At 42.7% G+C, this 66,778-nt stretch overlaps 3 protein-coding genes across 5 annotated transcripts; 1 reads left to right on the top strand and 2 right to left on the bottom strand.

Moving 5' to 3' along the window:
* The first annotated feature begins 32,186 nt into the window (after positions 1–32,186).
* On the top strand, positions 32,187–41,388 carry TMEM14A (transmembrane protein 14A). Of its 2 annotated transcripts, none has more exons than XM_050340729.1 (5): positions 32,187–32,349; positions 33,526–33,611; positions 35,284–35,385; positions 39,718–39,805; positions 40,794–41,388. In XM_050340729.1, the coding sequence occupies exons 2-5, from the start codon at positions 33,536–33,538 to the stop codon at positions 40,831–40,833; spliced, it is 306 nt and encodes a 101-aa protein (XP_050196686.1). In that variant the 5' UTR covers positions 32,187–32,349; positions 33,526–33,535; the 3' UTR covers positions 40,834–41,388. The 2 variants fall into 2 exon arrangements, with proteins under 2 accessions (XP_050196686.1, XP_050196687.1); XM_050340730.1 differs by lacking the exon at positions 32,187–32,349 and adding an exon at positions 33,133–33,259.
* A 2,122-nt stretch (positions 41,389–43,510) lies between these two features.
* LOC126653206 (glutathione S-transferase) lies at positions 43,511–53,282 on the bottom strand. Its single transcript, XM_050340726.1, has 7 exons — positions 53,196–53,282; positions 50,590–50,696; positions 49,109–49,160; positions 48,743–48,875; positions 47,500–47,641; positions 44,585–44,716; positions 43,511–43,841 (listed from the first exon to the last, which is right to left on the bottom strand). Exons 2-7 carry the CDS (start codon positions 50,674–50,676, stop codon positions 43,719–43,721), a joined length of 669 nt encoding a protein of 222 aa, XP_050196683.1. The 5' UTR covers positions 50,677–50,696; positions 53,196–53,282; the 3' UTR covers positions 43,511–43,718.
* Positions 53,283–55,500: 2,218 nt separating this feature from the next.
* On the bottom strand, positions 55,501–66,325 carry LOC126653207 (glutathione S-transferase-like). Of its 2 annotated transcripts, none has more exons than XM_050340728.1 (7): positions 66,224–66,325; positions 62,549–62,661; positions 62,058–62,109; positions 57,414–57,546; positions 56,434–56,575; positions 56,212–56,343; positions 55,501–55,892 (listed from the first exon to the last, which is right to left on the bottom strand). In XM_050340728.1, the coding sequence occupies exons 2-7, from the start codon at positions 62,633–62,635 to the stop codon at positions 55,773–55,775; spliced, it is 666 nt and encodes a 221-aa protein (XP_050196685.1). In that variant the 5' UTR covers positions 62,636–62,661; positions 66,224–66,325; the 3' UTR covers positions 55,501–55,772. The 2 variants fall into 2 exon arrangements, with proteins under 2 accessions (XP_050196685.1, XP_050196684.1); XM_050340727.1 differs by lacking the exon at positions 66,224–66,325 and adding an exon at positions 63,723–63,833.
* Between the last annotated feature and the right edge of the window lie 453 nt (positions 66,326–66,778).

Below are 66,778 nucleotides of genomic sequence, written 5' to 3'. Positions count from 1 at the left end.
TAGAAAGAGTTGGTTTGACATCAAGGTGCTTTAATCAATTCGTGTTGATCGGAAAGGATTGCATTAGTGTGGTCACATACTGACAAGTGTTGAAAAGACTTTTAAAAAACACACACTGTTTTTACAGCCAGGGAAGTTAAATTAAAATACAGAAATACTTTGTAGAACCATGCACCTGTAGCTAGGACTCATTTGTAGTCATAGGTGAATAACCTGATTCACACGGCTGTTTAAAGACAGAGAAATGGAAGTTGCTGGAGAAATGGTGTTTTTATTGTCCAGAAAAGGAAAGGTATTTCAAAGAGCTGACAAATAATTTTGCATAGCCCTTAGTAGTCCTGTTGGCACAGGATATGGTATTGTTTTCTAAGTTTAAACAGTAATAAGAGATTGTGCGTACATATCCTGATATGTCATTTGTATTCCTGACAAAACCACAAGAGATTCAAGAAGTCAAAATACTTAGAACACGTCCTCTTTTGCACTGCAGGATTGGAAATGCCAAGTGGCTGCTGTCACTAGCTCATCCTGTGCATCCCTTTGGAATGCCGGTTGCTGTTTTGCAGCCGGTTTAAAACTAGCAGTTATTCTAGACAGCACAACATGTATGAAAGCAAAGGTGTGAACAGGGGCATGTACCATCACTGAGGATGCTGGCCACAGTGATAAAGCCTAGGTGGCCTATCAACCAACCCTGCAAAAGCCGGGAAAAGGAACTCAAGGCAAACCAGGGAGCTGCAGTCACAATGAGCCCACAAAGTGCCAGTTTGAAGAGGGACTCTCAGCGCCAGTGGTGGGCACTGGCAGCGCCACAGGGTTTACACCATGTGCGTGGCAGAGGCGGCATCTCCAGGGGCCACACCATGCTCAGCTGAAGTAAATGGGGACTTCATATTCCTTTTTTATTAGCAGGACAAATTTGAAGCTTTAAAAGAAAAACCCTCTCCAAATTATATGACATTCTGGAAAGGAAGGAGTGCTCCTGAACCCTTGAAGTTTGGAGTAACTTTAGTATCAAATGATGCCACAGAATAACTGGGTAAGGGTCTGCCATGATGCAGGTTCTCATCCCTCCCCTCTTCCTCAGCTCAGGCCAAATCCTTCCACACACATGGAGGTGAAGTTTTGCATCCCTTATTCCTTTGATGCCTGACCTAAACTAAGAGTTTACAGAAGAATTTAGGACTTGCAGCTGCTGTAGAAGACAACAGGAACATATAAAGAACATACACACACCACTATACAGCAGTCTCCTGGTACAACAAATGTTGGACTCAATAATTAGAAAATACTTCCAGGCTGTGGTTTTCTGTTTGTAAGATGGTGGCAGTTCTGTTCCTTGCATTTTAGGGGTGTTCAACAAATACTTTATTTTGTGACGTTTTGGTGCTTTTTTAATAACGTTCACCATGACAGTGTCAGAAGGAAACGTGTGATTCTGTCTTCATAGGCAGGTTTATTTAACATAGAGTCAGTAACATATAGGAAGGCCTTCTGAGTGAGCTCAAGTGTTCTTAAGTGAGCTCAGAATAATGTGCAAAGAGAGGTTAAAATTAGTTCCTTCACATCCGTTCCCCACGTGCCACTTCCCAGTTGCCTCCATTCTTTGCTGTGCTTCAGTCCCCTCATCCTTTGATTCCCACCCCAGTCTTTACACACTTTGGGTCCCCCAGCTCTCTACCAGGGCTCGTTTTGTCTGTTCCAAGTCTACTTTTCCAAGTTATCTCCTCCTCTTGCACGTCTCACCTCCTCTGAATGTGGTCATTTCATGCAGCCTGGAAACAAACGGTTTGAAAAAACAACTAAAAATCCATACTTTGGAGTATCTGGATTTAGAGTTGCTGTGGCCTGGTGCAAGTTCTAGGGAAGTCCCACTCCAGGCCCTGGAGCATATCCCGTGCTCATGAACTCACCAGAGAACGAAGCCTGCAATCTCTAGCTGGCTTCTGACGAGCACATGTGAACTGCAGCTGGCTTGGTTTTCATCCAAAGCCCTATGAATTGGCCAAATTTTCACAGAGACTAGGAAAAGCCCATTTCAGCAGTAAGGTTACTGCTTTGTCCAGTTCCAAGTCCCTCTTCCAAAAAAAAAAAAAAAAAAAGCAAACCACAGCTTTTCAAAGATTGCTGGAGTATTGGGAGGGGGATGTGGGCTTTTGCTTGTCTTGAACCTGGACATGATTACATTAAGGAAAAAAGGTGCTCTCAGACACATGAACTGTTTTGGCTGAAAACTTTAAAGAAAACCCAGCCTGCAACACATACCTGGAAAGCAAAGCCTTGGCTTTTTGCTAATTGGGCAATTAGTTTTTTGCTAACAAGTTTTTTGCTAATTGGGCAAAGGTAAAATATAATAAAAGTAAATATATGTAAATGATAAATAAACCCAGTATTGAGACGGCAAGATGCATTGGGTAGTCCAAAAACTTAGGCTGCACTACCAGCTATGTATGTAGCTTGCATCTTTCCTTCCCTCAGCCTTGAACTCTGAGAAAATTTAGAGTCAAGCATCAATGTGGGATTGGTTGTGGTTTGGCTAAGTCTTTGTTTTTAACTGGGTGATTCAGTGAATCTATTTCATGGCTGCACATATCTCAGATTTGCTTTCTGTGTAATGAAGTTTGGCTACTTGAGCCAGACCCAGTAATATGCCAAGACAGCCTGGCTATACAAATGAGGTTACAAAGGTTTAACTGAACCGAAGGGCTAAAGCAGAGAGTAGCTAAGTCATGTATAGAATATCTTAAGTGTTTTGTTTCCTCATGTAAGCAAATACTGTGTTTTGTTCACTCATTATCCGTTTCTAACAGCAGCTCCTCAGTATCATCCAGCACCAATGTCTCTAAAGTGCTCAGAATCAGTCCTGCCACTCAGGTGAGGTCAGTGTTGCTATAACCAAACTGGCTGGCTGATATTACTAATTTCTGCCTTGAAGAATTTTGACAGTTTGATTAAAAAATGCATTAGAAAAGAAACATGAGACTTGATGCTGCAGGAAAGAATGCAGGCTTTAATTGAAAAGAGAAGTGATTCTTTTAATGAAGCAGACACAACACCACACAGTTCCTCAGTCATACAGTATGCCAGTGCTGTGTGTTAGCAACAGCCACGTAGCTTGCATGTTCTGGTTCATTTTTTTCAGGTTTCAGCATCCCCTGTAGCCTCTCAGACAAGCTGGCCTGCCAGGGCAGCTGAAGTTTGCATCTTCCTGCTGTGCAAGTTGGTTGTGAGAGGCAGGGCTGTAAGACCCCAGCGCTCTGCCAAGCCTCATGTCCTTCTCTGTTCTGGATCCAAGAGTTCCTCGCACACCACCTGCCACCTAAGTGACTCTGTTGAGTTTGCACAGGAGCAGAGCCAAGGAGCAGCTTCCCACAAACAGCAGAGATCTCGGTCAGAAGACAACTATGAGCTGAGAGGTTTGCCTGGTGTTGGTTAAGATCTAATTTGTTCACAACAGCAGCAACTCAGTCAGCATCTTGGATTAAACCCCAGAATTTGGGCCCATCTGACACATGTGGTGTGCATGCTGTCTTACAGGTTGCCTGACACAAGCCTCCCCTTGCTCATATCCACTCCCAAGGCACTTGGCTACTGCAGTCCTCTGTATCAGTGGGGCTCCCTCCTTTTTGTACTTTGCCTTTGGGTAATCTCTGATGTCATTGAGCAGACTGCAGTGATGAACACTGGGGCACCAGCTACTCTTCCCTGTGCAAATGAACTCACCTGTCCTCTCAGCAAGCCACAGTCACCAGCAGGTGACAGCCTGTCCCTGCAAGCTCAGCCTCCTTTGGAGGCAGGATCCTAGGGCTGGATGTCCCATCTGATCCTACTCCCCATCCCCAGGACCCCTGCAGTGATATGGGTTATCTGATTTTTTTGAAAACATTTCATACCAAATTCTTACCTGGGAGAAGCTCTTACATTGAACTACGTTGAAGAATAGGAGGAGATATTACAGTTTATAAGCAGGGGGTCAGAGCTGTACGGGGTAATTACGATTCAGCAGCAAGCACATGTTGGTGCCAAGCACACTCCAGGACTGTGGCAGTGCATCCCCTGGAATCTGCCCTGGCACTCTGGCCAGCACATGCCTGGCATGCCCACAGCAAGCACACCAGCATACAGAGGAATGAATGTGTTTTGGGTGTAAGAATGGTAGCTTTTCCTTTCCATTAGCGAATGTTTTTCCACATTGAACTGCAAGTACAGAAGGAACATAGTGGTTTTCATTGCAGTGAAAAAGTCAATCCCAGATCTCTCTGTGTGATTTATAATGAAGCTTCAAAGCTGAGCTGTCCTGCTTGCAGGGCTTTTGTAACGCGGTGGCTGCCCTGAGGTAGCCAATGCATATTAAGAAGGCACTTATTGTAGGACAGATGTTCCCTAAGGAGTCCTGCGCCAGAGCACTGGGCAGACCGCGCTGTGCGACGGGCTCTCTCTGCCTGCCCTTTGCAGATGATCCTGCTTTGCCCAAACAAGTCCCGTGTGCAGCCGCTGGTGAGAGCTGCCATCTCCTCTGCGCGGCATGAGACAGTGTGTGTGGGAAACACGGCTGGAAGGGGCCTCTGGAGCGAGCCCCTGGCTCTCGCCTCAGGGAGAGCGGCAGCACTGGGAACTGGGGTCAATAGGGAGAACGAGTCCGAAGACCCAGGGCAGGGATTGTAACATCAAAAGGCAAAGAAGGATGGAAGGGAGACAATTAAATGAAAACAGCGCCCTGCAGGCATTTTTGTGGGTGCCCGCATGGATGGGGTACGGCTTGGGATACGTCTGGCTCGGGGAAGGAAGGGCAGCGGGCGCTCTCAGGCAGCTCCAGCCCAGCGCTTTGCATCTACCACCATCTCGTGGAGAATCAGCAGATCTCAGCGCCAGGCTGTTCCCATCGACAGGAAGGGAAAGGGGCAGAGTGCTGATCCTCGCGTTCAGTGCTGCCCCTTTCAACCCCGGCGCAAAGGAGATGCCGGGAACTCACTGAACGGGATTGACTAAGAGTAAGGGAAAGCACCAGCAGGTTAAATTCCCGGAGATCACATGTGATCACATGTGCAATACGTGCCTTCCAAAGAGCCCTCGGCCCTGCTGCAAGAGGACATGATGCTTCTCCTCCAACACAAGCATAAATGTTCTATATTTGCAGGCAGGAAAAAAACATCCTGCCTGCTCCCTTTCACCGTGGATGGTCAAATACATGAAACCAACTACAGTAGCAGGACAGATTCTCAGTGAAAGGCATTATGGAAATCAGCTTAGAAAACTGAATTTCATAGGAGGGCAGAGAAGGAAGAGGGCTGCCAAAACGATGGGGAAGATTTATGATTTCCTACTGAAAATATGTGGTTTTGAGCTTTGGTTAAGCTGCTTTTAGAAACCAGTGACACAGTAAAAAGCCTTAATGCACCATGTTTTATGTAGGAAACTCACTTAATGCACCATGGACTAATTTCTACATTTCAGATTCTCCCCAACCTGATAATGAATCAGAAGAGGCCTTGGGGGGGGTGTAATGTGGGGGTTAACAAGCTACAGTCTGAGCCAGATGGAAGGGAGCTGAGGACAAAGATAATGCAAATTCAGTGATGCTTACTGTGTCCTCGTGGAGCCCCTGGTGGTCTAGTGGTAAAGGCGCGGCGCTGTCACCGCCGAGACCCGGGTTCGATTCCCAGTCAGGGCCACTCCCGGGCAGGTGGAGCTTGTTAGCCCTTAAAGGCAACCCACCTACGTCCTAAGGACCTCGCTGCCACCGTCCAAGCTCGCTTGGCCCCGGCAGATGAACCTTAGGATTAAAGGGTGGGCTCAGTTCCGCGCACACTGTGTCTCACCTAAAAAATCCAATGCGCAGGCTGGAAGGTGGAAAGACCTTCCCTGGATCTTCGCTCGCGAAGACTGGCCATTATCATTATATTACTGTGTCCTCAGAAAACAAAGTAAGTGTCCAAACAAATGCTGATTGTTTCACATGTGGTTTACCCTATAGAGCCTAGTCAGCTGGGCTTCAGATTCAGTGTATTGAGTAACCTGTGGCCTACAGAAATAGACTACTTTTTTCTCCCCTCTGTCTCCTACTTTGCTGCAAAACCAGGGAGACGAAGAGACATCCCTGTAGTTGATTTCCATATCCTCCAGAAAAAAAACAAAGGCTCTCCTCATATTTTTTGAGGAATCCCTAGTGTGGACTGTTTTAAGCCTGTGGATCCTGTGCCAAGCCCTCTGCATTCCTTTGCTCAGTTCTTGGCTGTCCCAGCTAGAAAATCTGTGGGTGGTGATCAGGAGGTCCCTAAGCTCTAGCTGCACAGACAAAGCATTTGGCATCACACTGTCTCAGATATCTTGAGACATCCACAATATATGCACCTACAGCTGACCTGAATTCCCTTACTGGGGAGAGAGGAGCCCAGACCCTTTTACTTCTCTATAATGTCACTTGAGAAATAAATGCATGTCCAGTGTTTCCTTCTTCTGGACAATTTTAGGCATTGATTCCAGGATGAGATGAAACACAGCCTAGCCCCGATTAGTTATATTGACTGTATGTCTGCAGGCTGCAAGGAGAGCCCAGCCTGAGCAGCTCAGGCACAGATGTCCATGCTGGAGGTTGACTCCACTAAACCGGGTGGATGCTGGACCTGTCCCTCTCCCTCCGCTGGGGCACTGGAGATGTGTCAGCACCTGCAGCCCAGGTGGAAGGGCTGCAGGCAGTGTAGCCACCCCTGAGCAGAGGGGTCATCTCCTGCCATCCTCTGCCCCTCGCCTGGGACAGAGAGGTTGACATGGGGGTGCCACCTTCCCAGGGGTTGTTAAAAACTGAGCTGCCAGAACACCTGCAATGAGTGTGTGGTTTGGCTTCTGTATTTTGACATACTCTCACAGGGTGTCCCACTCTCTTCACTTTTGGGGATAGGCCTGGGGAGAGATATGCCCTCTTGTCAGGTCTGCTTTCTCTGTCTCTTTGGTTTTTTTGATGTCCAGCTCTTATGGAGCTTCTCGTGTTGTCCTGTGGAGACCAACAGAACCTGAGTTATATTTAGCAATGTTGCCATACAACAGATCAGTCTTGTTAGGCAATGTTGGATGTACTGCATCTACTGAACTATATGGCTAAATGCCATACTCTGATCCACAAATTTCTGTTGCTCAACAAAACAGGAAGCACAGAACATGCAATTATGTGCCTACTTTTAGAAGAAAAAAAATCTAAACCATGGTTACATATATTTCTATCTTATTTCAGAAACTTCTAAAATGCATTTCAGGGCAGTCAGCGTTGTACTTAGAGGATGACCAAGAAACAACCTCCAAAGGTTAGCACTGTTATTCATACTGAGAGCTCAGCACAGTGAGGTGGCTTGGGCTGCAGATCCTGCACAGGGTTCAGCTGTGGCATGTCATTCCCCTTGGGTTCAGAGTAAATTGATCCTATTATGTTTTCAACAAAGTTGCATTAAAGTCACTGGACTGTTACAAGTTTTATTTCTCCTCTCAGGCAAAAACACTTGCTCTGTGGTGTTAATACTGTCTAAGTGTTCCTGTTGTCTAACTCTTCATGCAGAGCAATGCATGACGAAAGCAGGGTTGTATATTATATTATATTTTATTATAATAGTGTTTCTCAAACAGCTATAATAAAATGCCTGCAGCGGGGCCAGAATGTCCAAGGTACCCTGGTGTGCATTCAACAGCATATCATACAGAGCTGTGCGTGTTCCTGCCTGGGCAGCCCACAGTCAAAGAGAATCAAAGAGCAGAAAATGGAGGAACTGGTCCGGTCTCACATGAGAGGACAGGGCTCTGCAGGAGACTCAGATTTATTTGTAGGCCTCCTTGGGGCCTGTCTTCTTGATGAACTGTGGAGGGACAGACAAACAAGAACCACTTCTGTAGAAACAGGCCATCACTGTAGCTTCTGTCCTTGCTAATATACACACTTTAACTTACAATTTCCCTCACCTCCACACTGTTCCCCTTATTGTCAGGATAAACCTCAGGCTTTTACTGCTCACAGAGAACATAACTCACACTGACCACAGCTCAGTTTATATTTAGTCATTATTAAACCGGGGGAAGCAAACAGAAGACACTATTGGCTCTGAGAAGCTCTCTGCTCTGTAGGCAGTCAGATGAGATGACCTTGAGAGCTCCTCCATTGCTGGTTGCTGCAGTAATCACTGCTGCTGAGAAAATGAGCCTGAACAGGATGAATTCAGCACACACTTGTATTTCATTTTTCTGTTGTTTTTTTGTTTTCTTTTGGAAAAGTTTCTCACATTCTCAGCTTTCAACTTTGTTTCTCTTTTGTTCAGTTGTCCTAAAGGTTTCTATCCTGCCTGCTTCATGCTGTCTTCCCTCTTTTTTTTCACTTCCTTGTGGTTTCTAGAAAACTACTCTCTTAACCAGACACAGTTTTTCTCTTTGTGTGCTGTTTTATTGTATACTTGCTACTTCTGTTACTTTATCTTGGCCCTTCCCTTTGTCTTTTACCTCTCTTCACTTTGAGGTACTATTTCCCCCATCAATTTTGCCTTGTGCTTTTTGTATCCTGGATTACATGCTGTTACTTGGACTGGATCTTTATTTTTGCATGTAAACCCCATTGCATTTCTTTAATCTTCTCTATTACAACCTCACCATCACTTATGCTACATTGATTTCATTGATTTCAGGGGTACTGGAAAGAATAAGAGGATAATACAATTTGGAAGAGATCAGGAGCCAGATAGTACAAAGCGGTAAAATGAGGAAGAGAAAGCTTAAGTTGCTGTGTTGCAAAGGGAAAACTCTGCCTGGTGTCTGGATCTGCTAGACCCAGGAGCAGACCTGCTGGCATGTGCAATGTGCAGGCTGGGCAGGCCAAAAACTCGAGCTTTCCAGAGCCACGGAAAGGCAGGGTCAGGTCCAACACATGACTTCCCAGAATTCATATGGAAGAGCAATGTATTTGTCCACTAGACACAAGTCCCACATTAGAAATGAATTTTGGCCTACACATGTGTGGGAAAACACACATTATACAACTACATTTGATCGCCTTTTTTCCCCATGTCAATGACACAGAGCTCTTCTTTTTCCTACTATATCTGTCTCTGGGCTATGAAACACAAAGTACATCTCTCCCTTTGTCCAAAGAATCTGTGGATACAATTTGCTAAAGACAGAGAAGTACAGGGATTAGGGAGATTATTTCTATTCATCCAAACAGTGTTCTCAGCCCAGTCCCTGGCGTGAGGCAGTCATAAACTCAGCAGCACCTTACATAGCCATCGTTGATGCCTTGGCTTGCACTTGGGTCAGCAGAACAGCAGGTTAATTGCCAGACTGTGTGAGAGAAAATGAAAGAGCAAAATTAAAGGATCAGATCTAATAGCAATGAGTGCCTGAGCCAAGCTGTCAGTTATTTCCATCACCTTCCTGATGACTGAGCTCTCGGGGCTGGCAATGCTGCCAGCAGTGTGACTGCAAGTAGGGTGAGGTTTCTGTGGCAAACAGCAGTTTTTAAGTACACATCCATAAAAGGTTGCATAGTCCAGTCTAATATAGTCCCAATGTTTTAATATCTCAAACATGCTCATCCTATATAATTCCCATTAGATATGTTCAAAACTCCTTACATCATTCTGAGCCCCTTCAATGTCCCCAAGACATCACCATAAGAATATCCTTCACTGTTGCTGCAGAGTAAGGCTCTTCTTTTTTGGCCCCAGTCAAAGAACAATTTTCAAGTGTTCTAATGCTCTCTCTAACACAGTGATTGAAAAATCAAAATAAAACCAGAAGGAAAAGAACAACACAAACTGGTAGGCAGGCCCTGTAAATGGTAACAGCCTGAGGTGGTCCAGCCCAGCCCAATGGATGCTGGCCACGCCATGGGTCTCCATCAGCTTCTGATCCCCACAAATGCAGAGCACAGCCCACCTGTCACCAGTGGTGACAGGAACCAGCAGTGATCACACTCTGTATTTCACATCGCTGCTAACACAATCAGAATGGCTGTCAACACTGAAATTGCTATAAAGCTGAAAAGTGGATAAAGTGGATAAAGCTGAGGAAGTGGATACATTGTAGAAGTATATTAAATCATGTCTTTTTTAATTGTATGGTATTACAAATTTCTCAAAACAACTGCACTAAAAGTTATCTTGACAATATTCCCAGTAAAAATGCAGTAATTTTATCTATTTTACCTAGAGTATGATATAATGTGGATATGAATATACCATCCCTTAAGTAGAATTGCCAGCTCTTTTACTAAAATAAATTGCTCCTTTGCACTTTACAATGGATATATTTTTCTTATCAGGCATGTTCAAGGGTTAATTTTCCTAATGAACACAGACAGCAGTATGTCTCTCCCATGCTGCCCTGCAAATGCAGTATTGACTCATATTTTGCTGCCTAAAGCTGTCAGAATTGCATGTGCTGGCCGAACTGGAATTTTGCTTCCAGCTTTTCACCTGTCCTCATGCATGCTCCCACCATTTCCCATCTTTCCATCAGTTTACACTATTTCTCCTGCTGCCCAGGCACAAGATGGTTGCTGGGGGCTGTCCTTGGCCAAGTGCATCAGGGAAAGTTATATTTTTTCCTGTCTGCCTTTTCTCAAAGGAAAAATAGACAAAGGCCTGCAGAGAGGCTTCATTTAGGTACCAAAGGTACTCAAGTGGTTAAAAAACAGGTTTGGCTATCAGTGATGCAGTTCAAACTCTACCTCTATGGCTCTCAACAGGGTAGTTAAGTTTCTTAACTCCTCTTGCCTCTCTCACAACGGAGCTCAGTGCTTACATATTCACAGAAACATTGAGGTGGGAAGGCACCTCAGAAGATCATCCAGTCCAAGCCCAGGGTCAGCTACAAGGGTAACCTACAGCAGGTTTCCCAGGACCCTGTCCAGTCAGGTTTTTAATATCTCCAATGCTGGTTCATGGGGTGCTAAGGTTTAGTGTACTACTTTGGGTTTAGTGTACTACTTTGGTGGTAGCTCCTGTGTTGGATGTCTGAGTTGCTCGGTGATCCCCTGCACGCAGGTCAGCAGCTGACAGACCCCCTGTTCTCCACCCTGCTCTTGTGGCAGGAGGGCACTGACATTGCAGCTGCTCCTGGGTCTGGCTGCAGAAGGTATGAGGCAGAAAAAGTAGGAAACATGGATTGATGTGGGAAAACTAAGGGTGGAGACAGGTGAGATAAGGGATCTCACTGCTGAAGCAAGAGGGGGAGGTTGGAGCTATGTTAGGAGTTCCAGAGTAGCAGGTAAGAGATTATGATCCTGGACTGAGAGGGGATTGCTAATAAGAGAGGGGTACATGGGTTTTATGTTCTAGTGTAGTGGGATAATATTATATTAAAGAAAAGGTGGGGTTGGAAGTATGTCTTCTTTAGTGCTTTTGTGCAGCCCATCCAAAGCATATTTGGAGAAAAGACATTTTCTCTCCTCCCCTTGGGCTTCCTCTGAAGCCTGTGCATGCCTGAATGACAAGATCCCAGGGTTAGGACTCTTTTTGTGTTGCCTCACTTTTCTTTCCTGAGATCTGTTTTCTTCTAAGTTTTGTACTTTCAGATGTTTCAGCTGCAACAATTTTTATCATGCTCATATCACGTAGGAAGCCTGACAGTGCATCAGCCTTTCAACCACCAGTTGTTTGATCAGGTGCACAGAGGTAGCAGGGAGAATTCAAATAACTCTCTGTCTGTACAATAGCTATTGTTTCCTCTATCTCTCAGCTCCAGAGCTAGAAAAGAAAGATGTTGTTTCCCATCTTTGCTTCTAAAAGCAGGGGTTTTCAAACAACCTTTTGATCTGACTTTCAGCGACTGTCAAGGCAACCAGTTCCTGGCTTGCATACAAAGGGCGCTCGCTCTCCCTTGCCTACTTGGGTCATTAAACTTCAGGGCCTAATTCGCTGCTGTTGTTTGTTTTAAGCTGGGAAACTACTGCTGCCAGGTAGGTTTATAGTGCTACTCTGCCATCTTTACAGAGTGTCATTTCTGCTTTTCAAAGCAACATGTAAATCCATAGAGAGCTGTGCCTCAAGTTTTCATCAAACTGAGCTTAGCTCAGTTGGTTAGAGCATGGTTCTAATAATGCCAACGTCGTGGGTTTGATCCCTGTAGAGACCTTTCACTGAAGAGTTGGGCTCGATTCTTATGGGTCCCTTCTACCTCAGAATGCTCTGTGACTCTGTAATTTCCTAATCAATGAATTGCACCAACAAAACCAGCACTCAGTCATTTCAGCGTGACATAAAGTATGTCCCAAGAAAACCAAAGCACTGGTCATGAGAGCAAAGGACAATAAGGAAGAGTGCACAGATAAAACAGTGTGGCCTTGATGGTTTTAAAATTGCATGAATGTGAGAAGTCTGCATCTGATTAAAGAAATCCATTCCTCTCATCTTCTCTCTCCTTTGCTCGGCTCATGGCAAGGGGGAAAATTCATCCCTGCTGTAAGCCAACTGAAGTCATTCTGATCTCGCTGTTTTTAATGCTTACTGCTGTGCTTTTTGTATTTATATGAAGAAATAGCATAAAGAAAGAAAAGAGAGAGAATAATTCAGTAAAGTTACAATAACAAGTGAGATACCAAGCAAAGATTAAAGCAAGAAACAAAATGTTAGAGCTCAGCATGGGGTCAAACACAGAGATCTTTAACTCTCCTCTCCCCTCTCTGTCTATACATTGTCTTATTAGACTGTCATCATCTTGCCATCTCACAATAGGCCTGGTGTATTTTACATTTTAAAAATGGAAAATGAGAGAAAGATGAAACTTTGCCTTTAAATAAGCATATATTTCACATAGAATACACAAATTCCTGAATGTGTTTGTGTCAAATACAGGAGTTTCTCAAGAAAACTTCTCTTTGGTGTTTGGTAAAGAAGCCATGCCAGGGAATGCTCTGAGAATCCACATTGAATGTGAAGTGGAAGGGACTCTCCATTCCCACCCCTTTTGAACCAAATATGATGCTGCTCAAGTTTGTAAAGTCTTTGCACATATATCTCTTTACATATATATATGTATCTGTGTTTGTAGGCACATACATGTATATATATATATACATATCTATACTGTGTATAGATATGGGGAGCTTGCCACTGGCTACCGCAAGAGAGGAGCCCCGAAGAGAAGGTACAAGGACTCCCTGAAACAATCCCTCAGCCTTGGCCATATTGATCATCACCATTGGTCTACCCTGGCCTCCAGTCGGGAGGCCTGGAGACACACCATCTATAACGCTGCTGCTGCTTTTGAGAACACACGCAGGATCACTCTCGAGGAGAAAAGACAATGCAGAAAGAATCGCGTCTCGTCTGTATCACCTGGGGAGTCTTTCTGCTGTGCTTTCTGCAGCCGGACTTGTCTATCTCGCATTGGTCTTTTTAGCCATCAGCGCGCTTGTAGCAAGCGTGGGTAGAGCCCTTCTCAAATCTTCGTTCGCGAAGCCTAGCCATGATGATGACTGTGCATAGATAATGCCTGGGAATTAATAAAGCTATAATCCTGTTGAATCTTCCAAATTTAGGGACAAGGAAGGGGTAATTTTCGGAACTGTAGCTTCACATAGGCACATCTAAATCTTGTTTATACCTTCTCTATGCCCAAATCTCTATGCCTTAGCATCCAAGGTATTTATATTATATGGTAACATTGCTTTGGGGAAAAGCCTGAGATAAAAGAGAATTTTTTCCTCATCCTCCTGACCCTTTCTTTTTAGGGAAGAATAAAATTAAAAGGTTAACTAGCAATGCAAAGTCTTACACAATGGACAATAGAAAACTGCAGTGTTTCGGGGCCTCATTCTGTTAATGAGTAGCAATAAATAGTATCTTTAGTCTCCCTATGTATTTATTTTGGATAAGCCAGCACAGCAGTCTCACTGTGTAACACCGACCCTGGCCAGCAGTAAGGGCATCCTGTATGCACACCTGGGGATATCTGCTGCACGGATTGCAGTGTAATAAAAGGTATCCATGGAAACCCAGGTTTTGGACACAACCAGGTGTGATAACTCCACATACTGAGTTTGCAAAGCTTATGTAACAAGACAGGTAAAATTAACAATACTGCACTCATGGCTTGGGTATCATTGCAATGGCAAGTCAAGGTGTTTGCAGCACAGACCTGCTCTGAACAAGCACAGAGTAGCAGTCAGGGACGGGTGTAAACTGAGGAGTCCACAACTGTCACAGGCACACCAAAAACTTCTGTTTTCTCCTTTGGGTAAAACTTATGTTGACTAGTTAGAGCTGTGTTTGTGAGCTCAGCTAAGGGCATCTGCCCAGATAAATGCATCAAAGCTGAACAAGAAGATGTGGTGAGTGGAACTAAGCAGAGCCTTCAGTAATACAGGAACTATGTAAATTAGGAGGGTGATGTAATGGTGTTCAGTTTTGTTCTCAGCTCCCCCTAACATCTGACATTGCACGAAAGTCTGAGTGCATGGTCAGATGAGAGTCACAGACTTGTTCATGTTGGAAGTGACCCAGGACGTCTCTAGCACAAACTTCCTCTCAAAGCAGGGTCAGCCATGGGGTCAGACCAGTTGCTCAGGTGGTTATTGAAAATCTCAAGGATGGAGAGTGCAAACCTCTCAGGCCTATCTGTTCCACAGCTGGGCTGTTGTTGCGGGGGTGAGATTTCTCCTCATACTGAGTGTGAACCACTCTCATTTTCACTTGAGACATTGTCTTTCATCTTGTCACCATGCACCACCGTGAAGAGTCTGGCTCCATCCCTTGACATCCTCTCTTGTAGGCACTGGAACCTGTTGTTAGGTCCCCCTGGAGCAATCTCTTCTGCAGACTGAACAAGCTCAGCTCCCTCAGTGTCTCCTCACATGTACTTTAGCCCTGACCATCTTGGAAGCCTCCACTAAGTTCCTTCAGTTGCAAGGGGAGGACAGAAGTGGGGCAAAACCTTCCACTTTGGTTTCCCTTACAGTCAGCGGAGAGACAGAGCAAGAGCCTTATCACAGGATCACCCTTTCTATCCACTTTAATATAGATTTTTAAGACAGATAGTATAAATCACTGCGGGCTACCTTTCTCCACTAGGGAAGGAAGGAGCTTAAGCAAATAGTTCAGTATTAAGCATCTAGCTTGCACAGAGCTCAGGTCACTTAGATGAGCCATATACTTTTTTTTTTAAGTCCCTATCTGTAAAATGAAGATGCTAGTGCTTCCTTGTTTCTCCCATCTATTTGAACTGTATGTAACTACTAAGTTAGACTGAAAGGTGTTTTGCCTGGAGTCTGAATAATGACAGCTGACATCTTTTTGAGCCTTATTGGCTTCATGCTACCATTATTAAAGATGAGGAGATGGAATACCAAGCTTCTAGAGCAAATAAATTTTTAGCATTCACACACAACCTAAAAAGCTGACACAGAAGGGGCATGAAGGGAAAAACAAGGTAGTGAATTTCCACAATTTCTCATTCTCTCAAACTTCTGAACTGCTGCCAACTTCAAATCTAAACTGGCACATTTCTTATTTTGCTGTTTTAACAGGAGATAATTATAGCTCATTGTTCCACAGTTTACTGTGTAAAATGCTGAGCAGTATTTCTGTCTATTCTTCTTAGCTTTGAGGAGCTCTAACTACTTTTGATTCTTGTGTCCCAGATAATCACCAGTTAGCAGTTAAAAGTTCATTAAAAATGAGGCCAAACATAGATGAAAATGCCAACAAAAACATGCCTGAAAAGACAGATGAATAAAATGGCAGTGCCCTTAGAAACAGGTTTTCTCAGATGGTCTTTTTAAAAATAACTAAAGAACATTTTATAAATTTAATTACATTTGATGTAATCAAACTTCTTCAAAGTAATTGTCCTAAGGATATGGAATTTAAAAATGGAAATGATACTCTGAAGTAGCACCCAGTGAGGGCATTTCTGCAAATATCTATGTGTATTCCTTTCATGACCTAGAGTTCGAATTTATCTAGTGTTTTCCACACTATTGAAATAAGTTTAAACTATAATGTACATAATGATAAAAGCATATTTGAGTTGCACTCCTGCACTTTTCCACAATTAGGAAGGCAACAGTTCCCTTGGGTTTTCCTTCTTTGGCTTTGAAGGAAAATGACTGGTTAGTATTTCCAAAACATTTCTCTGATATTCTACAACATCAATAGCTCAACAAAAAGAGGTCCCTCCTCCTGTTCTTTTAATCCAAAATCCAACTCTAAAATACATAATTAGAAAATACTATTTCAGAGGCTCCTCCATTTTTCTTTTCTATCTTTTTTTTTTTTTTTTTAACTTTTCCACATTGAAATGCTGCTCAGACAACCCCTTCTCTCAGCCTGAACTTTGCTATTGAGAAGGTCCTCGGCATTTTGTCTTCTTTGTGGAAGGGTAGGGAACAACCAGTGCTTTTCTTGCTAGCAGATAAACAGGGTGGATGAACAGGGCACCACAAGCTTAGATTAGGACAGAGATTCATCACTGACAGAGAAGGAAAAGGTCAAATAATTTCTTACTAGAAAATATCTAAAACAGTGAAGCACATTTGGAAGCACAAGTATTTGCAACCAGAATTCCTGGCCACGTCACAGCACTCAAATCTGTCTTCCTACATTTAAAACTAACTCTATACCACTAAAGACTTACTAACAAACTTTGTATTTTGCAACACTGATTGAAGAAGTGTAAGGAGCTGCCAGAGCCATCATTGGCAAAGAGGTAGCAAGGCAGGATGCTAACCTGAACGGGGCAATAACAGCACGCCTCTGTGTCAGCCAGCACACTTCACAGGCCAGGTGTTTGTGGAAATACATATTTGCTAGAGCCTGAAATAATTGTTCAGAGCACAAAGTAGGGCAGTTCTAGTAGAGATATCAGCTCAGTAGCAACCACTGTTGCTAGGGCAGTGGCTGGCAGGAAGAAGATACAGATAACCAGCAATATGACCATCTGTTATGAGGGGAACAACTTTTTATTTGGCAGAAGCAGCAAACATCCCCATGAAAACTGTTGTTCACCCATTCCTAACAATTTACGGCATTGTTTGCAATGTATTCCAATGAGAACCTGGTGGTCATACAGAGATACAAAATGAGCCTCTTTGTTGGTTCATATTATGCTGTGGGCTGGTAAATATGAGAAAAATGTAAAGGCCTTGTAAAAGAATAAAACAGTGTTTCTGCGTTAGCTTCTTAACTGCTGTATAACTTGAGGAATAATGATCCAACTCCAAACTGCTGTGCTCACATGAACCAAAGGAGAAAAATAAAAACCTCAGTGAATGTGAAATGTCAAAGAGAAGAAAAATAAAGTCATAACAGTACATAAGACATAAAAAAATGAGGCCAGATGTGATTAGCTTGATAACTGCAACAAAGAGCCTTTCCAGATTGGTTTTGAGCCAGCCTAGTGCTTTTCTCTTATTAAATAACTTCAGTGATTTGTAGTCCTGTTTATATCTGATTTCCTCCTACTTTAATCTTCACAGGATCAGTGAAATGTTAGCTCAGGGATACTTTCTCTCTGAAGCACAAGAGGCTTAGTCAACCTGTTCTGCATAAATGTCTAAAAATACACATCAGATCAATTGATTTACAGAAGGCAATACAGTATCTACCTTGCCCACTCCTTCCAATCCTGAGATAGCAAAGATTAGAGACGTGAAACATATTTATTATGTTTTTCCTATGCTTGGACAATTGTCATGAAAATGCAATTCTGCCAAGTCTGTAGACTAAGAACTAAGGATACTTTGAATTCCTGTGTTTTGCCATCATAACAGGTCTTTACAGTATGAAAGCTGATAAGGTAAGCAGTAAAGTCCCACGAGGTTTTCTTCCTCACATTTCTGAAGGACAGTGAGAATGTAATGTGTAATGTGAGATTGAAATAAAATGGACGGTTCCAAATTTGGTAAAGTAAGCCAGTCCTGTTCCTTTTTTAGGGCCTGAAATATTTAGAAAATATGATAAATAACTTTCCTTGATACTTCTGTATGGCACCTTCCATCCAAAGGAATCATGGGGACAGGTGAACACTTTCACATACTGCTGAGAGCCTGAAGCTCCCCAGGTGGAGTTCTGGGGTCATGATCCGAGTCAAGCATAAGGACTAACACGCATGGAGCTGCATGCAGCAGAAACAGGCTGTTCTTAACTAAATCAGTGCTAGCCACATACCAAAGATCTACTCCTGATTTGAAACAAAGCACATCTGTATCTCTGCCTGAACGCTACACTAAGTCCCTATTTTTACCCACTGTTATAGCTAAGATGGCTGAATTATAAGGTCACGTATTTTGCTGAAGGCGATATCATGAGTCATTTGATTAAAACTCTGCCCTTCCTGGCTCTCAGTCCTTTTCTCTACTCATTAGTACACACAATGTAATAAAATGTTGGAATGTCCCCAGAAGGGAGTCTTGCTTAGACCACTTCCTCTGTAGTTCACTACCACAGACCTCAATTCCTGGCTTAGGCAGCTTTCCAGATGAACTATATGATGCAAAATAACATTTTCAGTTAAATTTCAAGTGGGATAATGTGCAGCTACAGAAATTCAACATTGTTCTAAATTTAAACAAAATTGCAAGAAGAATTTTAGAGAGTATTCAAGAGAGTAAACAAAATAGAGGCTAAGTAAATACATAGTGGACACTATTCACCCTTCCAATTATCCATCTTGACAAGGGTTCTTTGATGCATTTAGTAACTTCTGACCTTCCCCCTTCCTTTCCTTCCCCATCCCCCCCCAAATTTTTTAACAAAAACTCTTTACCCAACCCTCTAATCTAGGATAATTGAAAACTGAAAAGTTTGTAAAATTAACCAGCTGTGCTAACTGATGAGAAATCACTGATAACATTAGATATTTTATTAAAGTTGAATTAACACTCTTCTATTTTATAACACAGTTTAAGGAAGGGTTCATTTTATAAACTCATAGGGTGTTGGAATGAAAGATGTGATAGTTCCCATGTAACCTCATAAATTCTCTTACTAGTGAGTTTTGAGTCTACAAGCTCTAATAAAATTCTCATGAGAACACAGTATTCATCCATAAAAACTCCTGAACCCCCCATGGGAATTGGCTGGTTTAGAAGGGTTCAGAGGTTCAAGTCTGTGGTTTATTTATTAAAATTTTCTCAGTAAATATATCATAGTATAATAGATAACAAGCACACTGTTCTGTGCTAATAACATCCATCTTCCATAATATACATGCACAGTAATCTTCAAAAATAGGAGGGAAGAACCTTAAGTTACATTTGAATGTGAACTGGACCTTTTCTCAAAAAGAGGTTGTAATCACAAACAAGACTGAGAATTTGCTTCCTAATTTTTCCCCTCACAAAACCACTCTCATCAAATGCAGCTAAGATGTTGCTCTGTGCAAAGCTATAAAAAGGGGATTCGGATCACCTGAGCTTTTAATAGACTGGGCTGAGGTTAGACACTTCTAGACCCAGAAGATGATGGTAACTTAAAGATAACAGTAGTAGAGCATCAAAAGCTGTAGAAGTACATTCTTTCACTGTAGTATTAGAAGCGTGAATCTAACCAGGAGCATCATATCCATGCTGGAAATACAAGTATTTTGTATAGACTGAGATTGGAGGCTCTGAATCCATTTTACCTCCTCCCTCTATAAAGCCTCCAAACCAACCCTAAAAAAGTGCAAATTCCTTCCTTCCCTCGGAGACATTAACAGCAGCAGCAATGTGATAGGCAGCAGTAGCTTCTGTGAGACGATATAATGCTCAAGAATAGCTCAGATACTCACTCCAGTGATCAATTTGATAGCTAGTTCATGTCAGGCTAATTATTCTAACACAGGATCCACACAGTCATTTCCACCTAAAAAGGCTTTTGAGGGAAGAAAAGTGTCACTAAAATCCAGATAGATTTTTTTTTTCCCCTGTTGAAAAGCAAAACCAGTTGCTCTATATCCTCCGGTGGTAGAGAAGAACACTTTGACTCTAAGACAAAGTCAGCCTTTCACAGATATTTTTTGGCAGCTCATTTCAGGCCTTTAGAAGGAGGCTCTCGAGGTGGCAGGGAGGTGACAAAGTCACCTTCTTTTCAGCACTGCAACCAGCTGCCAGCTTCCAGCTCCAAAAATGAACAGGCAGATGGCCACGGCTCTCCTGGTCCAAATCTCACTGCTTCACGCAGGTGTGCAGAGCACTGCAGTACCAGCACGCTGCGGGACCCAGGGCTGCCAACACCACCGTGCCTCTCAAGTTGCGGGGCTGAGCATGCCAGAGACAGTCTCTATGTTCTATACTCAGCAGCTCCCATATCCTCCACTCCTCTCCTGGCACTTCTGTATAAAGATCAAATGGGAGAGGAAGATGCTACATGGAAAGGGTGGAACACCCTTACAAATTCCCTGCCTTGCCTCCTTGGGACACAAATACATAGCTTTCATAGTCAGCTGCTCTGTGCTCCATATTGCATCCCATACTCAACTCCTCATTGCCTAACACTGATGGAGTGTTTGCCTATAAAGAGCACCAGGCTGCATAGCAAACAAGCCATTAGTCTCCTTTCTCTGTGATCTGCATGCAGGCAGATCCTGCCCAGAAAAACAGACTGTGTTCTGATTCCTGCCAACCATCTGCTGAAACGTAGATATATTTTACTTTTTATTCTCAAACAACCCCAAGCAACTTCTCAGGTTTCCTTCACTTACCATAACAGCATCGTGAATATGTTCAGAAAATTTGCTTAGCTTTGATAATAAAGTTCTGGCATTGTATTTCAAAGCAGTGTACTTCAAATCCTGCTGGGACTGCATTTTTATTTAAAATTCTCTGTATCTTTCCCTTCTCTCCATGTGAGCTCGGCACCTGTACAGTATTTGAGTGCCTGCATGAGAAAGATAATTAACAAAAATATTCGAACAGCCTTTTTTTTTTTCCTGGAAGAAAGCAAACTTACTCTCTGTGAGTGCATATGATAGAGCCAGTTTCCTTCACACTGGCACACCCAATACATGTTTAAATAAAATTCAACTGTTCAACATGTACAGTATTATTACAAATCCTTCTTAATTTCTTGATAAAATCAAGAGTTTGATCCTACAAGTAGTGTATATTATTATATACTATTAACCATTCTATTATTATTATATACTATTACAGCTATGTTATATACTATTACAGAAAGTCTGCAGGCACAGTACCTTTGCACATCTACACATCTTTTCTCTGGAATCGAGCTGGCATTTGCCAAATCATTTACACCATACGGACAAGAGAGAGCAATGGAATATAGCACTCGCTGACTTTCACAAAGTAGAAACTGGATCTGAATTCCATTTTAGCCCACTCAAATCCTAAGGCTCTAGGGAAAGCTTCTTGTTAGCTCCAACAATAACAGTGACCTGTAATTTACATAGCACATCTTTTGAAAGATTCTCAAACTTACAAAGATTTACAGGAGTCACTTCAGCCAACAGTGAACTGCAGAAAGGGGGGAAAATAAGTCTGTGACATAAAAGAGATAGGTCACAGAAGTGAAAGACAACAGATCAAGAATAACACATTCCTTTGAAAAATGTAGAGGATAATAGGTAGACACACTATAAATTATAACACTTGATTATCCTTCAGCTTGTAAAAACTGTCAGGAGACCTTAAATACCTACAGATGGTCAGTGCCTCCATTTTCAATTACTTCTGACAGATGGCCCTTCCCCATGACTCAGTGCTGATTTGCCAAGAACAGCGATTAGAGATTGACTCAGAGGCAAGAGTGGTGCCATACTTTGCTGTATGTATTTATAGTCAGACCCGAAGTTTTCTTTACCTCTGTATCTGCAATTCAAAAATGCTGCCTGAAGACATATTGAAACAATAGCAGTCCCATGGTTCTATCCCCCATCTTGATTTACCACCATAAATCACAATGTATTGAAAGACAAGGCTATTCATCAGCTACTTGAAGACCCCAGAATATATCAGTATCCTTTCTAGCAGCTAACAGCTCTGTGTATACTTAATGCATTTCATTATCACTGCAACTCTCTTTCATTCCCCAAAGTTGAAGATTCTGTTATAGATCAAATCATCAGTTAAACTATTGGCCAGTAATCGCAAAACCCAAGCCAACTGCTGACAAATGAAATCCATAACTGGCATTTATAATAAATTAATCACATAACACGTGGCATTTGTTAGCACTTTACCACATTGTACACAATCTGGTTATTTCCTGACTCCGGTTCCAGTTTCAATCATGGCTTTTCATTTTATGTAAAACATCCAAAAAATAAAATGATCCAAATGTCTTTATCATCTCGGAAAATGTAAACTGTGGGAGTGTGAAATGTAAATTCTTCACCATCTAGTAAAGCACCAGGCCCAGATGGTCTCTCTGCAGAGTTTTTCCAATGATCCAATTTGCTGTTTCTGTCCCATTTATGATGCCTTTATTGAGAATAATAATAGGTGTTCAAAAGACATTTAGTAAAGCAACTGTTAATTTCATTTTTGGATGTTTTTGGATTTTGGAGCCTGAAGGATGTCAGGAAATAGGTTTGTTTGCCCACTTATCATTACCTTCAGCTGTGTTGGATGCATCCAGAACGTCACAACTCACTCTGGTTTGAGCAGTGTCAGCTACGGGGCTGCAAGTAGCTGCTTGGCCAAGCCCCTTGCTCTCCCTGCTCCAGTGGCCCAGGTGCATCCCAAGGAGGGCTCTCCCTCACTACAGACCTGACAGACACGTACAGCACCTCTCGTGACAAATGGCATAGATAATGTCAGCCATGAAGATAAAGATGTGTCCAAAATGTATGAAACACACCAAACTGCCTTGTCAGCATTGGTCCAAACTGACCTGTCAGAGAAAATGATTATCCACCAGATTAAACAGTTACTGGGGAATTACAAAAAGACTTGATACAAAGCAGGAGCCAGACTGAAAAGAAGTACAAAAGATGTGTGAAAACTCATGACAGAAGGGACAGACCTTGGAGGGGAAACAATTGCCTGAAGGGTGGGTGGTTCAGCCCATGACTTGTAGAGAGCTGCAGGGGTCTGCAAAAAGGCAGAGGATCTGTATCTCCTGCAGGAGTCATGTGTAAACAGGGAAGTCTGCGATCTTTGGGGAAGGGGGTGTTTTTGTAACCTGTACTCCCCATGAGTGAGGGGGTGCACCCAGCTCTGTGAGTACGTGTGCCTGAGTGTTTCTGTGTGTGTGTATGTGTACGCTCAAGAAGGCTTTGGGATTAGTTACAGGAGACTGTTTAGAAATTTCTAGCACGGTTTGCCTGTTTGTGTTACTGATCTTGTATGCACAGTTCACTGATTGTTGGTTAATTACACACTGCCAATAAAGCAATAAACTGCTTTTATCCATATTTATTTTAAACTATGTGAACTCAGCAGTTTTTCCCTGTAATGTCTAACAAGTTGCTTAAGCAACCAGAGATATCTGTAGCACAAAGATTTCATGTTTTCTTCCAGAGCATTGATGCAAATTAAATTCATGTTTCGTGAATCACATCTAACTACAGGTGAGATCCTCTAAGTGCAAGTAATATTTGTCTCAAAATAATTATTTTTAACTAAGTCATTACACATATGGTTATTTCAGACCTATTTCCCAGGAGTTCATATGCAGATATTACATGGTTAGCATTTGTAATTAATCATGCTGTTATACTTCAGTTTGGAGATCAGCACTCACTGTTGACCCCATATTTTCCCTTTGAGTTATCTGTGAAAAAAGCAAACTGAGCTGGATTTGTATCTCAATTACCATAATATCACAGACATTAGCTAAGCCCTACCAAAGAATCCGAATCATAACTGTACAACGGTTGTTGCAGAGTTTCACTAATCCTACAGGTTTTGGTGGGGGTTTGGGGGTGGTTTGTAACATCAACTCAGAATTTCTGTAAGACAGACAAGTCTCTTCAGTTTTACCCACTTAATCGGCCTGGCCAATTCTCCCTCCTTCCATAGCTGTAATAACATACTCTAGTATTCCCTAAAGCACATTTTGCTGTGAATGCCTGGGTATGCTAGTCAGTGCTAATTTGCTATAATCCTTCTGTCCTGACTTTTCCAAACAACACTGATACAAACGTAGGCAGTTTGGTCCAAAGTGTGGACTCTGTGATTGCCTCACAGTCTGAATGTTGCCCAGCACTGAGGCATTACCAGAGAGAACAAACTTTCCACACATCCTCACAGTATAGATAAGACACAAGCAGACGAGCAATCAGAAAGGTTCTAACATTTACCGAACTATGAACTTTGAACAACTTGGTAAAGGAAACAAACATACAAACACACAGTCCAGTTTCTGGGCTGAGATTGTAGCTGAATATCCCAGCCAAAGATAATTGCATTTCACAAAATTGCAAACCTCACATGAGAGTTTATAGTGGAAAAACACTGACAGGCCATTGTCTGCAGCACTGTATTCACATGCAGTAATTATAGCTTTACCATAATGAGTGTAACTCTGTGGTCAGAAAGACAGCAAGAATATGATATTTTCCATGGAATACTTCTTCCTTCATAGATATTTGGCTTGAAATCCGGATTTCAAGTTGCAGTACTGTTGGTGTTATTTTTCTCACACTTTCATTTTTTGAGGTTGATCTATATAAGTGCTTTAACTTGGCTTCTCCTTCTAGGTATACAAATAAAAAACACTTCATTTTTTTCCAAGATTCGGTAATTGCACACAACATTAGACATGTAAATAGTTTCTATAATTTGATGTTTATAATCCTCCTCTGGCACTCACAGTGGTACTCCTTTGAGTATCATCAGCCACAAAAAAAATGAAGATAGCTTTTTTCTCCTTTTTTTTTTTTCCCAGTTATGTTACTGCTGTTATTAGGCGAGATCCCTGAGGTCTCACTGAGCTGTGCTCCTCCTGCCTGGCTTGGCAAGGGACATATCCTAACCCACACTGCCTCTTGACAACCACCATGAGATACCAGTCTTACCACCCACTGGGGTCTCATCCAGCACATGGTTGTGGAAGGTTTCTTGCTCATCTGCACTGGAGTAGCAGCAAAAAACCCTCAGCAGAGACAAAAGATCTGGCTCCATAATCAAGCAAGCATGAAATACAGTACTCGTGCATCTAAGTGTGGGAAGAGCTTAGGAAGGGGAACGACAGCAACATCTGAACTGTTGAAAATGTTACATTTAATAGATGTAAAAGATCGGTTGGTAATCATTATTGGGGGTTGCTAAGTAGTGCGTGGTCCTCCTTACTAGATGTACCAACTCTAATGATCTCTGATGAGGAAACAAGGTCAGAACCTCACCAGGAAAGTGCTGGAACAAGAACACTGCTTTGAGGGTCCAAGCCTGTTCACCACTTTTTCTCAGTAGTACTTGTATAAGCAATACTCCTGATGTTAATGTGATTATCTAAAGGCAGAAGAAATACTCATACAAATAAAGGCTGGGATTCATGCCTAGTAATCTGTCTAATCTGGCACTCTCTCTCCTTCAGCTGCACTAGATGTTTTCCAGAAGAAGACTCTCAAATAATATTTCCACGATACACCGATATCCTGGGGGAAATTCTATCATAGCTTACGAAATCTTTCCTGAGACATGAGTATTCATCAAGTTCTGTGCAGACAGAGCAGAAGGATCCCAGGGGAAAAGTGCACCATCAGGAGGGCTGTAGTTTGGTCTCAGGGTCCCTTTCTAAATGCCAATACTATGAGGATTGTCCTAAACCTGTATGTGTCCTCAGCAGGGTACAATGCAGTGTTAGGGATCTAAGCTTCAGGTTTCAATGAAGTAAGAAAACCCTGAGACACCACCTTCAAAAAATAAAATATAAACTTCTAACTAATAAAATAAATTAAAAAAATATATAAACTCCTAACATCACATTTACCCTTGCATACCTGTGGACACAAAACTAGAGCCCTGAAAAGAACACAAGGAACGTCCTGTGGGTTAGACCAACACCCAGGTCTCCCCAGTATACTTCCTTTAATAAAAAGAAATACTATTTAATGAGAACATGCAATCCAGGCATGTTCTCATTACATTTCCTATGGTATGTTCTCCATACATTTCCTATATTCATCTCCAGCACCCACAATCACTGTAATAGGGATGCTAAGGAGCATATCCCTACTCATGCTTTCTAGCATCTCTTTATGAACATGCAGTCCATTTAATTTTTTTTGTCTTTTCCAGTGTGATGACCTATCTGCTTCCAAAACCTCTGCTGGCAGCAAATTCCAAAGGTTCACTATACCTGCTACATAAAAAAAAAAAGAAAGTATATTCCCTTTTATCTTGTCTAAACCAATCCCCTACTGGTTTGAACGACTGCCCCTAGTTCTAGCTCTGCAGGATTTGGAGAACAACAATCTTTATTAACTCTGCCCGCTGCCTTGATTTTATAAATCCACATTCACTGTCTCCATGTTGAGGCTCATCCTGTGGGCAGCCTCACTATTTGACCCCTGAGAGTATGGGATGTAGGTTTGAGTGGTACTGTCCCTCCACCTTTCACTCCCCTCTTCAACACATGAGCAAGGATCAGCTCTAAGGATCAGAGTTCAGCCTGCAGTTCCAGAACAGAAATGTCAGCACAGAGCTAAATTTTCTGATGATTTATCATCATAGCTCAGCACAGAGTTCACTGAATGCCAGACTTGGTTCAAGGAAGTGACTGATGATGGGGAGATCAGCAATTGAAATAAGTTATTGCAAAATCATAGCTTGATACACTCTCAGTGTACCCCATAAAAGCTAAGATCTCACAGACCTCTTCCTTCTGGGAGGGATGTTGTATGTTACTTTCCCTTATTTTTAGTGTGAGAATGATCTGAAGGATGCCTATGATATGGATACTCCTGTCCACAAGCATGCCCATACTTGATCTGAACAAGGTCCAGCCAGCTCATGTTCCTGTGTCAGTCAACAGCCATGGGCAAAAGAGAAAGAGCAAGAATAGTGGGCATGAACTGGTGTCCAGGAAAGAGTAAGGACAGGGTATGTATATATGAACTTTCATTCTAAAACTTCCCTAGCTTCAAACTATTTTTCACCCCAGGAATCTGCTTTGAGGCATATAAAGCTTTTAAGTAAGATTCAGTGTATCAGGCAAATCTGGAGAGGACAAGAGATCCTGTGCCTCTGTCCTTCAGTGAGCTGTTGTTTGGAAAACTCTTCTCTCTCAATATGTGCAACAGAAATCCCTCCATACCAAGCACATAGTGGTGAGAGGTATAACAGATCTGATACCTTTCATGGGATGACAAATATTAGCGAAAGGGTCTGAAGATATATACACACACAAAAACTCCTCTTTCGACCCAAGAAACTTTCATCCTCATGAGTTATTTTCAATCAGCTGAAAGCATCACAGAATGACAAACAAGCCACTTCAAACATCTTTGAAATCCCTTGGGATTTCACTCTGACTTCCTGAACCACTTTAAAATCCACATACTTATTAAAAAGATGGGAAATTTGGGATATCTCAGAAGCAGAGCACAGCTAGTGGTCCTAATCTGGATTTAGTTAGACCAAGGACTCCTGGGATAATGAAGAGGAAAACCTCCATTTCTTCAGATGAAGTCTATCAGCTTTTGAAAACTTAGCTAGGAAAACCAAACCACTACACTGAGCAGAACCTAAAGCAGTTTAATCACTCACTCTTAACACCATCTACAGTCTTTTGACTATTCCTGATGGGCAGAAACAGTTTTACATATGCTCTCCCAAATCACTGCATATCACAACCCAATTCTTGCATTTTGTTCCTATTAATCTCTTCACTAGCTACAGTACCTAGAACTTAATTCCTCTGGAGACCTCACACTAAAATTGTGGATATTGTCAGCTCCCAAGGCCTGCAGCAAGGTTTCTATTGGCATATACCTTATTTCATTGTCCACTTGACTCAGTATCTGGGAAGATTCCTGAGATACCACTGACCAGCCATAATTCTGAGTTGCATTTCACTGAATTTACCAAGATTTTCAGTTGGTGCCACACCATAACGCCTTCTTGCATTTCAGGCAAAGTTCTCTGACAAGTCAAAGAAAATGCACAGCTACAGGTAATCTCACCCTTTTTTGCAGATGCCTGCAGAGGCTCTCCCCAGCCTCCCACCCAGTCATAAAATCCCAGCTCTTCCTTTGTACCCTGATGCTTTGTAGGCCCTCCTGAAATAGCTAATTGAAACAAATGACTGATTGAATGAATTCAGCAGAAAGTGATGCATTTTTCTGACTGTTTATGTTTCTGCTGGGCTACTGAGTTGACTCAGTTGATGAGGACTGGGAGAGAAGGAGTAAAACTCTACAATTACTGCACAAAATAAGGAACTGAAAAGCAAAACTGGAAATGAAGAGGCCCTTTGGGCAGCAGTGAGCTTTTAAATTTGAACACTATCTCCCATGAAATCACTGCCCAAGGACCCATCTCTTTTTCCTTGGTAGGCTTTGCAGTCCTTGTTCATATGTTTAGTTCATAGAAAAGGTCTTAGTTTATGTGACTGCCTGTCAGATTACTTCATGGTTATTATAAAAAGCAGTATCTCTGCCTTTTACCATTTGATTGACAATTCTGGATCCAAGCTTTCATACTAAATTTTCAAGGAAGTAACTCAGGACTGCATGGTAATTACACACGGAATCAGCCCAACAGGTTGTACATCACTCTCCTTAGCCTTTGAAAATAACCTTCTTCTCCTTTAACACCACTGTCCTTCTCACTGCTTCTCTATGTATGTCTGTGCAGATACAAAAGCTTGCAGAATTGAACAGTCACTTTTTTGTACTGGAACATAACAACTGACTTATTCCTTAATTAACTACAGATTATTAAACCAGAAGCCTCTGAATCTACATTTTAGAAACTATATTTTGTCTCCTCTTCCTTTTCCATAGTCACACCCGATGAAGATAACAATCTTTGCACAAAAATCTTCCAGAACTACAGCTGTCTCAGGGTGCTTACCTGCTCCTTTCCCTCCCCTCGGGATCTTTTCTTCTGTGTCTATGATTTCAGAGGCACTCTCCCATTCCACATCATGTTCTGGGATAGCAGGTAGTATTAAATCCTAACTGGAGCTTACAACTAGCAGTAGTTAGCCTTTAGTGTTAATAGAGGAAGACTAACGAAAAAACACAGACAGTTTATAGCAGTGACAGGTCTTTAATGTGCTTTACCCTGCTAACGCCCTCTCCAACCACGGTAGCCTCAGCAAAAATGTCTCGGGAGAGGGAGATGGGCTGCGTTACAACCCCCTTAGAGGCTTCCTATTCTAGACACAATACAAGCAAAGCAAGGCACAAGCTCAGCCTTTCTTAGGAGAGAGTGTATACAGCTGTGAATGTAGGTGGGACTAACAAAAGGTCACGCATGATCAACATAGGTGGAAACTTCTGGGGACTGGGCTGTGCAATTTTAAGAAGCCTCCACTTAACATTTTTTGCTCTTTTCTCTTCAGGTCACATTTTCATGAAGATGAAAAAACATATCCCTGAAACTAAAGCAATTTGCTTGCCAAATTTGAAAGCTGTTTTTGCAAAGCAGAGAGATGCTAGAGGCTGTTCAGGGAAATGCTTATGTTTATAATGGACAAAACCGTGTATTCTCCCCTAAATTCATCCTTGTAGTTGGCTCGATTGTTGTAAATGGAACTTTCCAAAACCAAAGCAAACAAATCATAATACAAAACAAAATAACCAAAACAAACTAAAACAAAACAGCTGGAAGCAGACACCCAATGGGGAAATTTCAGCTCAGATTGGCAGTTATAAGCAAACGAAAACTAGACTAGAAAGCACATAGCAACAGTAACACTAGCTTTGCTGCTAGCTCTGTTATATTTCACTGTTAGGACTGAGGTTTGATTTGTCATGCTACCAACAAACTAATTTAATGAATTCTCCTACAATTAAAAACCTCCCACCTGTGCTGTAAAATACAGCAACCATTTCACATCAGAGAACAGTTAAGTAACAGCTTAGGGAGAACAGTACCAAATAGTTTTCATAATTGAAAATGGAAGAGAACATAACAAGCAGCATATAATTATGTGAATTCCAATTTAGCCCAGACTTCAGGGTTATCCAGTCTACTTAAGTGAGGAGTATCATTGAATCAGTAACCACAACTGGTCGCTATCCTAGAGGTGCCAAAAGACACTGTATTTGTTCTGCTTTGGAACCCTCTCAAACAGAGTTGCATGAATCTGCTCCATTTAATCCACTGTTTATTTTACTGTGCTTTTTAAGAGCTGCAAGTCTCAGAATACTTCATAAAGAAATACAAGATTGCTGGATTTCAGCTTATGAATCTACTTCTGTTTGCATTTCGGAGCTGTCCTGCCCTCAAGTGTCCTGTATTTGTTTTCCAGAGTTGCTTTACCTTCAGCGTTCCTTCCCACAAACACTAGTTAGATGAGAACAGTTCTGTTTTCCACCAAGCAGACAGACTTGGACAGCTCACATGGAGTGGGTTTGTATCAGAGCACTAACAGGAAAAAAACAAATGGAACGTTAGGAGTGGAAATTAAATACATTAACCCTAATGAGAACACTAATCTGCTTTCCAGCTAGCTTTTCAGAGCGGAAAACTCCCACACCTTTAAGCAAAGAAACCTAAAGGAAACACAGGATTTTGGCAGAGATTGTCAAATGACCCCTGAAGAAGGCGGGTATCCAAGTCCCATCACAAGGCATTGTGAGTCTCTCCCTGTTGTGGCCATGTGTATGCTCAGTCTGTTTGTGGGAACAAGGGAAGTGTGGGGCATGTCACAGATAGGCACCACCGAATTACTGCTGAAGGACACATCCTGCAGTGGTCAAGAATGGCTCACATGAGAGAAAGCTAAAGAAACACTGCAAAGAGTGACAAAATATGGACAAAAATAGCTTGTAGTGGAACAGGTCCAGCAAACAGGGTTAGCAGACAAGAATTCAGGCTGTTAAAAAAAACATATCAAGCAGTTTCATAAACTAGCTACGTGTATAGTATCAGGGGCCGTGCCTGCTGTTTCCCCTGATAAACATGTACCAGCATTCGGCCTACGTGCCTGCTCACCTGACTTCATGCAGGCAGCCCTCAGAGTTTCAAAAGATGCAGGTGAAGAGAGAGAGAGGAACCTGTGAGGGGCAGAGGGGTGCCTGGCACAGCTCATCACTGAGTCACATCATGATGAGTGCTCATCACTGGGTCACAAGATGTCTGTGACGTGCATACCCTCACCCTGCCCCTGTCCAGGTCTCCATGGGATGGGTGCCCTTTGGGAACAAGCAGCTTTGCAGACATGACTCTTCCATCCCAAACATCCATCATGAGTTCTTCCATCCCAAACACGGCAAGGGGGGGTGGGGGTTGGGTTTCAAAGAGTAAAATAAGCCTTGGATCTTTCCACTGCCTGAAGGGAGGAGTCTCAACAGACAGGAGATGCCCCCCATGAGCTGGGCGCTGCTGCAGAGGAGCCCCGGCAATCACAGTGTGCAGCCACACTGCCCTGCGCCAGCACAGCCCCATCTCACAGAATCATAGAATTGTTAGGGTTGGAGGGGACCTCTGGAGTTCATCTAGTCCAAGGCAGGATCATCTAGAGCAGGTGACACAGGAATGTGTTCAGGTGGTTTTTGAATGTCTCCAGAAACGGAGACTCCACAACCTCCCTGGGCAGCCCGTTCCAGCGCTCTGTCACCCTCAATTAAAGAAATTCTTCTTCCATGTTGAGCTGAAACTTCTTGTGTTTTATTGTTCTTAAGTTTAGTTTATTGCTATTTAGTTCCTTGCAATTGTTCCTTTTCCTGTTGCTGGGCACCACCGAAAAAGTCTGGCACCATCCTCTTGGCACTTGCCTTTGAGATATTTATATGCATTAATGAGATCCCCTCTCAGCTTTCTCACCTCTAGACTAAACAGGCCCAGCTCCCGCAGCCTCTCCTCATAAGAGAGATGCTCCAGGCTCCTCATCATCTTCGTGGCCTCCACTGGACCTTCTCCTTGTCTTTCTTATACTAAGGAGCCCAGAACTCCTGATGCAGCTTCATTAGGGCTGCGTAGCACCCGAGGACCGCTTCCCTCGACCTGCTGGCCACTCTCTCCCCAGTGCACCCGAGGGTACCACTGGCTCTCCCGGCCGCAAGGGCACACTGCCGGCTCATGGACAACTTTTCACCCCCGGCTCGTCTCCCCTCGGCCCGGCCCCGCCAAGCGCCACCAGCCTCCCCTCCGCCAGCGGCGCTGCGGGCGGGCCGGGCCGCGGCGCCGCCATAAGGGCGGCAGGGCCCCCCTTCCCCCCGAGGGACCGAGCCGGGGCCGGGCCGGCCAGACCGGACCGCGCCACACGGTGCCCGCCGGGCGCGGGAGGCGGGGCCGGGCAGGTCGGAGGGCGGCAGGACGAGGTACGGCGGGCGGCGGGGAGGCTGAGTCGCGGTGGGGGCGGCCGAGGGCGAGCGAGGCATCGGCCTTGTCCAGGGGGCTCCACCGCGGAGGACGGGAGAGCGAAGGCGGGGCCGGGCCGGAGGTGGAGGGCCCCGGCCGCGCTCCGCGGAGGGCCGCCTGTCAAGGCCCCGAAGGCCGGGCCGTGAGCCTGGCCCCTGCCGCGTCAGACCCCGTTCTCGGGGCGCTGTGGCCCCCGAACCCACCTCTTGCCCTGAAGGGGTTACAGCCGGCGGGGAGGGGGCTCGCTGCGAGTTGCTGGCTTTAATATTAAAGGCTTGAAATGAAATGCTGAGTGTGCACTCTTTGCTGCCACCCTTTAACACTGTGGTCAGGGACAGACCCGCTCAGGTATAAAGAAAGATGCACTTAATGAAATGTACTCTTTGTCTGGGAGAAGGGGGGAAAGGTGCGCCCCGGGCTGGTGGGAGAGGCCGTGGCGCTGCTGGGGGGGTCGGGCTGCGAGTCCTGCCCAGCAGTGCCACTGCTGCCTTCTCCCAGCTCAGCTGGGGGAGTAGGCACTGACATCACGAGAGAAACTTAAATGCTTTATGCATAGAGGACAGAAGCCTAACTTCGGACAGTCATCAGAATGAAAAGGTGAAACAAAAGGGGCAGAGACACAGAGAGGGTAATGCTGCTGTATGTGTAGCTTCCCAAAATAGCCTAAGTTTCTACCTGGAAACTTTGGGTAGACTGTGAAAATTCCTGGGTTTGCCTGGTGTTTCAGGGTCTATGACATCTTGCTTGAAATGCCCCAGGTGCACTGTGGCTGAAAGGGCACTGAGCTGTGCACTTAGAAGACCTGTATGTATCCATAGTGTGCGCCCAGATTGACCATGTAGCACAAGTGCAACAAAACCGATGCTTTGGGTAATGTCAAGCTTTTCACCTCCATACATTTATTTTTGACTGGGAAAAATGGTGCACACATCCAAAAAAATCCCCTAATGGAAATACCTGGATAGTGGGGTGTTAGGAAGGGCAGCAGTTATGAAAAGATGGTACAATAGCCAACAGACATACCTTCTGAATGTTTTGACATAGTAGTTAAACACGACTCAGAAGAGCATGTGTTATTTAGAAACCTTTAAGTTATGATTTCTTTTCTACCAGGAGGAATGTGTTTTCTCTTCCAGAGTTGGGACCATGGCTATTGACTGGATTGGCTTTGCATATGCTTCATTGCTGGCGTTTGGAGGTGTTGTAGCATACACTCGTAAAGGTAAATAGGCAGCGGGATTTGGAAATTAGGTGTTTGAATTTCCTCTATGCAATGTGAGACATGAAAGTTTTTCTGTAAGTAACACAACGGCACGTTAAATCCATCCTGCGCTGCTGTAAATGGACTGAGTCTCATGAGATGTTCTTGGATCAGCTTAAGTATTTAAATGGTAACTGATGAGTTTGTTTTCAAACACTCTCAGCAAAGAGGGGCTGTCTTGTTATCTTTTACCTTTGGTGTGTTTTGAGCCTTCTCGTTTCCTGTAACTATTCCTGTGTTGAGCACAGTAGATGATCTTTGAGTAAAGCTTATTTTCTACAGAGACATCCAGGCTTGATTCTGACATTCCCAGACAAACACTGGAAAGGACCCTTTTACTTGCATACTCTGATTTGGTGGTTAATTCTCTCGTACTGTTAGAATTGTGTCTTTTCACTCTAAGATAACGAGGCTGGTTTACTATGAAGCGCGTTTCCGGTATTTCGGTGATTTTTGCAGTCCCCCGGGTGGCAGCGCCGTGCCCGAGCCCAGCACCCGGCAGAGGTCGCAGCGGTACCGAGGATGGGCAGGCGGGAGCTCCAGGCTGGTCCCGTCAGCTCTCCCACAAAGTCCCAGCAGCGCAGCGTTCTCCTTCCCCGCGGCCATTATCCATCCCGATTCTTGTGATTTAGAATCAGTTTCCCTTCGTAGCGTGCATATGCTTTGCTCTTAGAGACATGGCTTCACTCTGAAAACATGTGCTGTATTTTTGTGTTTACACCTAGCTGCACTCACTGTCCCATTCACCTGTTTTCTTCACTCTTGGTTGGTCAGTCCTTATGACAGACTATTTTTTTATTGGTAAAGATTTCCGTTTTCCTCCAAAGTCTTGATTAAAAATATTCAAAACAACAGGATTGGGAGCTAAGTGATGTCTGGGGGTCTGGATTCTTTATTTATGAACATCTTGGGATCAGCTTAATCCAAATAATGCCTGCTGATTCTGTGCTTTTATCATATGGTACCAAGACAAATGTCTGCTCAGAAACCTAAATATGTTACTGAAACTCTGGGATTTATGAACCAGCTTTGTAATAACACTGAAAGAAATGTCATGTTACTTTTGGAAGCTCTATTTTCATCCCCACTGCCATCTAATTGGGGTTTTATGTTTTATTAATTAAATGTGATGTTGGTGATACCATTTTATTGTCCAGGACTGATGTTAGACTGAAAGGCCTTATGATGTTGGACATGTGTTGTCCAATTTACTCTTAATATATATTGACACATTTCTACCATTTTTTGAGGCTCCCAGGTGCTGTAAGATGTAGTTAAAATGAACAGACAGTTCAGATAAATTACAAAAATCCTTCTAAAGGTATGTACGATAGAGATAATAGTGAAATTTAAGTTTGTGCTTCAAGGATTATTTTTCCCAAATTGCAAGTATTACTGGATCCTGATCATCTTACTCTAAGTCAGTTGACTTTGCCCCTACTGCCACACAAGAGAATGAGCCAGTAACAGAAGTAATACTCTCTATTCATGCTGGGTAGGCTAGCTGGACTGTGGCAGAATCAGTTCTTTTTTCAAAATACTGGCATAATACTGTGTAGAAAGAGAATTGCTGTATAAAGATTGAGCTTGAAGACATTGTATTGAGAAATAACACTTGAATGGTTTTTTGCAGGTAGCAAAATCTCTTTAGCTGCTGGTCTCACCTTTGGTTCGGTGGCTGGTTATGGAGCTTACTGCATAACATGTGATCCAAGAAATGTGAAGATTTCATTGTGTAAGTTTTTTAGTACAGTAAACAAACAAATAAATCAACAAGCAGTATCCTGAACTGCATGTAAAATTGTCTCTTTAGTAAATTTTGAGTATTGCTATGGTTTAAATGTTGGGTTTTAAATAGAGTTTGACACTTCAACTTAGCTTGCAAAATTCAAGACTGGAACCATTTGCAAGGTAAGGCAAATCATTTACATAAAGACAGCAGGTGTGTACCATCTGGCAGCACCTCCTTTTATTAGATGGTTACCTAACATTGCACATATTGTGAAATCCAGCTGAGAAACATGGGATAGTACTGCAATCAAATCATTAGCTTTACAGATTAGAAAGTAATTTCAGCAGTAAAGTAGGTGTGGGATCCAGGCTTGCATAATGTAACGTATCCTCAGCTCCCAGTGAAACAAATAGCTTGGCTTAGTGTTTTTCCTTTGCTGTTAAGAAAGACAGAATACAAACTATGCAATAATTATCATGTTAGCTAGTTTGCCATGAAACCCTCATGGAGGCAAGAAACTACAATCCCTAAAGGGAGCATTGACCTTGCACAAGTGATTTGCAATCAGAGCTACTGGAAGCTTTTTGCACTCATCGTTTTAGCAAAGGTGGCTTAGGCTGTGGTTTCATATGCAGAAATGCATTTAAAATGCATTTAATCCAGATTGTATGAGTACACTACTGTTTTTCCTGAATTTAGAATTTACAGTATACTGTTCATACTGGCTTTGTTCTTTACCCCAATCACAGTTATAAAAATTTTCGTTTCAAACAAATGTTGAGTAGCATTGTTAGAAATTGTTCCCACCAAATTATTTAATAAAAGTGATAATGGTGTATCTGATCTGCTCCTAAATGACCTAAAATTGGATTTCCAGTTTTGCCACCATGACCTTGCCCAGATTAAGTTATCCCACTTTAAAAAAAAAATAAAAAAAATTTTTTTTGAATGAAGACATAGCCTGAAGTATGTTTAAATTTGTAATCATTCAGTGTGAGATGCTTTTAGCTAGCATATGGAATTGTGTTTTTATGGGTCAATTAAATCACTAATTTAGATACAGAAATTGTGGAAGCAGAGTCTAATTAAAACTTATTCAATTTTGCCTGTTTCCCAATTCCCTGGTTTTGAAAGGACTAATATAAAATTTCCATTAATGTGCTTGTGAGCATCAGATATACTGAAACAATCAGTGTTCTGCATTTCATGTAGCTGTAGGCATGTGAGGACTTTCTCTCAACTGAAGAAATGTGTATTTCTTGTTTAGCAGAAATTATAGCAATACAGATGAGATAGAGTTCACTACACCTGCCTTAGAAAGTTTTTTTTATGTAGAGTAAAAGGAACAAAGACTTTTTAAAACAGTCTTAGTTTAGTATGTTTACAAAGAGATCATGTTCTAATTCCTTTAAACTTAAACATGCATTTAACCTTGGCTAGGAATGGGTGCCCTCTTCAGTGTCCACCTGTTCTGAATGTAAGAAAGAAGGTGGTCATTTTGCCTCAAGTGGGTTAGGAAGTGTTTGTACAAAGTACTCTACCAGGACCAACCATTCAGGCTGTTCTTAATCTCTTCCAGCCTGGTGCATCTCAGTCTTTTGGCTGCTAGATACATAGATACCTGAAATGAATGAAGAACTCAGTAGGAAAACTTCAGAGAGAAGAAAAATTACACACATTCCCATACCTTAACACCTTTGGTTACTCTATATGATACTTTCAGAAAGTACAGGCTTTCTGTAATAAATGTGCATTACTTTTGTAGAAAACCAGAATGCTTTCACTTATGCCTAACCTGCCAAAGTGTGAAAAGCAGCTAGAGCACAAACGAAAGATGGAAATTAAGTGCATGGATTAAAGTGAACACTCTGAACTTAGAAACCAGTACAGTAAATTACAATGTGAAATGAAGCAAGTACCCAAACCTTTAAAAGGTTAGTAAATCTAAAAGAAAAACCACCCCCCCAAACCCATAATTATCTATAGTATTTATCACCTAGGCAAGTCTCCTACAGTAATGTAGGTAATGTTATAGTACAAGACCTTGAAAGTAGGGTTCTTGTAACTTGTCCTACATACAATGAGTATGTAGCATATGAATACCTCAGGCAAATTCTCTTAGTCGTTTTATAAATTATTATTCCAGGCATTTTCCTACTCCCCCTTACATTAGCTCTGTGCTTTCTTGAATACTTCAGTGCAATTTTATGTGCTTGGAGTAGGTGTAGAAAGTCAGGGTTCAGTATGCAAAGAGTGCTGGTATGCAAGTGTACTATTCACAGTGCAAGTTGATTCTGATCTGAGTATGATTCACTGAATTGAATTTTTTATGATTTATTGAATTTCTTTGACCTATTTAAGGTGAAACAGTGAATGTACAGCACTTCAGAAAATCAGGTCAAAAAGTTGAACATCTTAAAAGGTCAGTGGCACATGTGAAAAGCCAGATACTAGCAAATGGAAAAAAATGACATTACAGAGTGAACATGCTTTGTAGCTTGTAATAAAATGTAAAAATACTCAGGGTTCTGGCAAGACACATACTGTGGAATAGTCCAATCTTCAGACATTCCTGAGAGGATCAAGGCTATGGGACTAGAAAATAAGAGCAATGGATAGTGGAACATAATAGGGTTTTTTTGCAGTGTATCTTTCATGAATGCACATAGCTGGTAGAATTCTGCAAGATACCTGTAACTGTTAGAGCTTGTTTTATAATGCTGGAGAGAGTTTAAAACTAATTTTTACCACCTGTTAACACAGGACTCTCCACAGGAATAGACAGTGGAGTTTGAAGAAAATTAGCCAGATGGTTTTTAACTGCTCCATAAAAAGAAGAGATTTGTGTTACTGCCGTTACTTTGGCTGCAAGAGTGATAAAGTCCAGCTGCCCATGAGAAGTCCTGCCTCTCTGCCCATTTCTAGGAAGCATTTCAGGTGACAGTTCTTCAATGAAGCCAGCTATCTTTCTAGTTTTATGTATTCTGTGCTTTGCCAGCCGGTCAAAGGAGGTGATTGTCCCACTCTACTCTGCTCTCATGCAGTCTCACCTTTAATACTGTGTGCAGTTTTGGGCACCATAATATTAAAAGACATTAGGCTATTAGAGAGCATCTAAAGGAGAGCGACTAAGATGGTGAAGGGCCTTGAGACAAAGCCATATGAGAAGCAGCTGAGGTCACTTGGTTTGTTCATCCTGGAGGAGACTGAGCAGAGGCCTCACTGCAGTTACAAATTCCTTGTGAGGGACTGGCACTGATCTCTTCTCTGTAGTGACCAGTGACAGAACTCAAGGAAACAGCATGAAGCTGAGTTGGGGGAGGTTTAGGTTGGATATCAGGAAAAGGTTCTTCACCCAGAGGGTGGTTGGACCCTGGAACAGGCTCCCCAGGGTGGTTGTTCACAGTACCAAGCCTGTCTGAGTTCAAAAAGTGTGTGGACAATACTCTCAGGCACATGGTGTGACTCTCGAGGTGTCCTATGCAGGGCCAGTAGTTGGACTCAATGATCCTGATGGGTCCCTTCCAACTCAACATATTCTATGATTCTCTGATTCTCATTTACGTAGCACTCTACAGCCATAGTTCGAGATGAAATCCCCCTGCCTGATGAGTTCACTGCTGCCTCCATTTTTAGGTAAAACTATTCCAGAAAGAAGATGCAATTTCTTTCATGATGCTTGTTTTCTGCTGCTCACGCTGCATTTATTCCCTCTTGGGCTGTCCACCTCTTGTCATGGGCATGGATGGTTCCCTTGTAGCAAAAGGATACAAGGGAACTTGTGGTCATGATGAAGGAGATGTTGATAGCCATATTCTGTAGCAAAAACAAGTGGCAAATCTTCCAATCTAGTTTTTAAGGCTCAACAAATAAAGAGCTAATATTCTAAAAATAAAACAGAAAAAAAGTTGACTGCACTAGCTCCTTGAATAGTTAGAAAACAGCTACAGTGACCTGGGGTGGTAGGATTTATGAGATCCTATTCCTGTAATTCAGCGTACATGATACTGTTACTACAAAGATTCTTCCTCCTTTATTTGTACCCCTATGAATGTAGTAACAGGGTGAGTAGAATTCACTGTCTGACAAACATACTTAGTATCCATGGAATAGGATTTAGCATTCTGTTGTACATAGAAACCTTATTTGTAGCTGAGAGCAATCATAGTGGTGTATTTTGGAAAAGCAAGAATGTTTTTATAGGTCTTATATCTGATCTAATTTTATTAAACTGCAGTTCATAGCAAACAGCACTGACCTTTGATAACTCTCCGTGTTCCAGAATGGTCCACTGGGAGAAGTGAGAGCATTAATATATTGGATTGTCTTTTACAGTTTCATCTTTTCTTTTGACAATTATAATGGGAATGAGGTTCAAGAGGTCCAAGAAATTAATGCCAGCTGGACTAGTCGCATGCCTGAGGTAAAAATATATTGAGAATCTTAATGTAAAGATTTCACTGATTTTCAAATAGTTGCCATTTCACACCTGATTCAAAGCAGTATCAGTGGTAGTCGCTATCGTTTAGCAACTATACAGCTTAAGTGAAATTAGTTTGGAGGTCACAGTCCTGTTTATAGTGAACAGCTTTTTCATCTCACTAGCCAGGTAGAGCTAGTAGGTAGATAAGAAGTGACTTTTGCAGCCCAGAAAGGAGAGGTCTGCAATTAAATATTAATGCATATCGATAAGGCTCTTAGAAGAACCTGGATAAGCCTCAGTGGTTCTGAACACATATGCATATTAGTCCAATTTCACACAACACGGTCATCTTAAAAAAGGGCCAACACTTTGGTTTAGAAATGCTGCATTCAAAACTATGGGAAGCACAGCACCATTGAAAACCACAACATTTTTGACCCAACCTAAGGACTTTGGTCAGTATTTTTGCAAATTATGATGTTTCTAACCATTCCAATTGCTTTATTGCTGCTGTTGGGCATTCTGGAAAATGTCATTTTCTGTACCTCTTATTTTGGAATGAAGTTATGGAATAAGTCAAAACCTTTTTTCCCCAATGAGTCTGTAACTCAAAACATTCTTCAGCTGTAAGTCGGAATTCCTGTCTTCTGAAGGAATAATAACTGTTCCTTCATTGTTACCAGATTTATTATAGCACCATTCTGTTTTACTCCAGGATTTTTATACAAGGAGGTAAAGATCAGATGCAAATTGTCAAGATGCAAAATTTAAGAATCAGGACTTACACCAGAAAACATTATTGTCCATTGTGGATCACTGTTCCAGCCTAGGTGGACTGTGTGTTTCAACAGACACTTAGTCTGTAGATTTAGACACTTTAAAAGATTGCTTAATAGAGGCTCATGCATGCCCTGTTATTTAATGATGACTTTCACTGGTTTTGTTCATGCACAGCCATAATTAAACTTTTTGTTTGTGTTTTTTGCAGCCTTTTGATGATTTTGAGGCTTGTTTTTATGCTGCTGTAGGAGAATTTAGCAACTCAAGAAATGAGTATGACTGCTATGCCCACCAAACAAACAGACATGCTCTCCATACTTGAAACAAGTCTAAACACAAGTCTTACATTGCATTCATCTTTTCTGTAAAAGATCTGTACCTGTTACTTGATTGACATGGGCTGATATTTTGCAAGCTTTTTTTAAAAACTAAAACAAATGTTTTGTTGATGTATTTTGATCTACTTCCATTTAAGCAGTCTGTTAACTCAAGGAATCTTCCTCTGTAAGTTTGATCTCTTTTAGGGGTGCTGAGCACCCCAGGAAATTTGATTAGTCTTGCACTGTATCTCTGAGAGAAGAATATATATAAATATATCTTTATGCTAAAAAGGTATCTTGTATTGAAGCATAATTTTGTAGATTGTGTATTAAATGATCAATTCTAAATCAATAAAGTCTCATGCCTGTACTGTGTTGCACTAGAAAACCCTAACCCTTCCTTTCAAACACATGTTCTTATTCCACTGCTTCCAAATCTAAAACCTATAATCAGTGTCCAAATAAAATGTAAAATGTTCGAAACTTCTCAATTTTTTATGCAGAGGAGTGAGACTCTTCAATGAAGAGCCTGGTGATCTGCTTTGTACTCTAGTGGTTTAAAACATATACCGTGCTGTAAATTGCCACTGACACAAACCACGAGCTGAGGAAGGTTTGCCGTGCTGCAGAAACAAGTTCCAAACTCTCAGTACTCTTGAACAGGTTTGCCGTTCCAGTCTTATGCAAGAAAAGGAGACTGTTCAGTCATAAACTCTTCAGGATTGAAGTTGCTTTGTTTTACATACAAAATAAATATTCCCTGGGTCTCAAAGCTTGGCCAAGACTGTCTTCTGGTGTACAGGGAGTGCACAGCCAAACCATTAGTAAATTGACTATGGGTGAGTGCAATACTGAAGACAGGAATTTTGCTTCATTTTTTTCATCAAAGCCTGCTTATGAAGGCTATTGTGTATCAGATCTCAGTGCTGCACAAATCTACCAGAGGAATATCAAGCTTATTATTCTTGGCAGGGGCTTAGGTGGTGACAAGGTGTTGTGAGCAGCTCAGATGTCTAAGGCATAACTGACAAAAAAAGCAGGGGAAAAATCCTTACCAACCCCAAACTGCAGCCTGCAGCTCTGGAATCTTTTGCTGACAGATGTTGGTATCAGTTACCTCCAGGTGTCGCCAATTTTACAGGTGATTGAGCTGGTATGTTACAGATTTCAGATTGGGATGACAGCTGCACAAATATAATGTGCTTCATTTCACCATGAAGCAGAACTTGAAGGCATATCAGGCATAGAGCAGCTTTGGTGACATGCAGATCTGGATACTTGCAATGTAGACACAGTGAACGCCTTAAATTAGGCTGCAGTGAAAAGCTAAGGCATCCTAATGCTGAAATGCAGAAGGCAACCTGCAGTTGCTGCTACCCTAGACCCTAAATGCAGTTTAAGATGTTGCATTCTAGAGCATGTCCAGAGTTGATCCTTCTGTGTGTTCTCTGAATTAGCCATGGGGGCAGGGGGCTGGGGCTAGCCTCCAAGCTGCACTGTAATCCAGAAGCTAGTGCTGGAATTCCTGAGCAGCCAAAAGGGGTAGCATTCTCAGTAAGTCCAACATATCCTATGGGACTAAAAGCTCACAGAACACAACAGCAATGTCCTGTGCCAGTCTCTGTGATGGTTCCTAAATCATAGCACGTGTTTGTAACAGTGAAATAGCTCAAGGAAACAAGTACTATTGTGGGCATGGCAAACTATTGCTTCCAGTTAATCACATAATTTAACGTAAAACTCTTCAGAACTCAGCAGTGCCCAGGTGAGTGGGATGCTTGTGGTTTGTATCTTTGAGATGCATGTGGCTTTTCTTAGGCAGAAGTCAGAAAAGGAGTTAACTTTGCTGTTATTCTGCATTTCCACTGTTTGCTTGCCTAATTAGTTTGAGTCCTGCTGAGAAAAACAACTGATTGCAAAGAAGGATAGTTTATGACACTGTTCTTAAAAGGGACAGTGCTGGTTCCTGTGAAATCAGGGTAAAGAATCTGAAATAGCAGTGAGCGCTTTAAGCATTGTTGAGGTAAAACTCTTTCACTGAAAAGGTAAGCAGCCAGTGCAGTTCTCTTTATTAACTACTTGGGAAGTGACTGGAGAAGGTAAAACCTTACCAAAAAAACAGTCAAGGGGCATTTGCCTCACTGCCCATCCAGTCAAGCAGCAAAAAGAAGAGCAAGGGTAGGTATTTTCAAAGGATGAAAACCACAGCAGGCCAATTAAGCACAAGTACTTTGATCTTTCAGTGAAAAAAATAGCTTTTAAGAGATTCATGTGGGGATTAAAAAAGTTTCCTACTTTTGCCCAGTAACTTACAAGGATCATGAGTTTTAATTTTATTTTCTTTTAAAAGTTTTTATTTATTTAATTTTTAAACTGCAGCTCTGAAAGTACAGAGACAGCAGTGAAATACAGCAGGAGACAGTGAACTTTGGTCTAGGAGACCATCCAAAAGATTTGAGGCCTGAATCTAAATGACTTCTCCATTTGTTATTCTCCTGCAATTTATAAAGAGGAAGATGGGGGGTGGGGTAGCTTTCTACACTACTGTGGAAGCCACTTGAAACATTTTATCCTACCAGGCATGTACTGTAATTGAACACACACAAAGTATCAGTATATTTTATTTCATGTAATGCTTAATGAAATACCACTTTCTGCACTCAACAGATCCAAATTAGTCTTTTACTCTAATTTAAAAGTGTATTCTGTTTCAACACTGACTATGTGATGCAAGCTATGGAGCACATCTATGCAATTTACACTTACAAGGCACAGCTCTGGTAATATACTATAGTTGTGCTATCTTCAGCAGATTAGATATTGAATATTTTCCTCACAACAGCAACAAACTTCTCATCTGTTGGTGGCTTTCTCTGGCTGCCAGGCTGCAAGAATTTTTTGATTGTTGGAATGTTGCTCATTCTTCCTTTAAAAGCCTGTAAAAAGCAGAAGTAAAGCCAATGAGTGTAATGAAATTAAAACTCCATCCTTTATAGCTTAAAAATCAGGTGACTTTGATTTTTCTTTGTCAGATATACTACTAAACAGAGAATGGTAGTAGCATTTTCTGATCTGTCATGCTGGTGCTATAAAGTTTAGTTTACCTTAGCTTCCCAGATAGGGATGGGAGAAATTAATATTAAAGAGTTAAGATTCATCTAATAAAAAGTGGAAGAAAAAAAGAAAAAAAACCAAAGCAGATATATTGGCGGGGGGGGGAGGGGAGGAAAAGAGGTAAGGACAGGAATACCTCAGTGCAAAGTACCACAGAAGACATAAGAAACTTAACTGCTCTTTTTATATGATTTCTTCAAAACACAATTTTGCTAGCAAAAAGAAAAGCACAGGAACTGTACACACAACAGGCTGAAGGCTTCCCTTCCTGATGCTCATTGCTGTGTTTGAAGACATGAAAATAGCAGTTAAAGGACCAAACTGGTAGGATTAGTAAGTGAATTCCTGCCAGCTGAGAACAACTGGGAAAAGTAGAGCTGGAGAAAGGTAAGGCCCCAGCAGGTCTGGGGGCAAGGCAGGGCAAGTGAGTTCAGGTTTTTGTATAGAAACAGACCAGAGAATCATCAGTACAATGGCTCAAAAAATGTAAACATCAAATAACTTTTAACACTGGTCAGCGATATTTCTATGTTACGTTCCATATTGAGATCAGATGATTACTAACCTGTAGCAGAGGAAATGCAGACAGTATATCAGGCTTACATTCTTCTGTCATTAAAATGGCTTCCAGCAGATGGATGTCTGCCCAGCTTAATTTGTTGCCAACAAGATAATCCTGTCCATGATCTTTTAAGGCCTATAAAATATGAACAAATAAAAAATTCAAAAAGTCACATAGGATGTAACAATTTTATCTAGATATTTCATTACAGATAGGTCTCTACAAAAACACATGAAAAGCCATGCAAGAACATATGAAGTTAGAAACTGATATTCTTTATATAAAAAATTAAATCAGAACTCATGTTTCAGCATGTGTGGCCCTATCTCTCATTCTAACCTACTGCACCAAGTAGCTGTATATCAAGTCCAGTACCCCAATGAAGACTTAATCATGCAAAAGAAACAGGACTGAAGTAGTCAGGACAGTTTATGTGTAAGTACACCTTGATTTTTTTAAAGAAAAGGTCAAATGGATTTTCAGGTGTTTCAGCAAAATTTGAGATCACTAAATATAGTTTGAAATATATTCAGAATGAAGGAACACAGCCTTTCCACCCTTCATCCCGTAAGGAAGGATTCTTTTGTGGCAAACTGCTGATGTAAGAATCGTAGCCTGCCAAAGCTACAAACAACTGTAGTAGACAGATTTTGGTGAATGTTGCAGCACAGTTTTGGAGCAGTTACCAGCTCTGCAGCCTATCTTTTTCCTAAAGACTATCGCCCTCATAGCAGGAGCAAGGGAGGACGTGTTTCTGCCTAAGCTACACTAATGCTACACTTAAACAAGTAACAAATGTGTACTAAAAATAACACCTCAGTCTGTGACTTTGGAAGCCAAGTCCCATCTGCCAATTTTACCACAGAGGCAGTAATCCCTGGGAGAGGCAAAGCTGACACCTTCGTGTAGTTATTTCCTACACTGTTCCAACAAGGTCCCACAGCTTTTTTGATCAAAACTGTATGGAAACTCCCAAACAGAGCATCGGAACCAGACTGCTTGTAGGGCTTTATATTGCCTTTAGCTGCTCTATCTGGGTGCTGAGTGCTTAAAGTGAACACTTACAACTAGGGATGTTTTCTGTCAGACTGCAAATCCTGGTAAGCTGAATCAATGGAGATCTTAAATAACTGGTACAGAGAGAAAATTATTAACTATTCTAACTAGGCTAAAATCACAGAAGAGTTTTAGTTGTGTCTTTACCTTTAAGAGAACGCAGGTTATTTTAAAGACTCCCCTCCAGGGAGCATACACACTAAAACATATCCCAGCAGTAGTTTATGCAACCTAGGCACAGGTTTAGAGAATACTGGTGTGTAAATTTCCTTTTTTATTTTTTAGTAACTTGAATACTTCAAATCTTTGAAAGATTAATGTGTGCAATCAATCTCTCTCTCAGCACAGCCCTCCCTTGGTATAGCAGTGGATATATATGAACTCTGATTACAGAAGTGCTGGATTATGTCATTTACATCGTTATTTTACAGGGCAGCCTCAGTGGGCTTCCCCTGTGCAACTTAAGGCTCTGATAAAGAGGGACATGAAATTGCATGAAGTCCTGTATTTTTCTGAACGGACTTCAGCTGCCTGGTAACCAAGAATTCAAGCTGGAAACCCAGCTCAGCTCTGAAACAACACAGCTTTGTACCCTTGGCACAGACTTCCAAGGAGACCACTATGCTCTGGAAAAGCGCTGTGAGAAAGTCTGTACAGTACAACCATACAATGCACAAAAGGTAAAGCTACAAACCGAAGTAGACTCATGAGATGAGGATCAAACAGAAAAATGTTAACACAGAAAAAAAAATTAAAATATCCTTAGAAGAAAAATGAAACAACAGAACAAACAACAAGCTGGTAAAAATGGCAGTGTTCCAGAGAGAAGCAAGAACAACCCATTCCCTCCTGACCAGCTCTTCCCTAGCCAAGACTTCATTTGCTCCAGGGGGGTGGCAAACATACCAATACCTTCCTCACAGCTCATTAGAGACTAACTGCAGTGCATGCTAGCCAGTAAATAATTGCTTTATGCTTTTTGAGCTAGATACATCCTGTTTGCAGAGCCTCTTTGTGCCCACTTAAGGATGCTCAAAGAGCAATTCAGAGAAAGACAGTCATAGTCTCTCAGCACAATACATTTAAGCAACAGATTTAAGAAAGGTCACAGATTAAGATCCTTAACTGTAAAGGAAAATTATATTTAACCTTCAACAACAAGAATAAAAAGGAAACCTTATCACTCTACAACCCCCTGAAAGGATGTTGTAGTGAGGTGGGGGATCAGCCTATTTTTCCAGGTAACAAGTGACAGGACAAGAGAAAATGAACTCGGGTTGTACCATGGGAGGTTTATATTAGATCTTAGGAAATTTTTTTGATGCAAAGGGTTGTAAAGCCCTGGAACAGACTGCTAAGGAAGTGGTAGACTCACCATCCCTGGAAGTGTTCAAGAAACATGTGAATATGGCACTTGAGGACATGGTTTAATGGTAAACATGGTGGTGGTGTTGGGTTGATGGCTGTACTTGATGACCTTAAAGGTCTTTGCCAACTTTAAGGTTTCTATGATAACCTAATACACTTTCAGGCAATAAGTTCTGAAGGCTGGCACAAGTATTTAAATGGCGCATTTATGTAAAATGCTAAGAGGTCATCATCCACTAAGCTAGCTTTAAAAAAAAGGATCTGTTCTTTGAGGAGTCTTAAAAAAGACAGCAAAGAGAGTACTGAAACTAGAAAAAGATTATTTTGTGGTTCTCTTTTCACATTGCTGAATACTGGCTCCATCATACATTTCCAGAGTTGTGCTGTCACTTGCCTTCTGAAAAGTATATGTGTGAGGAGAAGGAAGTGGGTTGGGAGGGGTAACCTGTACCCCACTTTATGTCTTTGTGAACTACTGGTGATTTATCACTTACCTTTTCATAAACAGGAAAGTACCTGGTTGTAGCTCGTTCAGTGATTAAGGCAAGATTCTTTTCTTTCGTATCAGCTGGTTGAAAAGGGAGAACCATGATCATTCCCATCAGGTCTGTAGTTCCCTCCACATACATATCAATCCTGAAACAAATATTTTTGTTTCACATTTATCATTAGAACATTCTATTTGGGTTTTTTGCCTGAAATACAATGCTGAAGTGAACACTGAGTAAAATGTTTATTAGTGAATGCAACTTAAGACACTGGTTTATTTTCTTGTTCTTCTACTTAGAAAAAAAACCTTGCAGTTTTTTTCAACACACAGATTTTTATAAGCAGGCTCACAGTGTCTGCAATAAGCAAGCTATAAATAAAAGGCTGCAACTAATGTATTTAAAGTGGGGTTCATGCTGTTTTCCATTGATAATATATTCATTTATGCAGTGGGAGAAAAGACCACATATGCAAACCATGGTAGGAAAGAAAAATAATTTTGAGGTCTCATCGTGAAAGGATGCCAGCTACCAATTGTCAGTCCATAACAATCCCACAATCTCTGGAGCTGCAAAATAAAAGCCTCTATAGTAAGTGACAGTCTGTTAGGTTAAGGACTTAACTGAACTTTTGCATGGGTTTTTTTTTTGTAGGTTTGTTTCATTATTCAAGAAAAAGTAAATCAGGATTTTTTTTTTTCTTTTGTATTAACCCTTTAGGTATGAGAATGGAAAGCAGCCATTCTTACAAAAGCTTACATAGTAAAGCTTACATAGTAAAGTAATATTAGGAAAATATTGGTTTAACTTTCGGTAGCATTCAGCCACTGAACATATCTTTTTTTAAACCAGCTGTGAAAGACTCTTTACCTGTTGAAGAAAGGAAATTAGAATACTTAATGACACTTCATTTTTTATAGGTAGCTGTAATTTTTTTCTTTTGTTTTCCCATGTAAAGACAAAAAAGGCATACTTAGCCTTTATTATTGTATTACTCTCCCCCAGGAACTTAGTGCAGTTTTTGTCTGTGAAATCAAATGAGTCTGAAGGTGGCCCTAATATTCTCAGAATATTGACAGTTAATAATTTATCAATCAGAAAGTCCAATCACTCAATCCATGGGCCTGAGGAGCCAAAGCCCTGGCAGATGTATATGCATCTTACATACAGACATTTCACAGGAACATTTTTTTGGTAAACACTAAAAATCATGGAACAGCATTAGTGAGCATATGCACTGCTACCCTACCAGGCTCTCTCCTTCAAGTCTTTTCCATAGAGGTTGTACTTTGCTGCTATGTAGCTGAGGATGGCTCTGGTCTGCACCATCCTCATCCCATCAATCTCCACCATGGGCACTTGCTGAAACAGCAAGACTCCATCTAGGGAAGAAAAAGAAGCAAACCACTCAGACTGCTGAAGCACTACACTGAAACTAAGGAAGAAACCTGGTAACAGACCCAGACATTCTTAAATCTTAGGGATGAATGAATCCATAAGGAAGCAGCTCTTCTTTACAGGTCACATCATACTGAAGGTCTTACAAAAATATCAGCTGTTGTTCTTTTATTATGTAGGTGTGAATTTATGTTTAGGGTACAGTTTACAGACTCACCATTGCGTAATTTTTCTAGGTCTTCTTTCGTTTCTATGAATTGTTCCTCAAACTGAAAAGCATCAATAGAAAACAACACTGTGTCACTCCAAAGGCAATAGAGAAGTGGAAGGAAGTCTGGACATCAGACTCCACCTCTCCACACTATTCTCTATACTTCTCTTTATATTGACCCTGTTAAGGAATACATTCAGTGCAGGTAGCTGGGTGAGCAGCTGCAGCGCGATCTGCAGGGTGAGCTCTGGGTGGCAGAATTGGAGGCAAGAGACCATGAACTGCCAACCCTTTGTATAACAAAGGGCACAGGGACCTGTGGCATCAGCCAGCTGAGACACAGCAGGAGCAGATGACACCAGGCTTTTGAACACTTAGACTGTATAAAAACCATGGTTTTCCTTCGTTCGGGGTCCCTCTTTGAAGGTACCAGCTCAAGCTTTTATTCTGTTGTTGCACCATGATTAAATTATTTTTAAGAACTTCTGGAGTGACTCCTGGTCAGACAGGAAAGTTTCCTCAACAGATCCCCCACTCCTATTCTTCATCTCTGCTCCAGCAAATAACCAAGGACTATAATGTCCCCAACACCATTGTATTGTACACTGCATTATGCTCCAAATAAAGCTTCCCTAACATAAAGACCAGTCTACTCACCTGCATGAACTGTTAACAGCTACCAAATCATTCATTTAAAAGCAGCCAATGCCACGTGAAATATTGAGAATTTTTTTTTGTAAGTTATGCATGCCTCTGTTACACAGCATTTACCTCCCTCTTTCCCTTGCCTTTTTTTTTTTTTTTTTAAAGTAAGGACATTTGAATGAGGAGAAGATCTTTGTCTTCTCAGCACTCGTGCTCTGCAGCTTCTCTGTCAGCAACACTGACAAGTGAGTTAAAAAAGCTTTTTATGTCCAATGGAATATAAATAGTTTCAAAGAACTGTATTCAGACAAAAACTTAATGTAGAAATTAAGATGCCTTAGGATGTCTTTACCTGATGTTTATCTATACAACCCCCCTACTGCCGCCTTTAGAGCAGATCTGCTGATTTACCCTACTCAGGTCCTGACGCAAAGAATGAAAAGTACTTTGTTTGGAGATAATGTTCTAAAGTTTTCATGTGGTATGTATGGTCTTTCAGTGGAGAAGAATCATGAGACACAAGGAATTTATGAGCATTGAGAAAAAGTCAGAGATACATAGTTTTGTCTGTAGCAATAATTTAAGATCTCATCTTAAAGTATGTTTCAAAAATGACACCTATCAATTCTCTTTGTGTGTTAAAATCCTTTTACTGCACAACTATTGCTCAAGGCATACATGAAGTACAACATGAGAGTGTATCACTGAATCTAAGCATTCTGCATCACAATATACAATGTTGTGCATATCCCTAAGCAGAGATGTAGTTGGGAAACATTTCCTGAGAATACCTATTTTAATCAGAGATTAATATGATCACTTTATAAAAAAAAGGTACAAACCTCAACCCCAGCTGCTGCTAACAGCCATCGGATTGACTCCATCTTCCCCCTTCCCTTGGTGTAGTGCAGCTTGGGTTTCCCCGCCATGATTTCAGAGTTCTTGTTTCCTAATACATTCAAGATGATGATTTTACAGGAAAAATGTTTTAAGTTAGCATTTAAAATGTTCCACTCCAGCCTACTTAAAACAGTTGGATAAATGTGAAAGTAGAACAACCAAGGCCGAGACAGTTGGGCTTGATGCAACTATGTTTTCTGTGGATTAATGGAATAAAAGAAAAGGTACACACTACTAGAATATGCAGCAATTCAAAATCACATCATGACAGAATATAACAAGCATCTACTAAACCCTATACATATCTTCAAAAATATTCATGTAATTTTTACAGCTCTTAAGAGTTTTACAACCAAAGCAGAACTGTAAGATATTCCTGAATAAACATATTTTTAACCTTGCAGTGATGCAATATCTTTAGTAGGCATTGGGTTTTGTGACAGCATCCATATCATATCAAACTTGAAAATGTATGTCAAATGAACTGCTTCCAAAGAACACCAACCCAGCAACATCAGGTTTCACCTCTCTCATAGGACAATTCAGAGCCCTACGTTTCTGTGTCTTTACAAATATGAGCTTTTAAAAGCAATGTACTTCATCAGGCCTGCTCACTTCTCTGTTTAGCTAGTTCTGTTACAGTTAAACTATAACAGGGATTTATACCCTATTTGCCCCAAAAACTAAACTTGAAAATCAAAACCAAACAAATGGGACAGTGACCTCTGCTCGGCAGATAGGGCCTGAGTAATGCCCCCAGCAGCAGGGGGCTGAAGTCAGCCCACCAGATGATGGCAATGGGATAAAACACTTTGTCTTTTCAAATTTCCCCAACACGTGGAGTCACATGCCATAGTATGACATCGGCAGCTGATGTGAGCTTGCCTGGTGCTGGAAACAAAGCTATCATTGTATTCTTATCACTAATGGGTCCCAGATGAATGAGGCAGATTTCATTAGAGGTCAGTCACAGACTAACAGAACGCTTCATTGTTAAACCAAGGTTTAATCTGTTTACAGGCAGGCTTATTTATCCTTGCGTAGACTTCACAATACATAATTGAGCCAAACTGTGGAAGTTTTGGCCATAATCCCAAAGGCATCAATAAAGAGGCATAAACAAACAGCTCAACAGTGAGAGGGAAGACTGCCTCCCTGGCCCTCTCCACTGAAGTCCCTTGTGTTGAGTGGTATCTTCAGGCCCAATAGCAAACAGCTATTGCTCTGTTAGGGACTGGAGTCACAGGAGAAATGTGGTGCCCCTTTCCAAACTACAGGTCTTCAAAACCAATTCTCAGCTCCCACCTAGCCCTGGCAACATTTGTATCCCCAGACACCTCAGTCTCTTGTAACAAAGTTCTCCTAATAAAAAAATACATGCTTGATAATAAGGACTTGATTATGTCTTGACTGGATTTGGCATCTAGTCTAGAGCTGCTGGATGTCTAGCTTGATTCCTGACATCTGAACAGCAATAAGGCATTCAGAGAAATGACTTGTCACAGCTCCCTCACTAGGTCCTACCCATAGAAGACCATGACTTATGCTCCATTTCTAATTCCTGTATGTGTGTGAATTATGCTATACCAAGTAAGAGAGCTCTCAGCCTTCCATATTTCAAAAATACTTAAGAACTGATCTTGGACCTTCACAAACTGGACAAGCATTCTAACCTCCAGAATGTGGGATCAAGCCTGGGAAACACACTATAAAGACAGGCTAGCATTAGCAGAAAGAGCAAATTTCCCTGACTGTTCCCCAAAGCAGAGGTAAAGCTGATAAACCTCAGCCCAGCCAGAGCCCTGCTTGCTGCTGTCAGCCCAGTATTCTGCTCAAAACAGCTGGGAAAGCTGAAGAGCAGAATAAGTGTCAGTGAAAAAAATTTCAGGTATCAACATCACTCATATTTATTCATCACAGTTCCTTTTGTGGATTGGCCAAGGGCTGAGTCTTTTTGTTTGGATAAGAAAAACCTTTTATCTTCCTGGAAATACATTGCCTTAGGTCTGACTTTGGGGTTTAGGCTGAACAAATACATAGGGTTGCAAGGTATTTTGGTGACCCAGTTATGGCTCTGTACTGAATATCCCTTTGTAAAACAGTAAGAAGAGTAGCAAAATTGGTAAATTATCTTTCTTGAATAATAGACCTGAAAATTAATCTCAAATTTTCCTGATGTTTCAGGGCATTAGACCTTCCTTGGACCTCAGCCAAGCAGGTACTGCTACTGCTGTGATCACTGTATTAAAAAAAATCATGCAATTTTGTCCAGAGGAATTCAGGCACTAACCTTCTAGTGAGATACAAGTAAATTAATTTAACAGTAAGCTCATAATCTGCTGCAAAATCTTAAATTTTCTTCTTAATTGGATATGGACCCAGAAGTAGTTCTCCGCAGCAATGTTCCTCAACCTCAGCCCGTACAGGGCTGTTCCAGCAGAATGACCTTACACACCGTACAGGGCTGTTCCAGCAGAATGACCTTACACACAGCACTGCATCGAGCCCGGCTCGGCCCCCGGACTATCTCAAAAGTGTAACTGCTTACCGGCGTGTGGTTTCCACTGGGACTCAGGGCAAGCCTGGATTCAAAATGCGTTCCTTCCACCGCCCCAGCCAGGAGGAGTGCCTGGACGAGATAAAAGGCCAATTACCCCCGGAGATTGTACAACCTGCACTCCAAACAGCAGTTCTTCTTCAGGATACCTGCTGAACCTACTCAGGCCCGAACACGAACACACTCTTATGCACAAGCACCCGCCCGTCCGAGCTCCCTGCTGCAGGAGAGACGCTGGGGAATAACCCCTGGTCAAACTCCCTGGAGCAGCACGGCCGGACACTCCAGCGCGTTTCTCGAGTGTCCACTGGTCCGCCACGCACCTTCCCTCTGCCCCCCCGGCAGGACCCCTGACTGCGGCCACATGCCCAGCCCCGCCGGGCCCCCCGCCTCAGTACCGTGCGCTCGGGCCGCTCCGCCGCCACAGCGCCCGCCCCGCCCGGGCAGCGCCGCCACACGGCCCGCCCGCCCGGCCCCCTCCAACACGCCGGCCCCGGGAGGCGGCTGCTCCTCCCCTCGGCTGCCTCGGCGGCCGGGCTGTGCCCTGCCCACCCCGCAATTTGAGGACAAGGCCGGCTACAGCTGTCCCGGCTTCCCGCTGTCAAACTCCATCCCTAAGTCCTACGACCAGGGCTGACGGAAAAGTCATCTTGGCCTTGTCCCTGGAGTCTTGTGGATTGGCTGTGTCTGTTGCAAAATGTGCAATATGTAAACATTTTCCAACAAAAGGATGTCCTCTGATGTTTGATCTTTGTACCCTTTGAAGCCTAATCAACAGGAAAGGAGATTTAATCCGTGAAACAGGTGACAGCTAAGAAGCCAGCGCTAAGTGAAAGGAAAATTACTTGTCAGTAGAATTGCCTTGTTAAGGTTTAGGGCTCAGCAGGTTTCAGTGATCTCAGACCTGGGAGGGATGTTAACAAAGCTTGGAAAGAAGGATGTTCTGCTGATAGTGGACACAAAGAATGCAGAATTTATGGCCACAAGGGCATTTGGCAGAACTCCCAAGATAAGGAAGAAACTAATAAAGACAACTCAGCAACCGTGCTGAATCAGCTCCAGCTGGGTAAAAGGTAATTCTGGCAGGGGGAGATCGCGACCACCAACTCATGGTCCGCTGAGCCAAGAAACCCACTGACCCAAAAGAAGAGAAAGACTGAACATCTGGAGTAGTTAGCAAGAGAAGTGAGGGAATCATTAATCAGTAGAAGATGGAATAATAATCATTAGGAGAACCACGTAACTTATAGACAAAGAGCACTGACACCTTTGTTTGCTAAAACGTATAAATAGTAAAAAGTGTTGATAGAGGGTGTGCTTGCTTTGTGGAATACCAGCGAGCACCCAGGCTTGCGCAGCTCTGAAATAAATGATCCATGTCTCTCTCAAGTCATGTAATTATTGGCCAGTTGCACACCAGGTAACAAATCCAGTTTTTCTGGACAGCATTTCCACTGGGCTGGCTCTGAGGTGGATGCACCTCAGGGACATGGCCGGGTCAGGAGCAGGCAGGGGACAGGCTTGGAGGCCCCCGAGGCAGCAGTGGGGTCGCAGGGATGTCGTGACTGGGGAGAGGCCGGGGCTGCAGCCCCACGAGCGGGTTGCCAGGCGGTTGGTGTGCTGGGGGCTCTGGCTCTGCGTGGCCCAAGGGGGTCTGTGCTCAGCATCCTGGAACTGCCGGGCCAGGCCTGTAGATTGCACTGCACAGAATCCGCAGCCACGACCCAAGTTACTGCCTTGAATTTCTGACAATGCACAGCAGCTGCAAGTGCTGCCTGAAAGCCTCAGTGAGGAGGGAGGGAAGTCGCTTGTGCAACACCTCTGTTTCATACATGCTTTGCTGCAGAAAAACGCTGGGTTTTATTACTTTTTATTCCTTTTTTGATGATAAGGACTGATGGCAGATGCACGGCATTTCTTTTAAAGATACAAGTTTTAAACTTCGTAGTTAGTGACAAGCACACTCAATCAAGTCTGCAAAGTGTTTTTCGCTGCTACAATACACCTTTAGTTAAAGGAAATGTTGGTGAAGCTGTAGTATGTCCAGTCACAAAACAGAGATGCAATAGGATCTCTGGTCCCAGCATCCTCCAAGTGAAGCTCAGACAAAACCAAATCTTAACCTGTCATCCCCATCTAACCAGAACCTGCATGCTTTTCCTGGCATTTCCCAGAACAGTTACATCACCTACTGTTTGGGCCAAACTTTCGTCATTTTCCAGCAATTCTTAGGAATGCCAGAACCAGAAGCCCTTAGGCATGTAAGTAGCATCAAGAAGTCAATTAACAACCTGAGTTTGAGTGTCAACAGGAAGACTTTATTTCAGGTACTCTCTTTAGTAATTTAAGATATCTTGTGTTGTGTAATATACTCCCTAATCAGTGAACTATTCCATTTTCTGGTATGCTCATATAGATTTCCCTTGGAAGTGTCTGGCAGTAGGCTCAAACCAGTTCTGTAGCTAAGGAAAGAGAGATCAAAAACCGTTCCACTCTTTTCATTCATTTCCTTTTGCCACTATCAGCAAACACAATGAAATGAGACTTTCTGTGGCTTTAGGCTGCTGCTCAGTAGAAAATTGCCATCACTTTGGGTATATCTTCTGGTCGAATTGGTGGTTTCCTCTGGCTGCCAGGCTGCAGGAATTTCTTTATTGTGGGGATGTTGCTTATTCTTGCTTTAAAACGCTACAAAACAAAACCAAAACAGCACTGTGCTTAAGAAGCATTGTAACTGTCAGACATTTTGATGTTATCCAACCTCTAAAAGTAACATCATGCATTGATGCTGCAGAAGAAACTACAGGCTTCCCTCTATTATGCCTTTGTGGCTGCAAAGACAGAAGGTGGCCATACCCATCAGTGTTTGAGGCCAACTAAAACTCCTTAGGATATTTGATAATTCTGTAGGTCACTTCTCACCCTCCCACTCTCCCCTTATTCTCAGCCACTTTAAATCAGTGGTCCTTCCCAGATCATTGTCCATTAAAACTGTCCATTCATTTACCTGCAAGAGAGGAAATTTGGCAAGTATATCAGGTTTGCACTCTTCTGCCATTAAAATGGTGTCAAGTAACTGCACATCTGCCCTGCTTAACTGGTTGCCAACAAGAAAGTCTTGTCCATGGTCTTTCAACACCTAAAAACAGAGAACCAGATGATTTTTTTCTCTGTGTTGCTTAATATGGGATTTTCAAGGCAAGGTCATCCACTTGTCCTCGCCACATACCTTCTCAAAGGCTGGGAAGTATCTGTTTGTGGCCTTGTCCATCATATTAGCAAAATGTTGCTCCTTTTTATCTGCTGGTTGGAAACCATAGGACATGAGTTGCTCATTCAGATCAATCATTCCTTCCACATACATATCGATTCTGAAAAGAATAGATCCAGTTGGTCAAGACAAACACAGATCTGAGTGCCCCAATAGCTACTGGCATAACCCTGCTGAGGTGCTGGGAAATCTCCACCTTTTCTATCTCACATGTATAGCTTGGAGTAGTTCCCTCCAGAACGCAGTTGCATCCAGGGACAGGGGAGGCGCTTGGGTGGAAGACAAATGAAAAGTGCCTTACCCACCCCCAAACAATGTCCCCCTTCCACTTCTCACTAGGGGTGATCCTTCTCTGTACTGTGTTCTTTTTGAGCCTGAGTAAAAACTTGGCAGGTGTGTCATCCAAACTTATGTTAGAAATCCAGTCAGACATCGTAAATGAAACAGTGGGTCTATGCAATTCCAAACGTTTAAAAATACCTCAGGTCAAACCATGTGCCCTAAGAGTCCTGTTGTTGAATAACCAGTTACTAATCCTCATCCAATTCTAATTACTGGCTATTAGAGGGAGCAGGCTTTTTGTCTCCATCAAACACAGTTCCCAGAATCTGATCTGGTGAAAATGCCTGTTGTGACATTCTGCAGGAAAAAGTGAACAGGAGCAACAGGAAGACAGTCTGCACTCCTGACTGCCTTCTTCTGATAACTGTATTGCCCTGGATTGATTGATGACTGATGAGCTGCCTTGCTCCATGCTGCCCTTCTAATCTAGCTGGCTATCACTGCCCTAGACATCACCTGCAGTCACAGTCTACACATGCTGCATGAAGAGCTGCTCTATCACCCTGAATTTAGCTGGGAGCTGGGATATTCCCGTGTGACACAGAGCTGTAGTGTGAACTGCAGTCTAACAAGAAAACGTGGCACTGTTACAGTACAGGGCTCTCTCCTTCAGGTCCTTCCCATAGAGGTTGTACTTCATTGCTATGTAGTTGGCAATGGCTCTGGTCTGCACCATCTTCATGCCATCAATCTCCACCATTGGCACTTGCTGAAAGAGCAGGGATCCATCTAGGCAAAAGGAGATAAGACAAGGACACACTCAGTCTCTGAATGAGAACCATGAGTGGGTGTCAGGCAAACCACACACACTATTTTTTATTTAGAGCCATTGAATCAACTTCTTGAAGATTTTTCAGATTTGAGCAAGCACCAAAATGCAGAACTTGTAGCTTTCATGCACTGACAAAGAGATGTGTGGCATGGCCTTAACTCAGATGATTTTTGTGGAGATTAATACAGATGAGAAGGACTTAAGGATGTGATGCAGCAGTTTCTGTCATGCATTGGTACGTATAATGGAAATCTGGACAATTTAAGGATTTTTCAGCATATATAATGCAAATAAAAAAGCATACAATGTCTTTGTGGCTTCTATGTTGACTTTGCACAATGGCATCTCATCTGTAGGTGGCAGGGGGGCCAAGTGAATATTCCTATAGGAGAGCAGGACTGCAAATGCCAACCCAAGCTCAGCCTTTTTTGCGAAAGCCAAGGGAAGAGCACAGACATGTAATGTGGTTTGGGGGAAATGTGAATATCATGTTTACAAAGAGGAAAGCTGATGCTAGAAGATGAGTAATTGCCTTGAGAAACAGGAATGCATCAGAGGTACAGGTTAAAGCCCGAAATCTGGAACTCTGTTTTCATGCAGATTATAAGATCACAACATTGTAGGCAACCTAAAATCATGGAATCATAGAATCATTGAATTAACTGGGTTGGAAGAGACCTCTGAGATCATCAAGTCGAACCCTTGATCCAAACCCCACTGTGATTACTCGATCATGGCACTCAGTGTCACATCCAGCCTTGTCTTAAAAACCTCCAGGGATGGTGAATCCACCACCTCTCTGGGCAGGCCATTCCAATGCCTGATCACTCTCTCTGTAAAGAACTTCTTTCTAATATCCAACCTAAACCTCCCCTGTCAGAGCTTAAGCCCGTGCCCTCTTGTCCTGCTGCTGATTGCCTGGGAGAAGAGACCAACCCCCACCTGGCTACAACCTCCTCTCAGGTAGTTGTAGAGAGTGATGAGGTCACCCCTGAGCCTTCTCTTCTCCAGACCAAACAACCCCTCAGCCTTTCCTCATAGGACTTGTGCTCAAGTCCCTTCAGCAGCCTGGTTGCTCTTCTCTGGACCTGCTCCAGCACCTCAATGTCTTTCCTGAACTGAGGGGCCCAGAGCTGAACACAGCACTCCAGGTGTGGCCTCACCAGCGCTGAGTACAGGGGAAGGATCACTTCCCTGCTCCTGCTGGCCACACTGTTCTTGATGCAGGCCAGGATGCCATTGGCCTTCTTGGCCACCTGGGCACACTGCTGGCTCATGTTCAGCTTCCTGTCAATCAGCACCCCCAGGTCCCTTTCCACCTGGCTGCTCTCCAGCCACTCTGTGCCCAGCCTGTAGCGCTGCAGGGGTTGTTGTGGCCAAAGTGCAGGACCTTTGTTTGGCCTTGTTGAACCTCATCCCATTGGAATCAGCCCAGCTCTCCAGTCTATCCAGATCCCTCTGCAGAGCCCTCCTGCCTTCCAGCAGGTCAACACTTCCCCCCCAAGTTTGGTGTCATCTGCAAATTTGCTAATGATGGACTCAATCCCCTCATCTAAATCATCAATAAAGATGTTAAACAGGACTGGGCCCAGCACTGATCCCTGGGGGACACCACTGGTGACCGGCCGCCAGCTGGATGCAGCCCCGTTCACCAGCACTCTCTGGGCCTGGCCCTCCAGCCAGTTCTTAACCCAGCACAGAGTGCCCCTGTCCAAGATGTGTGTTGCCAGCTTTTCCAGGAGTGTATTATGGGAGACAGTGTCAAAGGCTTTGCTAAAGTCCAGATAGACACATCCACAGCCTTCCCCTCATCCACCTGATCATAAAAGGAGATCAGGTTGGTCAGACAGGACCTGCCCCTCCTAAACCCGTGCTGGCTGGGTCTGATCACTTGTCCATCCTGTAGGTGCTGTGTGATTGCACTCAGGATGATCTGCTCCATAACCTTGCCAGGCACTGAGGTCAGGCTGACAAGCCTGTAGTTTCCCAGGTCCTCCTTGCAGCCCTTTTTGTGGATCAGTGTGACATTCGCCAACTTCCAATCGTCTGGGACCTCCCTGGTGAGCCAGGACTGTTGGTAAATGATGGAGAGCAGCTTGGCAAGCTCTTCTGCCAGCTCCCTCATCACCCTAGGATGGATCCCATCTGGTCCCATGGACTTGTGTGGAACCAGGTGGCTCAGTAAGTCACTGACTATTTCCTCCTGGAATACAGGGGGGCTGTTTGGCTTCCTGTCCCTGTCTACCAGCTCCAGGGGACAGCTGTCCCAAGGGCCACCTGTCCTACTGGTGAATACTGAGGCAAAGTAGGTGTTAAATACCTCAGCCTTCTCCTCATCCCTGTTAACTATGTTCCCCCCCAAGTCCAACAAGGAATGGAGGTTTTCCTTGCCCCTGCTTTTGTTATTAATGTATTTATAGAAGTGTTTTTTGTTATCCTTAATAGAAGCAGCCAAATTGACTTCAAATTGCGCTTTTGGCTCCCTAATTTTCTTTCTGCATGACCTAGTTATACTCCTAAACTCATCCTGAGTAGCCAGCCCTATTTTCCACAGTCCGTAAACTCTCTTTTTATCCCTGATTTCCTTCAGAATCTCCCTGTTCAACCAAGCTGGTCATCTACCCCACCGGCTTGCCTTTTGGCACACTGGTACAGCCTGTTCCTGGGCACTCAAAACTTCCTTCTTGAAGCATGTTCCATCCCTCCTGTACCCCCTTGTTTTCAAGGTTTTTTTCCCAGGGTATGCTCTGGACCAGTCTTCTGAACAGGCCAAAATCTGCCCTCTAGAAGTCCAGCGCAGAAGTTTTATTGGTGGCCTTCCTTGTATCCCTGAGTATTGTAAACTCTATTATTTCATGGTCACTGTGGCCCAGACAGCCTCCGACCACTACATCTCCCACCAGCCCCTCTCTGTTTGTAAACAAAAGGTCTAGTAGGGCCCCACCCCTGGTAGGTTCATTTACCAGCTGGAGCAGGAAATTATCCTCTATACACTCCAGGAATCTCTTAGACTGCCTCTTCTCTGCCGTATTGAGCTCCCAGCAGATATCTGGCAGGTTGAAGTCACCCACAAGAACAAGGGCTGGCGACTTTGAGACATCTGCCAGCTGCTTGTAGTTCATCCCTTTCATCATCCTGGTTGGGTGGTCTATAACAGGCTCCTATTAGGATGTCAGCCTTGTTGTCCTTCCCCCTGATTCTGATCCACAGGCACTCAACCTTATCATTGGTGACCTCAAGTTCTACAGAGTCAAGGGACTCTCTAACATATAGAGCCACCCCTCCACCTCTCCTACCCTGCCTATCCTTTCTGAAGAGCTTGTAGCCATCCATGGCAGCACTCCAGTCATGCGAGTCATCCCACCATGTTTCTGTGTTGGCAACATAGCTTTCCTGCTGCACGATGGCTTCCAGCTCCTCCTGTTTGTTGCCCATGCTGCGTGCATTGGTGTACATGCACTTCAGCTAGGCTGCTGATTTTACTCTTAACTCAGGCTTTTCATCCCTGGGCTTCTCTTTGGAGAGCCTGGATTCAACCCCTTCCCCCTTCAAACCTAGTTTAAAGCCCTCCTGATGAGCCCCGCTAACTTATGGGCTACAGACCGTTTGCCCCTCCTGGATACATAAAGCCCATCTGATTTAAGAAGACTGGGTACTGTGGAGTCTGCCCCATCGTCAAAAATCCAAAATTTTGACGGCGGCATCAATCCTTTAGCCACCTATTCATAAGGTAGGCTTTCCTACTCTTTTCCTTTTTCATCTTGTCATTCATTCCAGCAAGTACAGGAACTGAGGCAAATACTACCTATGCACCTGTCCCATGAACTGATCTACCCAGTGCCTTGAAATCCTTTTTGATTGCCCTGGCACTTCTTCTATTAATATCATCACTGCCATCCTGGATTACCAACAGTGGATAGTAATCTGAGGTTTGAATTAGCTCAGGAAGTCTCTTACCTGACTTGATAATGAATAATGATTTTGATGTGATGACAAAAACCTTTACTGTGACAGGACAGGAGGCAACGGACACAAACTGAATCAAAGGAGACTCAGTCATCTGACCTTAAAGACAGGCTCTTTCACTGTGGGAAGTTACTGTGCATCGCCATAGGTTGCCCAGAGAGCCTCCGTCCTTGGAGATCCTTAGACCTCAGCTGCACATGGTCCTGGGCAACTGGCTTGTAGGGGGTGTTGCTTGAAGAGGGGAGGTGGAGTAGATGATCTCAAGAGGTCCCTTCTCACCTCAGCCCTTCCATGATTCCATGAAAACTGAATCAACCAGGTGGATGATGTCATCTAACACACTGCAGTGTGCGTCTGTGATACCTCATGCACAGTCAAGTCTAGATTTTCTTTCTAAGACACTAAGACTCCTTAGGTGTTCTCAGACAAATTATTATATTGCTATTGTTGTTGTTATCATTATCATTGTTAGTGTTATTATTAAATAGTGAAGGTATCTTACCCTTCTGTAACTTTGTCAGATCATCCTTTTTTTCCAGAAAAGATTCTTCAAACTGCAAGAAATAGAGAAGTTCAGTTGCCGTTCCATGTTTTAGCTTCTTCCTCATTTAGATGATGAAGGCACAAAGAGCTGTGTTTGGGGCATTTTAGTTTTGAAAAAATAAATAACATTTGAAAGCTGTCTGGTGCAATGGCCATCACCATGACAAAAACTCCCAGCTCACAAAACTCACCGATCCCCACACTCCCCTCTGCTTCAATATCAGAAAGTCTTAGTGCTAAAAAAGAAAACTTTGATTTATAATGTAAAGTACCTTCAGGGGTAAGCTACACTGTAGCAGCAGAATTAGTCTTTTGGTATTTTGAACCTTCAAATTTAACTGAAGGAAGTACCTGGAAGCTGCAGGTCAGTCAGTCAGTCACATTTTTCACAGGGAACATTAAAAGTACATATTTGTCACATGCTCTTAGTGTAAGAAAACAGAGGCAAACCTCAACCCCGGCTGCTGCCAGCAGCCACCGTATTGGTTCCATTCGGCCTCGTCCATTGAAGTAGTGCAGCTTGGGTTTCCCAGACATGTTTCCACGTGCCGGATAGTTTCTTGCTATTTGGAATAAAGAAATAGGTTTTGCAAAATAAAGATTCAGAATGCTGGGTTTAGGTCTCTAATTGGTCTCAAAATTGTCCTGTATGAAACTAAGGATTTATGATTCAAGACTTTCCTCAAATTAATAAAGGAGGTAGAAGTTAGACTACACTGAGGGACTCCATTGTATCATCTTGCCTTAATAATATCTTTTATATATGCAGCTTAGTTAAGCAGAACTCTGTACTAGGAGCCATTGGCCCAGAGCAGGGAACAAGCAAACCAAAACCATTGGAATCCAAAGTGTTCTGCTCTGACCAAAAGGCAGATTGTGCTTTCTGTTTATTTTGGCACTATCTCAGCATACAGTCTATTGATTCATCAGATACACAATATTAACTCAGCAATTCCTGTGCTTTCACCAGCTCCCTTTTTTCATTCTCCATGATAAAGGGGCAGGAAGGAATATTTTTCCCTCTTGTAAGCATTCAATCTCTTTTACAACACTCCCTGCTCCAGTAAATTTTTAGACAAGCCTCCAAAGACACAGAAATTAACTTTGTCTCTGATAACATCAGATTTGCCTTTACCACTGGCAGAGCCAAAGGGCAATGCCTGCTTTGACAGTTCCAACTTTGCTGGAACATAAAGCAGCAACAGTTTCTAGGCAGATCACCATCCACCCCATTCAGAACCACATGTGCACAGCAGCGGCAAACACGCAGACAGGGCCTGGTTTATATCACCTTCACAGTTATTAACACCGTGCCAACAATAAAGATAAAGCATTACCTGCAGCTAAGGGGAAATGGCTAAAACCCACCATAGTCCCCTTTTAAGGAACGTATCAGCTTCGCTACAGTAGGAAGAAGGAGACGAGAGGAAGCACTCCATACTTCTGAGGTCTACATTTCTTTTTCTTAATTCTGTACACCTAGAAAGCAGCTAACATTTTACCCTTTCTTGCATAGAACCATGATAGTAAAGAAAGTACAAACACCTAATCTGTAAAACCCATTCCCTGACTTAGTTTCAAGTACAATAATTCCCTCTGCATCTCCAAAAGCCAAAACACTTACCTTGTGCACACTATAACTCACTCTAAGCTCTCGGTAGCTTTGCCTGGAGATTATGTAAGTCTGGAGCCACTCCCACAAAGAGAACTTCAAATGGTTCTCTGGGAATGGAAATCTCCTCTCTCTTAAGGAAATAAACCCAAGTGCATCTGTTTAGTTACTTCTCACATACAAAAAAAAAATCCTGACTATTGCTGACAATGCTGACAAATGGAAGATAGATGAGAGGTCATGATCAATGGGAGCATCTGTGCCAGCACAAAATGCTATGCTTCCGATTTGCACTGCTTGGCAACCTGTTAGTTAAAAACAATTGTGATGGCTGAAAAGCTCACCCAGTTTAAAAGAATACTGTTGTCCCAGTCAGGCTTTCACCTAATATTTGATGGGTTTTTACTTTTAACCGATTGCTGCTTTACATAAGTCACATCAACTAATTCTTCTGGAATCCTTCATAAGCTTCTATCCCATGCTTAGGCATGGGGATATTCCTTCAGGACATTTCTGCTGGATTTCATTCCTGGACATAGAAGGGGTTTGTGTTTTTTTTTCTTTCTCTGTCCAAAATGTGTCCCAGAAGTTGACTTGGTGAAAATGCTCACCAAAGGCAATGGTAGGAGACAGCGAACGAAGTACAGCATGAGAAGGCAAACTGCCCTCTGCCCTCCTGATGCTTTTTGCTGGCAACTGTATTGATTTCAAAAAGTCAATGCAGCATAAACTCCCGTGAACCATCCTGCCTATCTAGCTGGTTAATACTGTTGCAGCCATCACCTGCAGTCAAGGTCAACATCCATATAAAATTCTGCTGAATTGCTCTGAGTGTAATTGCAAGCTGGGATATTGTTCATGTGTTACACGTGCAGGTTGTATCAGTTGTAGGGGATCAAATAAAAAACCCTCACCCCATCAGTCTCCACCCCTGGTACCTGAGAGACCAATGTATTCCATGGCTTGACATAAAAATAAGCTTAACAATTTATTGAGAGCTGGAGTCACAGAAGGACAAGGCATCCAAACAGTCACCACTGCAATCGACTATCTTTCTTTCTTATGTCCCTCTGTCCCCTTCTTACATTTGGGGAGGTTCTTCTCTCCAGCCTCTGAAAGCCTGCAGTGTGTCTGAGTCACCCATGCAGAGCTGTCCATGCCACTGTGCATGTTCCATGGCACCTGCTGCCTTCCAGCTGCTGCTCCAGAGGGCCCGGCTCTGGGGCCTGCGCTGTGGCACCACGGCCAGCCCTACTTCTCGGGGAGTCACAGAGAGACCCAGACCACTCTGCTCTGGGCAGCAGAACCCCACTCCTGCCATTGCTATAGAAGCACAAGATGCACACATTTTGTTTTCTGTTAACATCCAACTCAAAATAATTTGTTCGTATTTTATAACGAAGCAGAACTCTGCATAGGAATGTTGTATTTGCTTGCTTGAGAAATAACTGCTTTCCTCTCTGGGCTTCTTGGAGTGCTGAATTTTGCTGTTAGCAAAGATTTTTTGAAGAGGAGCAGATCAAACTACACTGCTGGAAACGGTGTTTCCTGCAGTTTTGCACTGAAATGACTTAGGATGCAGAATCTTAGATAATGTGAAAGAATGAAGCTTGTCCTGCATAGACCTGTGCACCAAGGTGCGTCTGGTAGCATTCCACAAACCAAAACTCACCCTTAGGTAGCTTGGCTGGATTAAGAATTTGCAGGCCTGGCCATAATGAACTATAGAGAATAACCCAGGTGTAATGACTACTCCTACAAGGACCTGACATCCACTGTCTCACAGGACTGCAAGGTAAGGAGACTTGAGTTCAAGCATGAAAGTTAATGACAGTGTCGACAACTTGGGAAAACTCATCTCACCTAACTAGGCAGACACCCACACTAAGCAGGCAAAACGCATCCCTAACCCCTACGACCAGGGCTGACGGAAAAGTCATCTTGGCCTTGTCCCTGGAGTCTTGTGGAGTGGCTGTGTCTGTTGCAAATGTGTAATATGTAAACATTTTCCAACAAAAGGATGTCCTCTGATGTTTGATCTTTGTACCCTTTCAAGCCTAATCAACAGGAAAGGAGATTTAATCTGTGAAACAGGTGGCAGCTAAGAAGCCAGCGCTAAGTGAAAGGATTGCCTTGTTAAGGTTTAGGACTCAGCAGGTTTCAGTGATCTCAGACCTATGGAGGGTGTTAGCAAAGCTTGGAAAGAAGGATGTTCTGCTAATAGTGGATACAAAGACTGCAGAATTTATGGCCACAAGGGCATTTGGCAGAACTCCCAAGATAAGGAAGAAACTAATAAAGACAACTCAGCGACCGTGCTGAATCAGCTCCAACTGGGTAAAAGGTAATTCTGGCAGGGGGAGATCGCGACCACCAACTCCTGGTCCGCTGAGCCAAGAAACCCCTTGACCCAAAAGAAGAGGGAGAGTGAACATCTGGAGTAGTTAGCAAGAGGAGTGAGGGAATCAGTAACTGTAGAGGATAATAATTAATAAGTGGTTTCACAGACTCACCAGTTTGAGCTCAGGCTCGGAAATCCGATGATAAGAAAATAACGCAATCCTATACACACTGAACATTCCCACGGAGCTCGTCACAGCACAGCACGTGACCTGCCCAACCAATCACTCTCGAGCCCGCCCGGTGGGCATGCTTAGTCGAGCAATTCCTGGGGCTCCTCCTGCGGAAACTACATCTCCCATCACTCTTTGCGGCAGCTTGGCTGCGGAGGATGACCCTTTCCCTCAAACAAGAGCACTACGTCACTTGTAGACAAACAACATTAATGCCTTTGTTTGCTGAAGTGTATAATTAGTAAAAAGTGTTGATAGTGGCTGTGCTTGCTTTGTGGAATACCAGCGAGCACCCAGGCTTGCACAGCTCTGAAATAAACGATCCATGTCTCTCTCCATCATGTAATTTTTGGCCAGTTGCACACCTGGAAAAAAATCCAGTTTTTCTGGACAGCATTTCCACTGGGCTGGCTCTGAGATGGCTGCACCTCAGGGACATGGCCGGGTCAGCAGCAGGCAGGGGACAGGCTTGGAGGCCCCCGAGGCAGCAGTGGG

Source organism: Myiozetetes cayanensis, unplaced genomic scaffold, assembly GCF_022539395.1.
Source record: "Myiozetetes cayanensis isolate MyiCay16 unplaced genomic scaffold, myiCay2020 scf97, whole genome shotgun sequence".
NCBI lineage: Eukaryota > Metazoa > Chordata > Aves > Passeriformes > Tyrannidae > Myiozetetes > Myiozetetes cayanensis.
The sequence above is the reverse complement of the archived record's forward strand: the minus strand, read 5'-3'. Positions and strand labels throughout refer to the sequence as shown.

Bases quoted from the DNA above. Each gene is read 5' to 3' on its own strand.
- TMEM14A (XM_050340729.1), top strand. From the start codon at position 33,536: ATGGCTATTGACTGGATTGGCTTTGCATATGCTTCATTGCTGGCGTTT. The intron at 33,612-35,283 runs GTAAATAGGCAG...GGTTTTTTGCAG, and splicing joins TGTAGCATACACTCGTAAAG to GTAGCAAAATCTCTTTAGCT. The intron at 39,806-40,793 runs GTAAAAATATAT...TGTTTTTTGCAG, and splicing joins GGACTAGTCGCATGCCTGAG to CCTTTTGATGATTTTGAGGC.
- LOC126653206 (XM_050340726.1), bottom strand. From the start codon at position 50,676: ATGGCGGGGAAACCCAAGCTGCACTACACCAAGGGAAGGGGGAAGATG. The intron at 44,717-47,499 runs GTAAGTGATAAA...CATATTTTATAG, and splicing joins ACTTTCCTGTTTATGAAAAG to GCCTTAAAAGATCATGGACA. The intron at 43,842-44,584 runs GTTAGTAATCAT...TGCTTTTTACAG, and splicing joins CTGCATTTCCTCTGCTACAG to GCTTTTAAAGGAAGAATGAG.
- LOC126653207 (XM_050340728.1), bottom strand. From the start codon at position 62,635: ATGTCTGGGAAACCCAAGCTGCACTACTTCAATGGACGAGGCCGAATG. The intron at 62,110-62,548 runs GTTTGCCTCTGT...TATTTCTTGCAG, and splicing joins TGGCAGCAGCCGGGGTTGAG to TTTGAAGAATCTTTTCTGGA. The intron at 56,576-57,413 runs GTACTGTAACAG...TATTCTTTTCAG, and splicing joins GACCTGAAGGAGAGAGCCCT to AATCGATATGTATGTGGAAG.